Source organism: Elephas maximus, chromosome 3 (genome assembly GCF_024166365.1).
Source record: "Elephas maximus indicus isolate mEleMax1 chromosome 3, mEleMax1 primary haplotype, whole genome shotgun sequence".
Taxonomy (NCBI): domain Eukaryota; kingdom Metazoa; phylum Chordata; class Mammalia; order Proboscidea; family Elephantidae; genus Elephas; species Elephas maximus.
The window spans coordinates 199,709,877-199,781,965 of NC_064821.1; the positions used below are offsets into that span (position 1 = coordinate 199,709,877).

Consider the following 72,089-nt stretch of genomic DNA (forward strand, 5'->3'; position numbering starts at 1 on the left):
ATTAGCAGGTGTACTCATTCTGTTCCTGTTTACATTTTTCTTGTTCTCCTTATCCTGAAATCTCAAATGGAAATAATAATAGCTTTGAATTTTATATCATAGGCTCAGCCCCTCTGAAGGATATTAGGTTGTCAACTTTAGATTCACATAAAATAAACTAATGGTTACCCCTCAAGATAGAAACAAAATTGTCTTACATTTTATTGGTTGTCCTGCCCTGTGCACATGAACCTGGCCTGGTCCTAACAAGTTACTGAGGGGCAGACAGTGAGGTTGTTAGGAGTAAAGAGCCTAGAGTCAAATTTCCTCAGTCTACATGCTGGCTCTCCTACATATGCCCTGTGATCCTGGGCAAGCATCTGAACTTTTCAACACTTCAGTTTCCTAATATGTAAAATGGGGTTAATAATAGTTTAGACCTCAAGAGTACTCGTGTGGATTAAATTAGACAATACTTGTAACCTTCAAAGAATAGATATAGGCTGTAGTCAGTGATAAATAACTGTTACCTATCATTATTGAATTTATCACCTTTGCTACTAAGAGTTCAGAAGAGCATTAAAGACTCACTCTGGCCAAGAGGTGAATAATAAGATGCAGTTTTCTGAGCTTCACCAAACTCATAGACCACAAGTATCACTGGGCCATTGTCAGTCCAACACTTTCCATTTCATATTTCACTGGGTATTTCTGCAAGGAAAAAAAATCATTGAGCAAGGACAATAGCTTTGAGTCTCCCAGGGACGCTGCCATTCCTAGAGAAAAAAACAATACTTTCTCAGTAAGTGATTATTATGGGTTAAATTGCGCAGTCCAAAATGATATGTTGAATTCTTAACCCACCGTAACGGTGAATGTGACCTTATTTAGAAATAGAGTATTTGAAAATGTTCTATGAGTTGGAATCGATGACAACGGGTTTGGTTTGATTTTGTCAGTTAACATGAGGTCATATGGGAGTAGGGTAGGTCCTAATCCAATACGACCGGTGTCCTTATAAGAGGGAAGACGGCCATGTGGAGACAAAGGCAGAAATTTGAGTTATGCTGCCACAAACCAGGGAATGCCTGAGATTGCCAGAAGATAAAAAAAAAAAAAAAAGATAGAAGAGATTAAAAAAAAAAAAAAGGGCGAGGGAGTGATCTTTTCCTAGAGCCTTCAGAGAGAGAGTGGCCCTGCCAACACATTCATTTCAGATTTCTAGCCTCCAGAACTGTGATAAAATAAACTTCTGTTCTTTTAAGCCACTCTGTATGTGGCAATTTGTTATGGTAGAGCTAGGAAACAAATGCACTGATATTATTTCACAACCAGTCAAAATAAGAACTCTTTTACCACTGAGTCACTCAGGAGCTGCACCTCTCCAACAGCCCAAACATATCTTTCCCTTCTCTTTCTTTTCTTCTCTCTTCTTCCCTTCCTTCTCCTCCTATTTGGAGTGTTGACAATCCCCAATAGGAGAACCACACCACATATTCTTAGGGTTTTGGAGTTTTCTGTTAATTTTTCTCCATTTAAAACAACTGCTGGCATTCTACTAGGTGCTGGAGAGGTTAAATGCATGACCAAGGGGTGTCAAGTGACCATGGAACGCAAGCTTCACATCATGAACTGGGTATTATCTAATCCAACAAATTATAAAACTGATTGTGAAAAGCAGCATTCCAATGTAAAATATTTAAAACCAATCCACAGCAAGTGAAGGAAATGGAAGGAAACGGCATGAGCAGGTGTCTCAGACTTCCATATTACTGTTTTACTTTTAAATGAATAATTTCTCTTGTAAGGATCAGCACAGAGCTGCTTCCTATGAGACAGAGGTTTAAGATGGCCCATATGTCCAATTTTTCCAAACTGCTGTACCACTCCATCATCTCTAACATCAACTACACTCCTCCCCCTCAGTATGCTCCCTTCCATCTTTGGATTCCGTAATTCACTGCAACATCTCACAGAACTCACAAACCATACTAAGGAAATATCTCACACAGTTGTGGAGGCTGACAAGTCCCAAATCCATGGGTCAGGTGTAGGCTTCTCCCAACCTATGTGGCTGCAGGGGCTGATGAACCCAAACCGGCAAATCAGACCACAGGCTACCCGCTGAAAAGGCTGCAGAAGCTGGCAAATCAAGTCAGACAATAGGCCACCAGCCCACAGGGCTGAAGAAGATGATGAATCCCAAAATTGGAAGGTCAGAGGACAAGCATCTGGTTAAAATCCCAAGATATGGAAGTTAGACAATTACGAACCAGATGCAGGATCCAGATGCAGAGAGAGAGCCCACCAGGGTACCCACATATATAACTTGGATGCAGGCCACACCCCAAGGAAGGGCATAACTTGCGTAAGGGTGGGACTTGAGTCATGCCCTCCTGCAAGGCTGTGACTCAAGATACACCCCACACAAATCCTGCCTCGTTAACATACAGAGGTTAGGATTTACAACACATAAAATGGAGGACAAGCATACAACACTGGGAATCATGACCTAGCCATGTTGACACATAACCCCAACCATCACAGGTTTCATATACCTTATTTGCGTAGCCCCACTCAATTATTGTGTGTAAGTCACAAAAACCGTGGATAGAAGGGCAATATTAAGTAATTTATTGTGCAGTAGCTTCCTACTGTTTTGCTTCCTCTTCCTCAATCTGCATCTACAGCTTCATGTGAAATAACTTTTGACCACTTAATGGAGAAGAAAAGGAGGGAAAACTGTGGTTTACAGTGGATCTGCATGATATGCTGGCCCTAAATGTAAGTAGACAGCCACAGTATTACAGCCGCAAGCAGAGGTAGCTTGAGAGGTAATCAAAACCCATTGCTGTAGAGTCGGTTTCGACTTATAGCGATCCTATAGGACAGAGCAGAGCTGCCTCATAGGGTTTCAAAGGAGCAGCTGGTGGATTCAAACTGACAGTCTTTTGGTTAGTAGCTAAGCTCTTAACCACTGAGCCACCAGGGCTCCTGAAAGGTAGTAATAAAGGAAAATTCTCCTTGAGAGTAACTTCAAGTGATTTATCTGGTTGCTCACTTTGTGAGAAAGAAGAGATGGCCTAAAACACAAATCTACACTGATTCATGAGCAGTAGTTGCCAGGTTGTCCCTTTAGAGAAGACCTTTGTTGGACCAAGACTGAAGGGTTGGCGACAAAAAGCTTTTGGGGGAAAGTACATGGATGGACCCCTAAGAATGAGCACAAAAAATGAAAATATTTGTCTCCCATGTAAATGCGCACCAAAGAGCATCTACTATGGAGGAAGCTTTCAATTACCAGGTAGGTGAGATGATGCATCCCTTGAATGTCACTCAGCATCTTTCTCCAACCACCTCAGGGCTTACTTAGTGGGCTCGTGTACAAAGTAACTATGGCATCAGGAGTCAGGATGTGCATAAACTCAATAATATGGCTTCTTTTCACCAAGCCTGATCTGGCTGTTGCCACTCCTGAGTGTCTAACCTGACAACATAGGTGGTCAATGTCGAGCTCTCGATGTGGCACTATTCCCTGGTTGTGGACCACTCAGCCACCTAGTGGCAGGTTGGATTACAGTGGGCCCTTTCTATAATGGAGGGAGTAATAACTGATCTTCATAAGGATTGATTCATATTCTTGTTATAAATTTGCTCTCCCTGGCCATAATGCTTCTGGCAGCACCACGATTCATTGACTTACAAAATACCTTATCCATCATCATGGTGTTCCACACAAACTTACCTCCAACCAGGCTCACACTTTATGGAATTCATCATCTTACGACATACTCCATCTCCCAGAATAAATGGTTTGATAGAAGGATGGAATAGGCTGTTAAAGACTCAGTTTTATGCTTTTGAGGTAAAAGTGATCTCCTACCAGACACAAAATACTTATGGTGTGACCTCCTCCACCAATAGCCTGAATGCACAAATCTGGGAATCAAGGGGATAAAAGTGAAATGGCTCCTATGACCATTACATCAAATAATCCACTGAAGGAATTTTTGTTTTGTATCCCCACAACCTTGAGCCCAATGGGTTGAAGGTCCTGGTGTGTCAGTGAGTTTGAAGGAATGCTTCTACCAGGAATACAGTTACGGTTCTACTAATTTAGAAGCTGAGACTACACCTTGGCCATCTGGGCCTTCTTGCATTAGCGAATCAATAGGCAAAGAAAGGATCACTGTACAGCTGAAGTGATTTATCGTGGTTTCCCAGGAAATTGCATGGCTGATACACAGTGGAGACAAGGAGGATAACTTTGTCTTGAGCCCTTGGCTAATAGTCCTGGTCAATGAAAAAGTGCAACAACCCAGTAAAGATGGGGCCACAACAGCTCAGTTCCACCATAAATGAAGAATTAGGTCATACTGCCAGTAAAAGAACCCTATCCAGTTGAGATGCTGGCAGAAGGTAAAGGGAAAAAAAGAAAAGTAATCAACTCAATTCACATGACTAGCTACAGAAGCAACAACTGCAGCAGTTACGTTTTATGTTAATTATTGCTTCCTTGATTCTTTTTCCCCTGCTACCTTATATGAACCGGAGCCCTAGTGGTGCAGTGGTTAAGCACTAGGCTGCTAACCAAAAGGTCAGTGGTTCAAACCCACTAGCTGCTCCATGGGAGAAAGATGTGACAGTCTGCTTCTGTAAAGATTTACAGTCTTGGACTGGGTGGAGGGGGGCAATATGGCAGAGTAGTCACACACTTCCAGTTGTCCCTGTTATAACAAAGACCAGAAAAAATTAATGAATCAATTATATATGACAATCTGGGAGCCCTGAACACCAAAAGCAAAGTTGAGCAATCAGGCTGAGTGGCAGGGGGAGGTAGAGACTGTTCAGAAGTAGCAAGGAGTTGCCAGACCTGACTTGTCAGGAACCGGTAACCTGCAGGTCGAATCAGCTGATGAGCTCGGTGAGGCAAACGGTGATGTTCAGGATGCATTTTCCACATCAGGAAAGACAGTGGTGGAGAGTCTACTCAACCCCCAAAAACCAGCTAGAAGCAATCCTCCATTGGCAAAAGATTAGTACATGCATCTAACCTACCACTCAGATAAAAAAAAAAACCCCTTTGGGAAGAACCTCTCTCCCTGCTCCCTCCCCGCTTGGCACTGGGTCCCAGGCTGGCTTCAGCAATTGCCAATAGCCACTTCCCCTGGGCTGGAAGTTGGGCCAATCATGAGCCCTGGGCCATTCTCCCAGCCTGGGAGAGGAAACAAATTAACAAACAGAAAGAAATAATCTGCCAGCTCCCCTAAGCTGGGAACTCAGGACAGGCACAGCTACCACTTTTGCCTACATGCAAGCATACAGGGTCTGCGGACTTGAATGCCTTTCACTCCTGCATAGACCTGTGTGGGCCCATTTCAACAGTGTAGTTCCTTATTAGCTCAGTACAACAGGCTATATACCTGAAGCCTAACTTCATTGTATCAGCAATATGGTGGAGTGGTAGGTTCATGACATTTGACGTGGCTGTGCCCATTAATTAGGGTCTTCACCTACCCACATCAGGGGCCTGAGGACTGGTGACTCCACTCACACCATTTAGCCACCTGCAGCAGGGGTCCAAGAATAAATGGTGCCTCCCAGTCCTTACAGCCAACAACACTGGTTGCCCATAATCCAACTGCAAAACCCACCCACCTATGTACTTTAGGGAACAGGGACACACTTTCCTCCAAGACACTTGGGGGCAGGCATCAACCCCTGCCTTGCTCAGTGCATGCCCCCTACTGCAGCCAGATACCTGAGCCTTCTCCAATCACCCCTGCCCATCTAGGACTGTAGGTGAGAGCCTGCACCACACACTTGGTGACCAACTACCTGAACACCTGAGCTAAATCCACAAGAAAAGTAAACAGACTCCTGGGCTCACATACCTAGTAACAAATCTAACCACCTGGTATTAGAACTTCAAAGGTGCCAATAATCAAACTGGCTTACAAGAGCAGCCTTTTTTGGGCATATCAAAACAAAACAAAACAAGAAGCTAGGACATAGTAAGCCAACATAAAATAAATAAATATAATAACTTATTGATGGCTTGGAGACAACAGTCAATATCAAATCACATGAAGAGGCAGACCATGATGGCTTCAGCAAGCTCCCAAAACAAAGAATCAAGAAATCTTCCAGAGGAAGTTAACTTCCTGGAATTACGGGAGGTAGAATACAAAAGATGAATACACAGAGCTCTTCGAGAGATCAGGAATGAGATAGGCAAAACACAGAACAAGCCAAGGAACACACAGACAAAGCAATAGAGGAAATTAAGATTATAGAAGAGCACAATAACAAATTTAACAGGCTGCGAGAGTCCACAGAGAAAAAGGAAACAAAAAGTCAGAAGATTAACAATAAAATTTCAGAATTAGACAACTCAATAGAAAGTCGCAGGAGCAGAACTGAGGCATTGGAAGTCAGAATCAGTAAGATTGAAGATAAAGCACTTGACACCAATTTATTTGAGGAAAAATCAAACAAAATAATTTTTCAAAATGAAGAAACACTGGGAATTATGTGAGACTCTAACAAGAGGAATAACCTAAGAGTGACTGGAGTACCAGAATGGGGCGGAGGGTGGGGGGAGGACAAGAGAAAATACAGAGAGAATTGTTGAGGTTTGTTGGCAGATAATTTCCCTGATATTGTGAAAGATGAGAAGATAGCTATCCAAGATGCTCATCAAACCCCGCACAAGGCAGGTCCCAAAAGAAAGTCAGCAAGACTTATTGTAATCAAACATGCCAAAACCAAACATAAAGAGAGAATTTTAAGAGCATCTAGGGAAAAAGTCATTTAAAAAGGAGAGTCAATAAGGCTGAGCTCAGACTACTCAGCAGAAACTATTCAGGCAAGAAGGCAATGGGATGACATATATAAAGCCTTGAAGGAAAAAAATTGCCAAGCAAGAATTATATATCCAGCAAAACTATCTCTTAAATATAATGCAGAAATTAGGTCACTTCCAGATAAACAGAAGTTTACAGAATTTGCAAAAACCAAACCAAAACTACAAGAAATACTAAAGGGAGTCCTCCAGTTAGAAAATCAATAATATGAGATAACAACCCAAGACTAGAAAATAGGACAGAGCAACCAGATATAAATCCAGATAGGGAAGTCACAAAAAATAAATCAAAGCTAAAATGCTGAAAATAGGGAAACAGAGATGTCAATATATAAAAGATGACAACATTAAAACAAAAAAGAGGGACTAAAAAAAGGTAGTCATAGATCTTTCACATGGAGAAGAACTCAAAGTGATATAAAGAAATAAAACATTGGTTTAAACTTAAAAAAATAAGGCTAAATATTAAGGTAACTGCAAAGGAAACCAACAATCCTACACATCAAAATAAAAAAAAAAAGAAAAACACAAAGACTCAGCAAATACAAAATCAACAACAATGAAAAACACAAAAAGAAAATACAGAAAAATGACTCAGCACCGAAAATCAAGTAGAACAAAAAAACTATCAACAACACACACAAAAAAAAGGACATCAGAATGACAACACTAAACTCACACCTATCAATAGTTATGCTGAATGTAAATGGACTAAACACACCAACAAATACAGAGTGGCAAAATGGGTAAAAAAAAAAAAAACACACGATCCATCTATATGCTGCCTACAAGAGACACGCCTTAGACTTAAAGGCACAAACAAACAAAAAAGGATGGGAAAAAATACCAAGCAAACAACAATGAAAAAAGAGCAGGAGTTGCCTGCTAATCTCTCACAAAATAGACTGTAAAGTAAAATCCACCACAAAGAATAAGGAAGGTCACTATATAATGAATAAAAGATCAGTACACCAGGAGAACGTAACTATAACTATAATAAATATTTACACACCCAAACACAGGGCTCCAAAATATGTAAAACAAACTCTAACATCATTGAAAAGAGAGATAGACAGCTCCACAATAATAGCAGGAAACTTCAACCCACCACTTTTGGTGAAGGACAGAACAACCAGAAAGAAGCTCAATAAAGATATGGAAAATCTAAATGCCACAATCAACCAATGTGATCTCGTAGATACACACAAAACACTCCACCCAATGGCAGCCAAGTATACTTTCTTTTCCAAACACATAGAACATTCTGCAGAATAGACCACGTTTTAGGCCACAAAGCAAGCCTTAACAGAATCCAAAACACCAAAGTATTACAAACCATCTTCTCTGAACATAAAGCCATAAAAGTACAAACCAATAACAGAAAAAGCAAGGAAAAAAGATCAAATACATGGAAACTGAACAACACCTTGCTCAAAAACTACTCAGTTATTGAAGGAATTAACGATGGAATAAAAAAAAATTCACAGGCGGAGCCAAAATGGCGGACTAGGCAGACGCTACCTCGGATCCCTCTTACAACAAAGACACGGAAAAACAAGTGAATCGATCACATACATAACAATCTACGAACCCTGAACAACAAACACAGATTTAGAGACGGAGAACGAACTAATACGGGGAAGCAGCGATTGTTTCCAGAGCCTGGAGCCAGCGTACCAGTCAGGTACGCCACAAGCACAGAGACCTGCTCCACCCCCCTGAACTAACCCCGGGAGGGGGACTAGCCGGTTCCACGGGCGGCGTGGGACGCAGCCGTTAGGAGAAGTCCCCGGGAGGCAGTGACTGATCTTGGAGCAGAAAGAGCAGCATCCGAGCCGGGGAACCGTCCCACAGGGATTTGGACTGCACGCAGGTACGCCATAAACACAGAGAGTTGCTCCACCCCCTGAACTAACCCCGGGAAGGTGACCATCCGGGTCGCGCGGGCGGCGTGGGACGCAGCCGGTAGGAGAAGTCCCCGGGAGGCAGCGACTGGTATTGGAGCGGGGAGAACAGCGTTCCAGCCGGGACACTCGGTCACGGCACAAGCACGGGGAGCTACTCCACCCATCTGAACTAACCCCGGGAGGGGGCCCACCTGGTTCACGGGGGCGGCACGGCCACGCGGCTGGAGGGACGAGAAGTCCCCGGGAGGCAGCGACTGATTTTGGAGTCGAGAGTGCATCGTCCCAGTAGGGGAGCCTTGACGCTGGGCGTGGGGCTGGAAGCGGAGGATCTGACCGTGACTCCAGCGGGCCAGACCCCCCGGGGGCAATCTCCACACAGACAGCACACATAGGCGACGCGCCCGCGGGAATCTCAGATATAATAGTCATTCCAAGCAAGACAAGCAACTCTGGCTATATTCTGAGGTGCTACTCTCCTATCTCTCTGTTCCCTCCCCCACCCTCCCCAGGCGGCTTCATTAACATCTGAATAGCCTGAGCCAGAGGGAGAACTCTGATAGGGATCTGACTGCAGTTTTTTTTTAGCGGATTTTCTGGAAAAACTAGTTTCCCAGTGATGGCTCGGAGACAACAATCCATATCAAACCACTTAAAGAAGCAGACCGTGACAGCTTCTCCAACTCCCCAAACAAAAGAATCAAAATCTTTCCCAAATGAAGATACAATTTTGGAATTATCAGATACAGAATATAAAAAACTAATTTACAGAATGCTTAATGATATCACAAATGAAATTAGGATATCTGCAGAAAAAGCCAAGGAACACACTGATAAAACTGTTGAAGAACTCAAAAAGATTATTCAAGAACATACTGGAAAAATTAATAAGTTGCAAGAATCCATAGAGAGACAACATGTAGAAATGCAAAAGATTAACAATAAAATAACAGAATTAGACAACACACTAGGAAGTCAGAGGAGCAGACTCGAGCAATTAGAATGCAGACTGGGACATCTGGAGGACCAGGGAATCAACACCAACATAGCTGAAAAAAAATCAGATAAAAGAATTAAAAAAAATGAAGAAACCCTAAGAATTATGTGGGACTCTATCAAGAAGGATAACCTGCGGGTGATTGGAGTCCCAGAACAGGGAGGGGGGACAGAAAACACAGAGAAAATAGTTGAAGAACTTCTGACAGAAAACTTCCCTGACATCATGAAAGACGAAAGGATATCTATCCAAGATGCTCATCGAACCCCATTTAAGATTGATCCAAAAAGAAAAACACCAAGACATATTATCATCAAACTCACCAAAACCAAAGATAAACAGAAAATTTTAAAAGCAGCCAGGGAGAAAAGAAAGGTTTCCTTCAAGGGAGAATCAATAAGAATATGTTCTGACTACTCAGCAGAAACCATGCAGGCAAGAAGGGAATGGGACGACATATACAGAACACTGAAGGAGAAAAACTGCCAACCAAGGATCATATATCCAGCAAAACTCTCTCTGAAATATGAAGGCGAAATTAAGATATTTACAGACAAACACAAGTTTAGAGAATTTGCAAAAACCAAACCAAAGCTACAAGAAATACTAAAGGATATTGTTTGGTCAGAGAACCAATAATATCAGATATCAGCACAACACAAGGTCACAAAACAGAACGTCCTGATATCAACTCAAATAGGGAAATCACAAAAACAAACAAATTAAGATTAATTAAAAAAAAAAATACACATAACAGGGAATCATGGAAGTCAATAGGTAAAAGATCACAATAATCAAAAAGAGGGACTAAATACAGGAGGCATTGAACTGCCATATGGAGAGTGATACAAGGCGATATAGAACAATACAAGTTAGGTTTTTACTTAGAAAAATAGGGGTATATAATGAGGTAACCACAAAAAGGTATAACAACTCTATAACTCAAGACAAAAACCAAGAAAAACGTAACGACTCAACTAACATAAAGTCAAACACTATGAAAGTGAGGATCTCACAATTTACTAAGAAAAACGCCTCAGCACAAAAAAGTATGTGGAAAAATGAAATTGTCAACAACACACATAAAAAGGCATCAAAATGACAGCACTAAAAACTTATTTATCTATAATTACCCTGAATGTAAATGGACTAAATGCACCAATAAAGAGACAGAGAGTCACAGACTGGATAAAGAAACACGATCCATCTATATGCTGCCTACAAGAGACACACCTTAGACTTAGAGACACAAACAAACTAAAACTCAAAGGATGGAAAAAAGTATATCAAGCAAACAATAAGCAAAAAAGAAGAGGAGTAGCAATATTAATTTCTGACAAAATAGACTTTAGACTTAAATCCACCACAAAGGATAAAGAAGGACACTATATAATGATAAAAGGGACAATTGATCAGGAAGACATAACCATATTAAATATTTACGCACCCAATGACAGGGCTGCAAGATATATAAATCAAATTTTAACAGAACTGAAAAGCGAGATAGATACCTCCACAATTATAGTAGGAGACTTCAACACACCCCTTTCGGAGAAGGACAGGACATCCAGTAAGAAGCTCAACAGAGACACGGAAGATCTAATTACAACAATCAACCAACTTGACCTCATTGACTTATACAGAACTCTCCACCCAACTGCTGCAAAATATACTTTTTTTTCTAGCGCACATGGAACATTCTCTAGAATAGACCACATATTAGGTCATAAAACAAACCTTTGCAGAGTCCAAAACATCGAAATATTACAAAGCATCTTCTCAGACCACAAGGCAATAAAACTAGAGATCAATAACAGAAGAACGAGGGAAAAGAAATCAAATACTTGGAAAATGAACAGTACCCTCCTGAAAAAAGACTGGGTTATAGAAGACATCAAGGAGGGAATAAGGAAATTCATAGAAAGCAACGAGAATGAAAATACTTCCTATCAAAACCTCTGGGACACAGCAAAAGCAGTGCTCAGAGGTCAATTTATATCAATAAATGCACACATACAAAAAGAAGAAAGAGCCAAAATCAGAGAACTGTCCCTACAACTTGAACAAATAGAAAGTGAGCAACAAAAGAATCCATCAGGCACCAGAAGAAAACAAATAATAAAAATTAGAGCTGAACTAAATGAATTAGAGAACAGAAAAACAATTGAAAGAATTAACAAAGCCAAAAGCTGGTTCTTTGAAAAAATTAACAAAATTGATAAACCATTGGCTAGACTGACTAAAGAAATACAGGAAAGGAAACAAATAACCCGAATAAGAAATGAGAAGGACCACATCACAACAGAACCAAATGAAATTAAAAGAATCATTTCAGATTATTATGAAAAATTGTACTCTAACAAATTTGAAAACCTAGAAGAAATGGATGAATTCCTTGAAAAACACTACCTACCTAAACTAACACATTCAGAAGCAGAACAACTAAATAGACCCATAACAAAAAAAGAGATTGAAACGGTAATCAAAAAACTCCCAACAAAAAAAAGTCCTGGCCCGGACGGCTTCACTGCAGAGTTCTACCAAATTTTCAGAGAAGAGTTAACACCACTACTACTAAAGGTATTCCAAAGCATAGAAAATGACGGAATACTACCCAACTCATTCTATGAAGCCACCATCTCCCTGATACCAAAACCAGGTAAAGACATTACAAAAAAAGAAAATTATAGACCTATATCCCTCATGAACATTGATGCAAAAATCCTCAACAAAATTCTAGCCAATAGAATCCAACAACACATCAAAAAAATAATTCACCCTGATCAAGTGGGATTTATACCAGGTATGCAAGGCTGGTTTAATATCAGAAAAACCATTAATGTAATCCATCACATAAATAAAACAAAAGACAAAAACCACATGATCTTATCAATTGATGCAGAAAAGGCATTTGACAAAGTCCAACACCCATTTATGATAAAAACTCTTACCAAAATAGGAATTGAAGGAAAATTCCTCAACATAATAAAGGGCATCTATGCAAAGCCAACAGCCAATATCACTCTAAATGGAGAGAACCTGAAAGCATTTCCCTTGAGAACGGGAACCAGACAAGGATGCCCTTTATCACCGCTCTTATTCAACATCGTGTTGGAAGTCTTAGCCAGGGCAATCAGGCTAGACAAAGAAATAAAAGGTATCCGGATTGGCAAGGAAGAAGTAAAGTTATCACTATTTGCAGATGACATGATTATATACACAGAAAACCCTAAGGAATCCTCCAGAAAACTACTGAAACTAATAGAAGAGTTTGGCAGAGTCTCAGGTTATAAAATAAACATACAAAAATCACTTGGATTCCTCTACATCAACAAAAAGAACACCGAAGAGGAAATAACCAAATCAATACCATTCACAGTAGCCCCCAAGAAGATAAGATACTTAGGAATAAATCTTACCAAGGATGTAAAAGACCTATACAAAGAAAACTACAAAGCTCTACTACAAGAAATTCAAAAGGACATACTTAAGTGGAAAAACATACCTTGCTCATGGATAGGAAGACTTAACATAGTAAAAATGTCTATTCTACCAAAAGCCATCTATACATTTAACGCACTTCCGATCCAAATTCCAATGTCATATTTTAAGGGGATAGAGAAACAAATCACCAATTTCATATGGAAGGGAAAGAAGCCCCGGATAAGCAAAGCACTACTGAAAAAGAAGAAGAAAGTGGGAGGCCTCACCTTACCTGACTTCAGAACCTATTATACAGCCACAGTAGTCAAAACAGCCTGGTATTGGTACAACAACAGACACATAGACCAATGGAACAGAATTGAGAACCCAGACATAGATCCATCCACGTATGAGCAGCTGATATTTGACAAAGGACCAGTGTCAATTAACTGGGGAAAAGACAGCCTTTTTAACAAATGGTGCTGGCATAACTGGATATCCATTTGCAAAAAAATGAAACAGGACCCATACCTCACACCATGCACAAAAACTAACTCCAAGTGGATCAAAGACCTAAACATAAAGACTAAAACGATAAAGATCATGGAAGAAAAAATTGGGACAACCCTAGGAGCCCTAATACAAGGTATAAACAGAATACAAAACATTACCAAAAATGATGAAGAGAAACCCGATAACTGGGAGCTCCTAAAAATCAAACACCTATGCTCATCTAAAGACTTCACCAAAAGAGTAAAAAGACCACCTACAGATTGGGAAAGAATTTTCAGCTATGACATCTCCGACCAGCGCCTGATCTCTAAAATCTACATGATTCTGTCAAAACTCAACCACAAAAAGACAAACAACCCAATCAAGAAGTGGGCAAAGGATATGAACACACATTTCTCTAAAGAAGATATTCAGGCAGCCAACAGATACATGAGAAAATGCTCTCGATCATTAGCCATTAGAGAAATGCAAATTAAAACTACGATGAGATTCCATCTCACACCATCAAAGCTGGCATTAATCCAAAAAACACAAAATAATAAATGTTGGAGAGGCTGCGGAGAGATTGGAACTCTCATACACTGCTGGTGGGAATGTAAAATGGTACAACCACTTTGGAAATCTATCTGGCGTTATCTTAAACAGTTAGAAATAGAACTACCATACAACCCAGAAATCCCACTCCTCGGAATATACCCTAGAGATACAAGAGCCTTCATACAAACAGATATATGCACACCCATGTTTATTGCAGCTCTGTTTACAATAGCAAAAAGTTGGAAGCAACCAAGGTGTCCATCAACGGATGAATGGGTAAATAAATTGTGGTATATTCACACAATGGAATACTACGCATCGATAAAGAACAGTGACGAATCTCTGAAACATTTCATAACATGGAGGAACCTGGAAGGCATTATGCTGAGCGAAATGAGTCAGAGGCAAAAGGACAAATATTGTATAAGACCACTATTATAAGATCTTGAGAAATAGTAAACCTGAGATGAACACATACTTTTGTGGTTACGAGGGGGGGAGGGAGGGAGGGTGGGAGAGGGTTTTTTTTATTGATTAATCAGTAGATAAGAACTGCTTTAGGTGAAGGGAAAGACAACACTCAATACATGGAAGGTCAGCTCAATTGGACTGGACCAAAAGCAAAGAAGTTTCCGGGATAAAATGAATGCTTCAAAGCTCAGCGGAGCAAGCGCGGGGGTCTGGGGAACATGGTTTGCGGGGACTTCTAAGTCAATTGGCAAAATAATTCTATTATGAAATCATTCTGCATCCCACTTTGAAATGTGGCGTCTGGGGTCTTAAATGCTAACAAGCAGCCATCTAAGATGCAGCAATTGGTCTCAACCCACCTGGAGCAAAGGAAAATGAAGAACACCAACCCCACATGACAACTAAGAGCCCAAGAGACAGAAAGGGCCACATGAACCAGAGACCTACATCATCCTGAGACCAGAAGAACTAGTTGGTGCCCGGCCACAATCGATGACTGCCCTGACAGGGAGCTCAGCAGAGGACCCCTGAGGGAGCAGGAGAGCAGTGGGATGCAGACCCCAAATTCTCATAAGAAGACCAAACTTAATGGTCTGACTGAGACTGGAGGAATCCCGGCGGTCATGCTCTCCAGACCTTCTGTTGACACAGGACAGGAACCATCCCTGAAGACAACTCATCAGACATGAAAGGGACTGGTCAGCGGGTGGGAGAGAGACGCTGATGAAGAGTGAGCTAATTAAATCAGGTGTACACTTGAGATTGTGTTGGCAACTCTTGTCTGGAGGGGGGATGGGAGGATAGAGAGAGAGGGAAGCCGGCAAAATTGTCAAGAAAGGAGAGACTGAAAGGGCTGACTCAAGACGGGGAGAGTAAGTGGGAGTAGGGAGTGAGATGTATGTAAACTTATATGTGACAGACTGATTGGATTTGTAAACGTTCACTTGAAGCTTAATAAAAGTTATTATAAAAAAAAAAAAAAATTCACAGAATCAAATGAGAATGAAAACACATCCTATCAGAACCTTTGGGACACAGCAAAAGCAGTGCTCAGAGGTCAATTTATAGCAATAAATGCACACATCCAAAAAGAAGAAAGGGCCAAAATCAAAACATTAACCCTACAACTCAAACAAATAGAAAGAGAACAGCAAAAGAAGCCTTTGGTCACCAGAAGAAAGTAAAGTTTAAAAATTAGAGCAGAATTAAATGAAATAGAGAATAGAAAAACAATTGAAAGCATTAACAAGACCAAAAGCTGGATTTTTGAAAAGATCAGCAAAATCAATAAATCACTGGCCAAACTGACAAAAAAAAAAAAAAAAACAGGAGAAGACACAAGTAACCAAAATGAGAAATGAGATGGGCAATATCACAAAATACTCAACTGAAAATAAAAGAATCATAATGGAATACTATGAAAAATTGTACTCTAACAAATTTGAAAACCTAGAGGAAATGGGTTAATTTCTAGAAACACACTACCTACCTAAACTAACACAAACAGAGGTAGAACAACTAAACAAACCTATAACAAAAGAAGAGATTGAAAAGGTAATTTAAAACTCCCAAAGGAAAAAAAAAAAAAGCCCAGGCCCTAACAATTTCACTAGAGAATTCAACCAAACTTTCAGAGAAGAATTAATTCCACTACTACTAAATGTATTTCAGAGCATAGAAAAGAATTGAATATTCCTAAACTTGTCCCATAAAGCTATCATAGCCCTGATACCAAAACCAGGTGAAGACACCACAAAAAAAAAGAAAATTACAGACCTATCCCTCATGAACATAGACGCAAAAATCCTCAACAAAATTCTAGCCAATAGAGAGGGGGGCCAAGATGGCTGACTAGGTAGACGCTACCTCGGATCCCTCTTGCAACAAAGACTTGGAAAAACAAGTGAATCGATCACATACATGACAATCTACGAACCCTGAACAACAAACACAGATTTAAAGAGTTGACCTGAGTGACAGAGACGGAGAACGAACAACTATGGGGAAGCAGCGACTGTTTTTGGAGCCTGGAGCCAGCGTCCCAGTCAGGTAACCTTGGCGCCAGGCTTAGGACTGGGCCCAGGGGAGCTGAACACAACATCTTGTGATGGCGCAAACACGGGGCACAGCCCTACCTCCCTGAACTGACCCCAGGAGTGGGCCCAGCTGGTCCGCGCGGGCTGCGCGGCGATGCAGCTGGTGGGAGGAGAAGTCCCCGGGAGGCAGCGACTGATTTTGGAGCCAGGAGTGCAGTGTCCCAGCCGGGGAACCTTGACGCTGGGCTTTGGACTGGGCACAGGGGAGCTGAACACGGCATCCGGTCACGGCGAAACACGGGCACAGCCCTACCCCCCTGAACTAACCCTGGGAGGGGGCCCAGCCGGTCCGCAGGGGCGGTGTGGTGACGCGGCTGGCGGGACGAGAAGTCCCTGTGAGGCAGCGACTGATTTTGGAGCCGGGAGTGCAGCGTCCCAGCAAGGGAACCTTGACACTGGGCTTTGGATTGGCAGCGGAGGATCTGACCGGGGCTTCAGCAGGCCAGACCCTCGGGGGCAATCTCTACACAGCCAGCACACATAGGCGAGACGCCCCTTGGGAATCTCAGATAAAACAGTCATCCCAAGCAAGATAAGCAACTTTGGCTATATTCCGGGGGGGGAACTCTCTCCTGTTTTTCTGAACCCTCCCCTCCCCTTCCAAGGTGGCTTCATTAACATTGGAATTTCCTGAGCCAGAGGGAGAATGGCTCTGGCTCCGCAGCTTTGCTTTTCCCTTTTTTTTTTTTTTTTTGATCTTTTCCTAACCCATTCTTCCGGCCTGAGAGAAGCAACCACAAAAAACCCAGGGACCAAAAATCCTTCCCTAATTGGACTAAAAACACAGAACCAGCTCCAGCCAAGCATATATGATCCATATCTCGGGCTTTCATCCCTACAGGGAACAAAGTGGCTGTTATAATACAAAGGCATTTCTGATAGGGATCTGACTGCATTTTTTTTTAGTGGATTTACTGGAAAAACAAGTTTCCCAGGTCTGATATCTCTGCTTATTCAACAGACCCTACCTGGCCCACAACAGGGAACTGAGGGTTGAAGCTCCCCCCAGACCACCTAGCTTCTTGCCTTAGGGGTCTAAGGAGGGTGACACTTACCAATCTGTAGAGGTACTTGCATTGGGGGCCTAAGGTACAGCTGCAGTGCCCTCCCACCAAGGTGCTCTAGGAATAGAGACACACCTACCTCACTGACACTGGGGGGAAGCCTGTCAGCATCCTGCCCCCCCTGGAGTGTGAACCCCAGCTGCTAAGAGAATCTGGTGCACACAACTATCACCACTACTTCTCGAGGTGGATAGGTGTTAGGGTGCAGCACACACTTGATGACCCCAAATCAGATTCTACTCAAGAATAGTGAATAGACTCAGGCATATATATCTGGCAACAGCCCAAACCAGCTGGTAATAGGTCATAAGTAAGTCAAGGGCTACAACAAACAAGACAGCACAATCTAGTAGCCCATCCACGTATATTGAAAAAAAAAAAAACAAGATAAGACTCAGTGAGCAAATATAGAATAAATCACTACAATATCTTAGTGATGGCTCAGAGACAGCAGTCGATATCAAACCACATAAAGAAGCAGACCATGACAGCTTCTACAACCCCCCAAACAAAAGAATCAAAATCTTTCCCAAATGAAGATACAATCCTGGAATTATCAGATACAGAATATAAAAAACTAATTTACAGAATGCTTCAAGACATCAGGGATGACCTCAGAAATGAAATAAGGCAAACTGCAGAAAAAGCCAAGGAACACACTGATAAAACAGTAGAAGAACTCAAAAAGATTATTCAAGAACATAGTGGAAAAATTAATAAGTTGCAAGAATCCACAGAGAGACAGCATGCAGAAATCCAAAAGATTAACAATAAAATTACAGAATTAGACAACGCAATAGGAAGTCAGAGGAGCAGACTCGAGCAATTAGAATGCAGACTGGGAAATCTGGAGGACCAGGGAATTAACACCAACATAGCTGAAAAAAAAATCAGATAAAAGAATTTAAAAAAATGAAGAAACCCTAAGAATCATGTGAGACTCTATCAAGAAGGATAACTTGCATGTGATTGGAGTCCCAGAACAGGGAGGGAGGACAGAAAACACAGAGAAAATAGTTGAAGATCTGCTGACAGAAAACTTCCCTGACATCATGAAAGACGAAAGGATATCTATCCAAGATGCTCATCGAACCCCATTTAAGATTGATCCAAAAAGAAAAACACCAAGACATATTATCATCAAACTTGCCAAAACCAAAGATAAAGAGAAAATTTTAAAAGCAGCCAGGGATAAAAGAAAGGTCTCCTTCAAGGGAGAATCAATAAGAATAAGTTCAGATTACTCAGCAGAAACCATGCAGGCAAGAAGGCAATGGGATGACATATAAAGAGCACTGAAGGAGAAAAACTGCCAGCCAAGGATCATATATCCAGCAAAACTCTCTCTCAAATATGAAGGCGAAATTAAGATATTTACAGATAAATAAAAGCTTAGAGAATTTGCAAAAACCAAACCAAAGCTACAAGAAATACTAAAGGAAATTGGTCAGAAAACCAATAATATCAGATACCAGCACAACACAAGGTCACAGAACAGAACATCCTGATATCAACTCAAATAGGGAAATCACAAAAACAAATTAAGATTAATTAAAAAAAAAAATGCTCAAAACAGGGAATTATTGAAGTCAATATGTAAAAGATCACAATAATCAAAAAGAGGGACTAAATACAGGTGGCATAGAACTGCCATATGGAGAGTGATACAAGGCGATATAGGACAATACAAGTTAGGTTTTTACTTAGAAAAATAGGGGTAAATATTAAGGTAACCACAAAGAGGTATAACAACTCCATAACTCAAAATAAAAACCAAGAAAAATGTAACGACTCAACAAACATAAAGTCAAATACTATGAAAATGAGGATCTCACAATTTACAAAGAAAAACGTCTCGGCACAAAAAAGTATGTGGAAAAATGAAATTGTCAACAACACACATAAAAAGGCATCAAAATGACAACACTAAACACTTACTTATCTATAATTACGCTCAATGTAAATGGACTAAATGCACCAATAAACAGAGAGTCTCGGACTGGATAAAGAAACACGGATCCGTCTATATGCTGCCTACAAGAGACACACCTTAGGCTTAGAGACACAAACAAACTAAAACTCAAAGGATGGAAAAAAATATATCAAGCAAACAATAAGCAAAAAAGCAGAGGAGTAGCAATATTAATTTCTGACAAAATAGACTTTAAAGTTAAATCCACCACAGAGGATAAAGAAGGATACTACATAATGATAAAAGGGACAATTGACCAGGAAGATATAACCATATTAAGTATTTATGCACCCAATGACAGGGCTGCAAGATACATAAATCAAATTTTAACAGAACTGAAAAGTGAGATAAACACCTCCACAATTAGGAGACTTCCAACACACCACTTTCGGAGAAGGACAGGACATCCAGTAAGCAGCTCAATAGAGACACAGAAGACCTAATTACAACAATCAACCAACTTGACCTCATTGACTTATACAGAACTCTCCACCCAACTGCTGCAAAGTGTACTTTTTTTTCCAGTGCACATGGAACATTCTCTAGAATAGACCACATATTAGGTCATAAAACAAACCTTTGCAGAGTCCAAAACATAGAAATATTACAAAGCATCTTCTCAGACCACAAGGCCATAAAAGTGGAAATCAATAACAGAAAAATTAGGGAAATGAAATCAAATACTTGGAAAATGAACAATACCCTCCTGGAAAAAGACTGGGTTATAGAAGACATCAAGGAGGGAATAAAGAAATTCATAGAATGCAACGAGAATGAAAATACTTCCTATCAAAACCTCTGGGACACAGCAAAAGCAGTGCTCAGAGGCCAATTTATATCGATAGATGCACACATACAAAAAGAAGAAAGAGCCAAAATCAGAGAACTGTCCCTACAACTTGAACAAATAGAAAGTGAGCAACAAAAGAATCCATCAGGCACCAGAAGAAAACAAATAATAAAAATTAGAGCTGAACTAAATGAATTAAAAAAAAAAAAAATGAATTAGAGAACAGAAAAACAATTGAAAGAATTAACAAAGCCAAAAGCTGGTTCTTCGAAAAAATTAACAAAATTGGTAAACCATTGGCTAGACTGACTACAGAAATACAGGAAAGGAAACAAATAACCCGAATAAGAAACGAGAAGGGCCACATCACAACAGACCCAACTGAAATTAAAAGAATCATACCAGATTATTACGAAAAATTGTTAGAAGAAATGGATGAATTCCTGGAAAAACACTACCTACCTAAACTAACACAATCAGAAGTAGAACAACTAAATAGACCCATAACAAAAAAAGAGATTGAAACGGTAATCAAAAAACTCCCAACAAAAAAAAAGCCCTGGCCCGGATGGCTATACTGCAGAGTTCTACCAAACTTTCAGAGAAGAGTTAACACCACTACTACTAAAGGTATTTCAAAGCATAGAAAATGACGGAATACTACCCAACTCATTCTATGAAGCCACCATCTCCCTGATACCAAAACCAGGTAAAGACATCACAAAAAAAGTAAATTACAGACCTATATCCCTCATGAACATAGATGCAAAAATCCTCAACAAAATTCTAGCCAATAGAGTCCAACAACACATCAAAAAAATAATCCACCACGACCACGTGGGATTTATACCAGGTATGCAAGGCTGGTTTAATATTAGAAAAACCATTAATGTAATCCACCATATAAATAAAACAAAAGACAAAAACCACATGATCTTATCAATTGATGCAGAAAAGGCATTTGACAAAGTCCATCACCCATTTATGATAAAAACTCTCACCAAAATAGGAATTGAAGGAAAATTCCTCAACATAATAAAGGGCATCTATGCAAAGCCAACAGCCAACATCACTCTAAATGAAGAGAGCCTGAAAGCATTTCCCTTGAGAACGGGAACCAGACACGGATGCCCTTTATCACCGCTCTTATTCAACATTGTGCTAGAGGTCCTAGCCAGAGCAATTAGGCTAGAAAAAGAAATAAAGGGCATCTGGATTGGCAAAGAGGAAGTAAAATTATCTCTATTTGCAGATAACATGATCTTATACACAGAAAACCCTAAGGAATCCTCCAGAAAACTACTGAAACTAATAGAAGAGTTTGGCAGAGTCTCAGGTTATAAGATAAACATACAAAAATCACTTGGATTCCTCTACATCAACAAAAAGAACATCGAAGAGGAAATAACCAAATAAATACCATTCACAGTAGCCCCCAAGAAGATAAAATACTTAGGAATAAATCTTACCAGGATGTAAAAGACCTGTACAAAGAAAACTACAAAGCTCTACTACAAGAAATTAAAAAGGACCTATTTAAGTGGAAAAACATACCTTGCTCATGGATAGGAAGACTTAACATAGTAAAAATGTCTATTCTACCAAAAGCCATCTGTACATACAATGCACTTCCGACCCAAATTCCAATGTCATTTTTTAAGGTGATAGAGAAACAAATCACCAATTTCATATGGAAGGGAAAGAAGCCTCGGCTAAGCAAAGCATTACTGAAAAAGAAGAAGTAAGTGGGAGGCCTCACTCTACCTGATTTCAGAACCTATTATACAGCCACAGTAGTCAAAACAGCCTGGTACTGGTACAACAACAGACACATAGACAAGTGGAACAGAATTGAGAACCCAGATATAAATCCATCCACATATGAGCAGCTGATATTTGACAAAGGCCCACTGTCAGTTAATTGGGGAAAAGATAGTCTTTTTAACAAATGGTGCTGGCATAACTGGATATCCATTTGCAAAAAAATGAAACAGGACCCATACCTCACACCAAGCACAAAAACTAACTCCCAGTGGATCAAAGACCTAAACATAAAGACTAAAACGATAAAGATCATGGAAGAAAAAATAGGGACAACCCTAGGAGCCCTAATACAAGGCATAAACAGAATCCAAAACATTACCAAAAATGACGAAGAGAAACCAGATAACTGGGAGCTCCTAAAAATCAAACACCTATGCTCATCTAAAGACTTCACCAAAAGAGTAAAAAGACCACCTACAGACTGGGAAAGAATTTTCAGCTATGACATCTCCGACCAGTGCCTGATCTCTAAAATCTACATGATTCTGTCAAAACTCAACCACAAAAAGACAAACAACCCAATCAAGAAGTGGGCAAAGGATATGAACACACACTTCACTAAAGAAGATATTCAGGCAGCCAACAGATACATGAGAAAATGCTCTCAATCATTAGCCATTAGAGAAATGCAAATTAAAACTACGATGAGATTCCATCTCACTCCAACAAGGCTGCCATTAATCCAAAAAACACAAAATAGTAAATGTTGGAGAGGCTGCGGAGAGATTGGAACTCTTATACACTGCTGGTGGGAATGTAAAATGGTACAACCACTTTGGAAGTCTATCTGGCGTTATCGTAAACAGTTAGAAATAGAACTACCATACAACCCAGAAATCCCACTCCTCGAAATATACCCTAGAGAAACAAGAGCCTTCACACAAACAGATATATGCACACCCATGTTTATTGCAGCTCTGTTTACAATAGCAAAAAGCTGGAAGCAACCAAGGTGTCCATCAACGGATGAATGGTTAAATAAATTGTGGTATATTCACACAATGGAATACTACGCATCGATAAAGAACAGTGACGAATCTGTGAAACATTTCATAACATGGAGGAACCTGGAAGGCATTATGCTGAGCAAAATTAGTCAGAGGCAAAAGGACAAATATTGTATAAGACCACTATTATAAGATCTTGAGAAATAGTATAAACTGAGAAGAACACATACTTTTGCGGTTACGAGGGGGGGAGGGAGGGAGGGTGGGAGAGGGTTTTTTACTGATTAATTAGTAGGTAAGAACTGCTTTAGGTGAAGGGAAGGACAACACTCAATACAGGGAAGGTCAGCTCAACTGGACTGGACCAAAAGCAAAGAAGTTTCCGGGATAAACTGAATGCTTCAAATATCAGCAGAGCAAGGGCGGGGGTTTGGGGACCATGGTTTAAGGGGACTTCTAAGTCAATTGGCAAAATAATTCTATTATGAATACATTCTGCATCCCACTTTGAAATGTGGCGTCTGGGGTCTTAAATGCTAACAAGCGGCCATCTAAGATGCATCAATTGGTCTCAACCCCCCTGGAGCAAAGGAGAATGAAGAACACCAAGGTCACACAACAACTAAGAGCCCAAGAGACAGAAAGGGCCACATGAACCAGAGACCTACATCATCCTGAGACCAGAAAAACTAGTTGGTGCCCGGCCACAATCGATGACTGCCCTGACAGGGAGCACAACAGAGAACCCCTGAGGGAGCAGGAGATCAGTGAGATGCAGACCCCAAATTCTCACAAAAAGACCATACTTAATGGTCTGACTGAGACTAGAGGAATCCCGGCGGTCATGGTCCCCAAACCTTCTGTTGGCCCAGGACGGGAACCATTCCCGAAGACAACTCATCAGACATGAAAAAGACTGGACAGTGGGTAGGAGAGAGATGCTGATGAAGAGTGAGCTAATTATATCAGGTGGCATCTCTTGTCTGGAGGGGGGATGGGAGGATAGAGAGAGTTGGAAGCTGGCAAAATTGTCACAAAAGGAGAGACTGGAAGGGCTGACTCATTAGGGGGAGAGCAAGTGGGAGTACGGAGTAAGGTGTATATAAACTTATATGTGACAGTCTGACTTGATTTGTAAACATTCACTTGAAGCTCAATAAAAGTTAATAAAAAAAAAAAATTCTAGCCAATAGAGTTCAACAACATATTAAAAAAAGAATTCACCATGACCAAGTGGGATTCATACCAGGTATGCAGGGATGATTCAACAGTAGAAAAACAATTAATGGAATCCATCATATAAATAAAATAAAAAACAAGAACCTCATGATCTTATCAATTGATGCTGAAAAGGCATTTGACAAACTTCAACACCCATTCATGATAAAAACCCTCAGCAAAAGAGGAAGAGAAGGGAAAATCCCCAAAATAATAAAGGGCATTTATACAAAGCCAACAGCCAACATGATCCTAAATGGAGAGAGTCTGAAAGCACTCCCCTTGAGAACAGGAACCAGACAAGGCTGCCCTTTATCACCACTCTTCTTCAACATTGTGCTGGAGGTCCTAGCCAGAACAATAAGGCTAGAAAGAAATAAAGGGCATCAAAATTGGTAAGGAAGTAGTAAAATTATCACCATTTGCAGATGATTTGATCTTATACACGGAAAACCCTGAAGAATCCACAAGAAAACTACTGAAACTAATAGAAGAGTTCAGCAGACTGTCAGGATATGAGATAAACATACAAAGAGGATACAAGATAAACATACAAAAATCAGTTGGATTCCTCTGCACCAACAAAGAGAACTTCAAAGAGGGGATCACCAAATCAATACCATTTACAATAGCCCCCAAGAAGATAAAATACTTAGGAATAAATCTAACCGGAGACGTAAAAGACCTATACAAAGAAAACTAAAAGGCACTACTGCAAGAAACCAAGAGACCTACGTAAGTGGAAAAACATAGCTTGCTCATGGATAGGAAGGTTCAACATTGTGAAATTGTCTATTCTACCCAAAGCAATACATGGATACAATGCAAACCTGATCGAAATTCCAATGGCATTTTTTTTATTGTGCTTTAAGTGAAAGTTGATAAATCAAGTCAGTCTCATACAAAAATTTATATACACCTTGCTACGTACTCCTGGGAGTTCTGGTGGTGTAGCGGTTAAGTGCAACGGCTGCAAGCCAAAGGGTCGGCAGTTCAAATCCACCAGGCACTCCTTGGAAACTCTATGGGGCAGTTCTACTCAGTCCTATAGGGTCGCTATGAGTCAGAATCGCCTCGACGGCAACGGGTTTGGTTTTGGTTTATGTACTCCTAGTTGCTCTCCCCATAATGACACAGCACGCTCCTCTCCAACCTGTATTCCCAGTGTTCATTCAGCCAGGTTCTGTCCCCCTCCGCCTTCTCATCTCGCCTCCAGGCAGGAGCTGCCCACATAGTCTCATGTGTCTACCTGAGCCAAGAAGCTCACTCCTTAGCAGTATCATTTTCTATCCTATATTCCAGTCCAAACCCTGTCTGAAGAGTTGGCTTTCAGAATGGTTCCAGTCTTGGACAAACAGAAGGTCTGGGAACCATGACCTTCAGAGTCCTTCTAGTCTCCGTCAGACCATTAAGAGTGGTCTTTTTACAAGAATTTGAGGTCTGCATCCCACTGCTCTCTTGCTCCATCAGGGAATCTCTGTTGTGTTCCCTGTCAGGGCAGTCATCGGTTATAACCAGGCACCGTCTGGTTCTTCTGGCCTCAGGCTGGTGTAGTCTCTGATTTATCTGACCCTTTCTGTCTCTTGGGCTCATAATTACCTTGTGTTTTGGTATTGTTCATTCTCCTTTGCTCCAGGTGGGTTGAGACCACTTGGTGCATTTTGGATGGCCGCTTGCTAGCGTTTAAGACCCCAGACACCACTCACCAAAGTGGCACGCAGAATGTTTTCATAATAGATCTTAATATGCCAATTGACCTAGATGAGCCCTGAAACCATGGTCCCCAGACCCCCGCACCTGCTACTCTGGCGTTCAAAGCATTTGGTTTATTCAGGAAACTTCTTTGCTTTCGGTTTAGTCCAGCTGTGCTGACCTCTCCAGTATTGTGTATTGTCTTTCCCTTCACCTAAAATAGTTCTCGTCTACTATTTAATTAGTGAATATTGCTCTCCTTCCTTCCCTCCCCACCCTCAGAACCATCAAAGAATATTTTCTTCTGTGTTTAAACAACTTCTTGAGTTCTTATAATAGTGGTCTCATACAACATTTGTCCTTTTGCAACTGACTAATTTCACTCAGCATAACGCCTTCCAGATTTCTCCATGTTATAGAATGTTTCCCGGATTCATCACTGTTCTTTATCTATGTATAGTATTCCATTGTGTGAATATACCATAATTTATTTATCCATTCTTCCCTTAACGGGCACTTCAGTTCTTCCATCTTTTTGCTATTGTAAACAGTGCTGCAATGAACACGGGTATGCATATATCTGTTCGTGTAAACACTCTTAATTCTCTACGATATATTCCAAAGAGTGGGACTGATAGATCATATGGTAGTACTATTTTTTCTAGCTTTTTAAAGAAGCACCAAATCGATTTCCAAAGTGATTGTGCCATTTTACATTCCCACTAGCAAGGTATAAGTGTTCCAGTCTCTCCACAACCTCTCCAACATTTATTATTTTGTGTTTTTTGTATTAATGCCAGCCTTGTTGGAGTGAGATGGTATCTCATTGCAGTTTTGATTTGCATTTCTGTAATGGCTAATGATCATGAGCATTTCCTTATGTGTCTCTTAGCTGCCTGAATGCCTTGTTTGGTGAAGTGTCTGTTCATATCCTTTGCCCATTTTTTAGTTGGGTTATTTGTCTTTTTGTTGTTGTGTTTTTGTAGTATCATGTAGATTTTAGAGACCAGATGCTGATCGGAAATGTCATAGCTAAAAACTTTTTCCCAATCCATAGGTAATCTTTTTACTTTTTTGGTGAAGTCATTGGATGAGCATAGGTGTCTCATTTTTAGCAGCTCCCAGTTATCTAGTTTCTCTTCTGGCGTTTGTGCATTGTTAGTAATGTTTCATATACTGTTTATGCAATGCATCAGGGCTCCTAGCATTGTCCCTATTTTTTTTTTCCATGATCTTTATAGTTTTAGATTTTATATTTAGGTCTTTGATCCATTTGGAATTAGTTTTTTTGCATGCTGTGAGGTATGGGTCTTCTTTCATTTTTTTGCAGATTGATATCCACTTATGCCAGCACCACTTGTTAAAGAGTCTGTCTTTTCCCCATTTAACAGACTTTAGGCCTTTGTTAATATCAGCTACTCTTATATGGTTGCATTTATGCCTGGATTCTCAATTCTGTTCCATTGGTCTATATATCTGTTGTTGTCCCAGTACCAGGCTGTTTTGCCTACTATGGCGGTATAATAAGTTCTAAAATCAGGTAGTGTGAGGCCTCCCACTTTGTTCTTCTTTTTCAGTAATGGTTTACTTATCTGGGTCCTCTTTCCCTTCCATATGAAGTTGGTGATTTGTTTCTCCATCTCATTAAAAAATGTCCTTGGACTTTGGATCAGAATTGCTTTGTATCTATGGATCACGTTGGATAGAACAGACATTTTTACAATGTTGAGTCTTCTTATCCATGAGCAAGGTATGTTTTTCCACTGATGTAGTCTCTTTGCTTCTTGCAGTACTGTCTTGTAGTTTTCTTTGTACAGGCCTTTTACATCTCTGGTTAGAGTTATTCTTAAGTATTTTATCTTTTGGGGGGCTACTGTAAATGGTATTGATTTGGTAATTTCCTCTATGATGTTCTTTTTCTTGGTGTAGAGGAATCCAACTGATTTTTGTATGTTTATCTTGTATCTTGATAGTCTGCTGAGCTCTTTCATTAGTTTCAGAGGTTTTCTTGAGGATTCTGTGGGGTTTTCTGTGTATAAGATCATGTCATCTGCAAATAGAGATACTTTTACATCTTCCCTACCAATCTGGATGCCCTTTATTTCTTTCTAGGCTTATTGCTCTGGCTAAGACCTCCAGCACAATGTTGAATAAGAGTGGTGATAAAGGGCATCCTTGTCTGATTCCTGTTCTCAAGGGGAATGCTTTCAGGCTTTTTCCATTTACGATCATGTTGGCTGTTAGTTTTGTATAAATGTCCTTTATTATGTTCAGGAATTTCCCTTCTCTTCCTCTTTTGCTGAGAGTTTTTATCATGAATGGGTGTTGAAGTTTCTCAAATGCCTTTTCAGCATCGATTGATAAGACCATGAGGTTCTTGTTTTTTATTTTATTTATATGATGGATTCCATTAATTGTTTTTCTACTGTTGAATCATCCCTGCATACCTGGTATGAATCCCACTTGGTCATGGCGAATTCTTTTTTTGATATGTTGTTGAATTCTTTTGGCTAGAATTTTGTTCAGGATTTTTGCATCTAAGTTCATGAGGGATATAGGTCTGTAATTTTCTTTTTTTGTGGTGTCTTTACCTGGTTTTGGTATTGGGGATATGCTGCCTTCATAGAATGAGTTTGGGAATATTCCACCCTTTTCCATGCTCTGAAATGCCTTTAGCAGTAGTGATGTTAACTCTTCTCTGAAAGTTTGATAGAACTGTCCAGTGAATCCTTCAGGGCCAAGGTTTTTTTGTTGGGAGTTTTTTAATTCTTTTCAATTGCTTCTTTTGTTATGGGTTTATTTAATTGTTCTACCTCTGTTTGTGTTAATTCAGGTAGGCAGTGTGTTTCTAAAAATTTACCCATTTCCTCTAGGTTTTCAAATTTGTTAGAGTACAATTTTTCATAGTAATCTTATATGATTCTTTTAATTTCACTTGGATCTGTTGCAATATCACTCATCTCATTTCTTATTCCCCCACCTGTCTGTTAGTTTGTCGTACTGTGGGGGCTTGTGTGTTTCTGTGATGCTGGAAGCTATGCCACCAGTATTCAGATACCAGCAGGGTCACCCGTGGAGGACAGGTTTCAGCTGAGCTTCCAGACTAAGACAGACTAGGAAGAAGGACAAGGCAGTCTACTTCTGAAAAGCATTAGCCAGTGAAAACCTTATGAATAACAGCAGAACATTGTCTGATATAGTGCTGGAAGATGAGCCCCCCCAGGTTGGAAAGCACTCAAAAGATGACTGGGGAAGAGCTGCCTCCTCAAAGTAGAGTCGACCTTAATGACATGGATGGAGTAAAGCTTCCGGGACCTTCATTTGCTGATGTGGCATGACTCAAAATGAGAAGAAACAACTGCAAACATCCATTAATAATCAGAACCTGGAATGTACGAAGTATGAATCTAGGAAAATTGGAAATCATCAAAAATGATATGGAACACATAAACATCGATATCCTAGGCATTAGTGAGCTGAAATGGACTGGTATTGGCCATTTTGAATTGGACAATCATATAATCTACTATGCTGGGAATGACAACTTGAAGAGGAATGGTGTTGCATTCATCATCAAAAACAATGTTTCAAAATCTATCCTGAAGTACAACACTGTCAGTGATAGGATAATATCCATATGCCTACAAGGAAGACCAGTTAATGTGACTATTATTCAAATTTGTGCACCAACCACTAGGGCCAAAGATGAAGAAATAGAAGATTTCTATCAGCTGCTACAGTCTGAAATTGATCAAACATGCAATCAAGATGCATTGATAATTACTGGCGATTGGAATGCAAAAGTTGGAAACAAAGAAGGATCAGTACTTGGAAAATATGGCCTCGGTGATAGCAACAATGCTGGAGATCGAATGATCAATTTTGCAAGACCAACGACTTCTTCATTGCAAATACCTTCTTTCACCAACATAAATGGCGACTATACACATGGTCCTCACCAGATGGAATACGCAGGAATCAAATTGACTACATCTGTGGAAAGAGATGACGGAAAAGCTCAATACCATCAGTCAGAACAAGGCCAGGGGCTGACTGTGGAACAAACCATCAATTGGCCATATGCAAGTTCAAGCTGAAACTGAAGAAAATCAGAGCAAGTCCACGAGAGCCAAAATATGACCTTGAGTATATCCCATGTGAATTTAGAGACCATCTCAAGAATAGATTTGATGCATTGAACACTAGTGACCACAGACCAGACAAGTTGTGGAATGACATCAAGGACATCATCCATGAAGAAAGCAAGAGGTCTCTGAAAAGACAGGAAAGAAAGAAAAGACCAAGATGGATGTCAGAGGAGACTCTGAAACTTGCTTTTGAGCATCGAGCAGCTAAACCAAAAGGAAGAATTGTTGAAGTAAAAGAACTGAACAGAAGATTTCAAAGGGCCTCTCAAGAAGACAAAGTAAAGTATTATAATGACATGTGCAAAGAGCTGGAGATGGAAAACCAGAAGGGAAGAACACGCTCAGCGTTTCTCAAGCTGAAAGAACTGAAGAAAAAATTCAAGCCTCGAGTTGCAATAGTGAAGGATTCCATGGGGAAATATTAAATGATGCAGGAAGCATGAAAAGAAGATGAAAGGAATACACAGAGTCATTATACCAAAAAGAATTAGTCGATATTCAACCATTTCAAGAGATGGCATATGATCAGGAACCGATGGTACTGAAGAAAGAAGTCCAAGCTGCTCTGAAGGCATTAGCCAAAAACAAGGCTCCAGGAATGGATGGAATATCAACTGAGATGTTTCAAGAAACAGATGCAGCGCTGGAGGCGCTCACTCGTCTATGCCAAGAAATATGGAAGACAGCTTCCTGGCCAACCGACTGAAAGACATCCGTATTTATGCCTATTCCCAAGAAAGGTGATCCAACTGAAGGTGAAAATTATAGAACAATATCATTAATATCACACGCAAGCAAAATTTTGCTGAAGATCGTTCAAAAATGGCTGCAGCAGTATATCGACAGGGAACCGCCAGAAATTCAGGCTGGTTTCAGAAGAGGACGTGGAACCAGGGATATCATTGCTGATGTCAGAAGGATCCTGGCTGAAAGCAGAGAATACCACAAGGATGTTTACCTGTGTTTTATTGACTATGCAAAGGCATTCGACTGTGTGCTCATAACAAACTATGTATAACACTGTGAAGAATGGGAATTCCAGAACACTTAATTGTGCTCATGAGGAACCTTTACACGGAACAAAAGGCATTTGTTCAGACAGAACAAGGGGATACTGATTGGTTTAAAGTCAGGAAAGGTGTGCGTCAGGGTTGTATTCTTTCACCATATCTATTTAATCTGTATGCTGAACAAATAATACGAGAACCTGGACTATATGAAGAAGAATAGGGCATCAGGATTAGAGGAAGACTCATTAACAACCTGCATTATGCAGACAACACAACCTTGCTTGCTGAAAGTGAAAAGGACTTGAAGCACTTACTAATGAAGATCAAAGCCCACAGCCTTCAGTATGGATTACACCTCAACATAAAGAAAACAAAAACCCTCACAACTGGACCAATGAGCAACATCATGATAAATGGAGGAAAGCTTGAAGTTGTCAAGGATTTCATTTCACTTGGATCCACAATCAACAGCCATGGAAGCAGCAGTCAAGAAATCAAAAGATGCGTTGCATTGGGCAAATCTGCTGCAAAGGACCTCTTCAAAGTGCTGAAGAACAAAGATATCACCCTGAGGACATGACCCAAGCCATGGTATTTTCATTTGCATCATATGCATGTGAAAGCTGTACAATGAATAAGGAAGACCGAAGAAGAGTTGACGCCTTTGAATTGTGGTGTTGGCGAAGAATATTGAATATACCATGGACTGCCAAAAGAAAGAATAAATCTGTCTTGGAAGAAGTGCGGCCAGAATGCTCCTTAGAGGCAAGGATGGCGAGACTGCGTCTTACATACTTTGGACATATTGTCAGGAGGGATCAGTCCCTGGAGAAGGACATTATGCTTGGCAGAGTACAGGGTCAGTGGAAAAGAGGAAAACCCTCAATAAGGTGGATTAACACGGTGACTGCAACAATGAGCTCAAGCATAACAATGATTGTGAGGATGGCACAGGACCGGGCAGTGTTTCGTTCTGTTGTGCATAGGGTCGCTATGAGTCGGAACCGACTCAACGGCACCTAACACCATATCTTATTCCGGTTATTTGCTTCTTCTCTTGTTTTTCTTTTGTCAATTTGGCCAGTGGTTTATCAAATTTGTAAATCTTTCCAGGGAACCAGCTTTTGGCCTTGTTAACTCAATTGTTTTTCTGATCTCTATTTCATTTAATTCTGCTCTCATTTTTATTCTTCTGGTACCTGAGGGTTTCTTTTTGTTGCTCTCTTTCTATTTGTTCAAGTTGTAGGGATAATTCTTTGATTTTGGCCCTTTCTTCTTTTTGGATGTGTGCATTTATTACTATAAATTGACCTCAACACTGCTTTAGCTGTGTCCCAAAGGCTCTGGTAGGAAATGTTTTCATTCTCATTGGGTTCTATAAATTTTTTTATTCCATTCTTAATTTCTGCAATAACTCAGTCATTTTTGAGAAGGGTGTTGTTCAGTTTCCAAGTGTTTGATTTCTTTTCTCTGCTTTTTCTGTTATTGATTTCTACTTTTATGGAATTATGGTCAGAGAAGATGCTTTGTAATATTTTGAGGTTTTGGATTCTGTTAAGGCTTGCTTTATGACCTAGTATGTGGTCTATTATAGAGAATGTTCCATGTGTGTTGGTAAAGAAAGTGTACTTGGCTGCTTTGGGGTGGAGTGTTCTGTATGTGTCTATGACGTCAAGTTTGTTGATTGTGGCATTTAGATCTTCCATTTCTTTATTGAGCTTCTTTCTGGATGTTCTATCCTTCACCAAAACTGGTGTGTTGAATTCCACTGTTGTTGTGGAGCTGCGTATCTCACTTTTCAATGCTGTTAGAGGTTGTTTATGTATCTCGAAGCCCTAACACCTGGTGCATAAATAATTAATACGGTTATATCCTCCTGGCATATTGTCTCTTTAATCATTGTATGGTATCCTTCCTTATCCTTTATGGTGAATTTAAAGTCCATTTGGTCAGAAATTAATATTGCCACTCCTGCTTTTTTTAATTGTTGTTTGCTTGATATATTTCTTTCCATCCTTTGAGTTTTAGTTTGTTTGTGTCTTTAGGTCTAAGGTGTGTCTCTTGTAGGTAGCATATAGACAGACCATGTTCTTTTATCCATTCTGCCACTCTCTGTCTCTTTATTGGTGCTTTTAGTCCCTTTGCATTCAGCATAATTATTGATAGGTATGAGTTTTTTTTTTTTTAGTTTATTAGTGCTGTCATTTTGATGTCTTGTTTTGTGTGTTGTTGACAGTTTTTTTACCACTTAATTTTTTGTGCTGAGTAGTCTATCTTTATATATTGTTTTTTCCTCTTATTAGTTGTTGTTGATTTTGTTTTTGCTGAGTCTTTTTTTTTTCCTTGTATTTTATTTTGATATGTAGGATTGTTAGTCTCCTTTGTGGTTACATTAATATTTGCCCCTATTTTTCAAAGTTTAAACCTAACTTCTATTTCTTTATACTGGCTTGACTTACTCTCCATATGAAAGATCTATGACCACATTTTTTAGTCCATCTTTATTGTTTTAATATTGTAATCTTTTACATAATGGCATCGCTGTTTCCCTGTTTTGAGCATTTTTTATCATGATTTATTTTTGAGATTTCCCTATTTGGGCTGATATCTGGTTGCTCTGTCCTGTTTTCTAGTGTTAGGTTGATATCTGTTGTTATTGATTTTCTAACCAGAAAACTCCCGTTTGTATTTCTTGTAGTTTTGGTTTGGTTTTTACAAATTCCCTAAATTTCTGTTTATCTGGAAATGTCCTAATTTCACCTTCATTTTTGAGAGACAGTTTTGCTGGATATATGATTCCTGGCTGGCAATTTTTCTCCTTCAATGCTTTATATAAGTCATCCCATTGCCTTCTTGCCTGCATGGTTTCTGCCAAGCACTCCAAGCTTATTCTTATTGACTCTCCTTTGTAGGTGACTTTTCATTTATCCCTGGCCACACTTAAAATTCTCTCTTTATCTTTGGTTTTGGCAAGTTTGACTATAATATGTCTTGGTGGCTTTCTTTTGAGATCTACCTTATGTGGCTTTCAAAGAGCATCTTGAATAGATATCGTCTCATCTTTTACGATATCAGGGAAGTTTTCTGCCAACGAATCTTCAACAATTCTCTCTGTATTTTCTGTTATCACTCCCTGTTCTGGTACTACAATCCCTCGTAGGTTATTTTTCTTCATAGAGTCCCACATGATTCTTAAGTTTTCTTCATCTTTTCTAATTCTTTTATCTGATTTTTCTTAGAATATTTTGGTGCCAATTGTTGTATCTTCAGTTTCACTAATTCTGAATTCCATTGCCTCAATTCTACTCCTTTGACTTTCTATTGAGTTGTCTAATTCTATAATTTTATTGTTAATCTTCTGAATTTCTGATTGCTGTCTCTCTGTGGATTCTTACACCCTATTAAATTTTTCATTATGTTCTTGAATAATCTTTTTAATTTCTTCAACTGCTTTATCTGTGTGTTCCTTGGCTTGTTCTGTGTTTTGCCTGATCTCCCTCCTGATCTGAAGAGTTCTGTATATTAATCTTTTGTATTCTACATCTGGTAATTCCAGGAATACATCTTCACCCGGAAGATTCCTTGATTCTTTGAGTTGAGAGCTTGTTGTCTGCTTCTTTATGTGATTTGACATTGACTGTTGTTTCATAGCTATCTATAAGTTATTGTATTAATTTATCTTGTTTGCTTACTGTAGTCTAGCTCCTTGCTTTGTTTTGTTTTGATATGCCCCAATAGGCTGCTTGAGTGATCTAGCTTGATTATTTGTGTCTTTGAAGCTCTAGTGTCCTTTCACTAGTTGGCTAGAGCTGTTACCAGGTATAAGAACTGAGGAGTCCATCCACTTTTATTGTAAGGATTCAGCTCAGATGTCTAGGTAGTTGGTCATCAAGTGTGTGGTACAGGCTCTGTCTTACAGTCTTAGAGGGGCAGGGGTGATTGGTGTAGGCACAGGTATCTGGTTGCAGCAGGGGATCATGCTCTGAACAAAGCAGGTGGCTGACAACCATCCCCCAGGTGTCTGTGAGGAAAGCGCATCCCTGTTCCCTAGAGTGCATAGGTGGTTAGGTTCTGCAGGCAGACCATGGGCACCCAATGCCTTTGGTTGTAAGGACTGCGAGGCACCACTTATCCTTGGCCCCCTGTCATGGGTGGCTAGCTGACATGAGTGGGGCCACCAGTCCTCAGGCCCCTGATGTGGGTAGGTGAGGACCCTGTTTAATAGGCAAAGCATATCAAACATCAAAAACCCACTTTTTCACAACACAGCTGAAACAGTTGAACTCAGATCTCAAGCACATACACCGTTGCAGTAACAAGGGCCTCATCTCCTGAAATAGGCCCACACAGATCCATGAAGAGGTGAAAGATATTCAAAGTCCATGAACCATTTGTGCCTGGACAGGAGCTGCTTCTGTCCTAAGCTCCCCAGCTTAGTGGACCTGGCAGATTATCTTTTCCCCCAATTGTTAATTTATTCCTTCTCCAAGGCCAGAAGAATGGCTCAGGACAGACACAGGACCTATCTTAGTCCCAGGGAAATTGATGGCCTCTGATGCTGGCTTGGGGGCTAGGGGCGTGATAAAATAAATGCAAGTACTGAGCTTTTGCCAAGAGCGCTGTTCTTCTCTGGTTCCAGAGGTGTGAGTAGACTGTGCAGCTCGCTGTCTCTCCCTGATAAAACTGCATCCCAAAGACTACCACTAGGCCTGCCACAGTCACTCCAGGGGATCATGCTTAAAGGGCGATGGTTCTCACTGAGTCAGGTCCAGCAACTCCTTGCTGCTTCTGAACCATCTTTCCCACCCCCTGCCACTCAGTCCAATTTCCTAACTTTGCCCTTGATGATCAGGGCTTCTAGCTTGTCATGTATATAATCATTTCGCTTGTTTTTTTTTGGTCTTTATTGTAAGAGGGATAAGCTGAAGCATCTGACTGCTCCACTGTCTTGGCCCTGCCTCTCCAATGGCATCTTTTAATGAGATGGAGAAATAACTCACCAACTTCATTTGGAAAGGAAGAGGCCCTGGAAAAGTAAAGCAATACTGATGAAGAACAAAGTGGGAGGCCCCAGGCTACCTGATTTTAGAACCTATTATACTGCCACAGTAGTCAAAACACGTTGGTACTGGTACAACAGATACATAGACCGATGGAGCAAAATTGAGAATCCAGATGTAAATTTATCCATCTATGAGCAGCTGATATTTGACAAAGGCCCAAAGTCCATTAATTAGTGAAAATACAGTTTCTTTAACAAACGGTGCTGGCATAGCTGGTTATCCTTCAGCAAAAAAAAATGAAACAAGGCCCATACCTCACACCATGCACAAAAACTAACAAAAAACAGATCAAAGACCTAAATATAAAATCTAAAACGATAAAGACCATGGAAGAAAAAATAGGGACAACCCTAAGAGGCCTAATACATGGCATAAACAGAATGCAAAACATTATTAACAATGCACAGATAGCAGAGGAGAAACTAGACAACTGGAAGCTCCTAAAAATCAAACACTTACGCTCATCAAAAGACTTCATCAAAAGAATAAAAAGACTACCTACAGACTGGGGGAAAAAATTGTCTATGACAAATCCGAGCAGCATCTAATCTCTAAAATCTGTAAGATACTGCAAAACCTCAACAACAAAAAGAAAAATAACCTGATTAAAAAATGGGCAAAGGATATGAACAGGCACTTCACCAAAGAAGACATTCAGACAGCTAATAGATATAAGAGAAAATGCTCACGATCATTAGCCATTGGAGATATGCAAATCAAAACTACAGTGAGATATCATCTCACCCCAACAAGGCTAGCATTGATCCAAAAAACACAAAATAATCAATGTTGGGTAGATTGTGGAGCGACTGGAACTCTTATATACCGCTGGTGGGAAACTTTGGAGATTGAGTTAGCACCTCCTTAAAAAACTAGGAATAGAAGTGCCATACGATCCAGCAATCCCACTCCTTGGAATATATCCTAGAGAAATAAGAGCACTCACAAGAATAGATATATGCACACCCATGTTCATTGCACCACTGTTCACAATAGCAAAAATGGAAACAACCTAGGTGCCCATCTACAGATGAATGGATAAACAGATTATGGTATATTCACACAATGGAATACTATGCAACAATGAAGAACAATGATGAATCTGCCAAACAACTCATAACATGGATGAATCTGGAAGGCATTATGCTGAGTGAAATTAGTCAATTGCAAAAGGACAAATATTGTATAGACCACTATTATAAGAACTCAAGAAATGTTTAAGCACAGAAGAAAACATTCTTTGATGGTTACGAGAGTGGGGAGGGAGGGGAAGGAGGAAAGGGCATGTTCACTAACTAGACAGTAGACAAGAATTATCTTAGGTGAATGGAAGGACAACACACAATATGGGGGAAGTCAGCACAACTGGACTAAACCAAAAGCTAAGACATTTCCTGAATACAACCAAACACTTTGTGGGACAGAGTAGCAGGGGAGGGGTCTAGGGACCATAGTTTCAGGGGACTTCTAGGTCAACTGGCCTAACAAAGTTTATTAAGAAAATGTGCTGCATCCCACTTTGGTGAGTGGTGTCTGGGGTCTTAAAAGCCAGCAAGTGGCTACCTGAGAGGCATCAATTTGTCCGAACCCACCTGGAGCAAAGTAGAATGAAGAACACCAAAGACACAAGGAAAATATGAGCCCAAGAGACAGAAAGGGCCTCATAAACCAGAGGCTTCATCAGCCTGAGACCAGAAGAACTAGACGTTCCCAGCTACCACCAAGACCACCTGACAGGGAACACAAGAGAATCCCTGATGGAGCAGGAGAAATGTGGGGTGCAGAACTCAAATTCTAGTAAAAAGACCTGACTTAATGGTCTGACTGAGACTGGAGGGACCCCAGAAGACATGGCCCCTGGACTCTCTGTTGGCTCAGAACCAAAACCATTCCTGAAGCCAACTCTTCAGACAAAGATTAGACTGGACCACAAGACATAAAGTGATACTAGTGAAGAGAGTGCTTCTTAGCTCAAGTAGATAACGTGAGACTAAATGGACAACTCTTGTCTGGAGGCAAGATGAGAAGGTCAAAAGGGACAGGAGCTGGTTGAATGGACACAAGAAATGCGGAGTGGAAAGGAGGAGTATGCTGTCATATTAAAGGGAGAGCAACTAGGGTCACATAACAATGTGTGTATAAATTTTTGTATGAGCAACTAACTTGAACTGTAAACTTTCACTTAAAGCACAAAAAAAAAAAAGAGAGAGAGAGAGATTTACAGTCTTGGAAACCCTATAGCGTCCTATGTGTTGGAATAGACTTGATGGCAATGGGTTTGGTTTGGGTTTTTGGACCTTATATGAAGACCATTGGTGGAAGCTAATGTATTAGGTTTTACATGAGGGTTTGACTGAAATGACATCACTTGTCTTGGTCATCTAGTGCTGCCATAACAGAAATACCACAAGTGGATGGCTTTAACAAACAGATGTTTATTCTCTCACAGTCCAGTATGCTACAAGTCCAAATTCAGGGTGCCAACTCCAGGGGAAGGCTTTATCTCTCTGTTGACTGTGGAGGAAGGTCCTTGTCATCAGTCTTCCCGTGGTCTAGGAGCTTCTCAGCTCTGCTCCCAGTGTTGCCTTCTTGCTGGTATGAGGTCCCCATATCTCTCTGCTTGCTTTTCTCTTTTATATCTCAAAAGAGATTGGCTTAAGACACTATCTAATCTTGTAGATCTTATCAGTATAACTGCCACTAACCTGTTAACATCAACATCATAGTGATAGGATTTACATCACATAGGGAAATTACATTAGATGACAAAATGGTAGACAATCATGCAATACTAGGAATCATGACCAAGCCAAGTTGACAGATATTTTGGGGGGACACAGTTCCGTCCATGACATCATCCCACAATTATATGAGAATTAATGGGACAATTGTGTGTCCTCTAGGTTGCAGGTGTGAATTTTTCATTTGGACAAAGGAAGAAAATTGATGCTGATGAACAAAAGGAATGGACAGTGCTGAATATTTTTCATTTGTCCTTCAAGATCCATTCTCCACTATTGTCCTCACTGCTCAATTGCTCAGGAGGCATCTTAGTTATCTAGTGCTGCAATAACAGAAATACCACAAATGGATGGCATTAACAAACAGAAATTTATTCTCTCACAGTTTAGGAGGGTAGAAGTCCAAATTCAGGGCACCAGCTCTAGGCAAAGTCTTTCTGTGTGGACTCTGGGGGAAGGTCTTTGTCTCTTTTCAATGTCTGTGGGCCAGCTTTCCATGGAAATCTCCATGTGTCTTGTCATCAATCGTCCCCTGGGTCTAGGAGTTTCTCAGCACAGGGACCTGGGTCCAAAGGACATGCTCCACAATTCTGGCTCTTCTTTCTTGGTGGTCCCTCTCTCTCTGCTCTCTTCTCCTTTTATCTCTTGGAAGATAAAAGGAGATCCAGGCCACACTCAAGGAAACTTCTCTTACATCAGATCAGGGCTCTGACCTGGGTAAAAGTGTTGCATCCCACCCTAATCCTCTTTATCATAACCTAATCTTGCCTCATTAACTACAGGCAGAGATTAGGATTTACAACACATAAGACAATTACATCAGGTCACAAAATGGAGGACAACTATACAATACTGGGAATCATGGCCTAGCCAAGTTGACACATATTTTGGGGGGACACAATTCAATCTATGACAGGAAGCTTACCTTTATGAAATACATTCACGGGCTCACTTGCCCTCTGGCTTTCAATTGGGCTTGGCCAGTAAGACCTACTGACAAGATTCAGCGGCAGAAGGATAAATGAGGGTAATAATTCCTCAGCTCCCTTACTGCTGGCTTGCCATGGCTTGGCTACACCACTGTACCAAAGACCAAGTTCCTGCCTGGCAGATTTCTTCTACATTATTTTCTCCCAGGGTCCCTGTAACTGTTTCAAAATGTTGTTAGCTCTTAAGCACTACATATCTCTTTGTTTGTCTTAACCACCCACACCTTTGTAAATAGGCTCTTTACTAAACTCTTCAGTTATCCTGTTTGAGTGCCCTGTGTACTTCTTCCAGAACCCTAAATTAAGAATGAAAGAGAGAAAAAACACAGCAGATAACAAAAGTGAACAGAGAAGAAGGAATAAAAGAGTAGGAAGAAAAGGCAGGAGTGAGCTAATAAAGAATAAACTATTATTAAGAAGGAATAAAAATATAGAAGATACTGAAAAAAAGCAAAGACACTGACAGTGGCAGACCCAACCCAAACAAAACCCATTGTCTTTGAGTCAATTCCAATTCATAGCAATCCTATAGGACAGGGTAGAACTGCCCCATTGCGTTTCCAAGGAGCAGTTGGTGGATTTGAACTGCTAACCTTTTGGTTAGCAGCTGTAGCACTGCACCACGAGGGCTCCATGGATGACCCAGTACCTTATAAATCATATTTAACCAAGAACAACTCTTGGGCATTTTTTTTTAAAAAACATCTTTAAAAGATTTTTCTCCATTGCTTTCAGATGCCAAAGGCCAGGGCCTCGTGACTTCTACAAAATTTAAACAAAACTTTCAGCCCTGTCTTTTTCAACAGATTAATCTTTGCTATAGGGACGGGATGTCCTGTGCAATGGAGGATGTTGAGCAGCATTGCTGCTTCTGTTCACTACAGCCAGTACTACTCCACCCCACTCCTCACCAGTCAATAACCAAAAATATATCCAGATACAGCCAAACGTTCCCTGGGGGCAGGGTTGCCAGATAACACATTGCATGGGACATACTTACACTAAAAACACTCTTCTTTGCTTATCTGAAATTCAAATTTAATTAGGCCTCCTGTATTTTTATTTGCTAAATGTGGCAAGCCCACCTGCGGGACAAAAATCATACCTTCCTCTCCCACCTCTCAGCCCGTTTGAGAACGTCTGCTCTAGTCCTTGAGGAGCAATGGAGAAAAGGTGTGATGATGGGGGCAGGGAATTTTATGATCAGATTTGCATTTTGAGCAAAATAGTATATAAGGTCTGAGCCCCACTCACAAGCCAGGACTGGTGCAGTTATCATCCTTTTTGCACAGATGATACATTGAGACTCAATTTGAACCCTTGTCTGACTTTTCAATAAGCAACTGAAGTTGGGAGCCCAGAGCTTGCCAGCCACCCTGTTAGACTATCCTAAGCACCAGAACTGGGATAATAAAGGAAATGGGTAGTTGTGCCTTCTATTTCCTTTGTTTTTTTTTTTCCTATTGAATCTAAATAATAGTCATCTTTTCTTCAAGGTGTTTATATTGATGGCTTTATTTGATTAGACAGTAAGACTGAGTTAGGAAGAATTATATGAAATATTTTCCCCTGCCCTTCAATCTAATCCAAGGTATCCTAGAAAGAGGGGCATACTTACCTTCTGGGATACCTGAGGCTTGAAATTCCAAACCCAGAATGTCTGAGGTGAAATTCACCGGGACAATAGATACTCTTTTAAGATATCCCTCAGGGCCTCAGCCAACTTATAAAAATAATTCAAAGAAACCCAGAGTCATTCACTGATGTAATTTATTATTCTCTCCTCTGTGTTAGCATTCGAGGTTTTCTGTCTTCCAGTAACCAGGATTGGGAGCCAGTTGTGGACCCACGCCACAGAGCTCTCAACGGTAGAACAGGAGCACAGCTGCCTCGGTTATTTCCCGGCTGCTGCTGTAGCCGCTGTGAGTTCCATATCCACCCCAGTCAAAGGCAGAGAAATCCCCGCACTGCCTGGGTGTGCCCTCTGGAAAGAATCCTCCTCCACCAATGCAGTGCTGGGAAAAAAGGAAAGGAGGAGCCCAATGAGGTGACACCAGCAAGCTCTTAATGGTCAAATCCCCTGGAAGGGGATGGTCAAATTCCCTGGCATCTTTGGGCCTCATCCTACTTGGTTTTGCCACATGCTTCCATGGTACTGCCCCCTCAATCCCTTAAAACCCTCCCCTCCAGTGAATTCTGAAGTAAGTAATGCTCTCTTTCCTGGCTTCCTTTCTACCTGACTTAGCATTCATTCTCAGGCCCCTCTACTGGCCTCTCTTCTTCTGTCTATCCCCTGAATGCTATTCCTCAAGGTTCAGTCCACACCTCATTCTCCCAGGACTTTAACTGTTATCAGGATACTGAGGACACCCAAATCTCTGATCCTTGTTCAGATTTTCTTACACTTGAGACCTCCATTTCCAGCAGCCACCTGGACATCTCTACCTACATGTCTCTGGTATCTCAAACTCCACTTGAGCAAAACAAAATTGTCTCTTTTTGACCCCAAGTCTGTTCCTCATCTTGTCACCCTATCTTGATTAATTGGTAGCACTCAGTCTACCAAAACAAAAACCGAAAGTCATTTTAGTCTTCTTCACTTCCTACCTCCCATAATCATCTCGTCATCAAGAACTGTTGATTCCATATCACCTATGTATGTACGGATGGCCATGCTCATCCATCTCTCTCAAGAATGCCCTAGTTCAGGTCCTCAGTATTTCACATCCCAACCTTTGCACCTACCTCGTAACTGAACTTCTTGTCCCTAATTTCTCTGCTCTTGAATCCAGGTCCTCCACACTGCTACCAGAGTAGTCTTTACCAAACCAAAGTTGATCAGGCCACTGTTCTGTTCAAAATCCTCTAACAATTCCCATCACCCTCAGTATAAACTCCAAATCTTTGACATAATATCAAAGTCTCTCCTTGCCCTGGCTCCTGTAGATACTTCCACAATCAGCTCCTTCCTCTACCCAACATATACCCTATGCTCCAAAATTACAAAACAGCTTACGGCTCTCTCAAACAATGGTTTTGAACATGTTCATCATTTGTGCTAAAATGCACTGTTCTATTCCTTGCCAAGGAGCCATGGTGGTGCAATGGTTAAACGCTCAGTTGCTAACCGAAAGGTTCACAGTTCAAACCCACCCAGCAGCTCCGTGGGAGAACGACCTGGCTATCTGCTCCTATAAAGATTACAGCCTAGAAAACCCTATGGGGCAGTTCTACTTTGTAACACATGGGGTCACTATGAATTGAAATCGACTTTACGGCAACTAACAACAACAACATCCCTTGCTATGTGATAAACTCTATACATCTTTTGAGATTCAGCACAAAGGCACCTTCCCTGGAGAATCAGCTATGTGTCACTGGCAGAGTTAAGAGATCCTCTGTTGTGTTCCCAGAGAGCTTTGTTTACATTTCTATTATAGTTCATACCACATGAAAGTGCAATTATGCATTTACATCTCTGCTCCACAAAATCTGAGCTCCTTAAGGAAAAAGACTGTGTCTAACACCCAGCACATAGTAGGTGCACATATTTTTTAAGGAAAAATCAATGCGTGCAGGCGTAGATGCAAACATGCATTAATGAACAGTGTAAGGGGCCATGGAAGCCAGTGTGGGAAACAGTTATCAATGCAGAGAGCATAGACACACTCGCCCCATTGCCTATATTCCCATGATTCTCTGAATCACAGCCTACGAGGTTCTTACATGAAAGCACCCTGCCTCATCCTGGCAAAAATGGACAAACTGGTGGCTGAGGAGGAAGTGAAGATGGGCCTATGACTTTACGGTCACTTTCCAGGAACTAAGGCCCATTCTTAGCCTATTAGCTGGGGAAGGAAAGAGGCTCCTGAGTGAATGCCCTCGTTCTTGGTGACTCTGACTCCCTGATGCCCCCAGCTGCAAGATGTCCCTCAAAGAGAGTCTCTTCCCTACCAAAAAAAAAGAATACCAAACCCAATGCCATCGAGTCAATTCTCACTCATAGCGACCCTATAGGACAGAGTAGAACTGCCCCATAGAGTTTCCAAGGAGTGCCTGGTGGATTCTTCCCCACAAGACTGGAAAAAAAAATAAACATAGACCTTCTAGAAGTTGATACTAATATTGGAGAATATCTTCATGACCTCAACATAGGGAAATATTTTTTAAACAAAACACAAATGTACTAACCATAAATGAAATAGCAATAAATTGGACTCCATTAAAATAAAGTATATCCAGGAGACACCATCAAGAGAGTAAAAAGGCAAACCACAAAGACACAGATCAGCACACCCCACCTAGGTACACACACACCCTTGGTTTCCCTGAAGACTCACAAGCTCGGTGTTGCAGCCAGTGACTCTGATCCCGGCACACAGGGCGTTGGCTGCTCTCTCATTATTAAACACCCTGAACTGGACAAATCCTGCGACAAATTCTCCTGGAAAAGAAAAGGCAGAGAAAAGACTGACGTATACAAAGGAGGAACTAGAAAGACCTTCCTTCCCTTTGACCAGCCCAGGAATTCCCTACATCTAAAATTTTTAAAGCTCCAGCTGCGGCCCGGCACTCCAGTCTGTGGGCTAGAGCCAGTGGCTGGTGGACATGGCCAGGAAGGAGGCTCTCCCCACCACCAAAGGCTGCAGAGGACAAAGGCTGGGCCTCACAAGAGGACCCTCGTCTGCCTAAGGCTTACAGGGGAAATTAACCTCTACGGAAAGATCATCGAGAAGACCTCAAAAGGTACAGTGGGAATAAACAATTACCAGATGTGGCCATGTGTTTCTGTTCATACATTTCTCATCCAATTACATCTGTTTGTTTTCTCTACAATCACTTGCTTTCATTGAAATATCAAACGCAAAGAGTAATGGCTTTGATTTTCCCACCAAAGACTTAACTTCTATGGATTTATTACAGTAAAAAATGTAGTCTTTTTTAAAATAATTAATAGCTATCCTTCATAATAAAAATAATTTTTCTCACCACTTTGCTAGGTGTCCTTTCCCGTAAACAAACAAACAAACAAACAAACAAACAAAGCCTGTACCTTTTCTTAACTACTATAAGAAGCCACACAGGGTGGTTAAGAGTACAGGCTCTGGGATCAATGCCTGAGTTCTTATCCTGGCTCTGCTATTTACACACCATGCGGCTCTCAGCATGTCCCCTAATCTCTCAGTGTTCAGTCTCCCAATCTGTAAAATGGGGACAATAGTCATTCTAACATCATAGGTTTCTCATGATGATTAAATGACACAAAACCATGTCAAGATCCTAGGAAAGAGGCTGGCACATTTTAAGTGCTCAGTAGATGTTAGCAGTTATTGCTTTGGCTATTTACCATCCTTTCCCAAAGAGTACAGAGAATAATTGATGACTGGGCTTAGGGAGCAAACACTCACTCTGACCAAGTGGTGAGTAATAAGATGCTGTTTTCTGAGCATCACCAAAGTCATAGACCACAGGTATCACCGGGCCGTTGTCAGTCCAACACTTTCCTGATCCGTATTTTACTGGGTATTTCTGCAGAGACCCAAATTGGGGGTTGTGTGAGGAGAGTAGAGATGCTGCGCAAATCAGACATGGAGGTAAGGGTGGCTTGAGTCAAGCTAGCTGTCATTATTCAGAAACCAGTCTTAATAAGAGTGACTCCTTTCCCCATGGCTACATTTTCCTGGCAGTAGCAAGGCCCCTGTCTTCTCCCTTTATCCTCATCCTCCTCTCCCATAGAGCTGGCTCAAAGTTCCTCAGAGAGAGGTAGCAGTGAACTAGAGGCAGGAGAAACAGCCAAGTACAGGCAGCTGGTAGTGACAGGGGACCACAGAAAACAGATTCACTCTCCACCCCAAACACTTTACTCCCTGGTCACCAAACACACTGCCCCCCAGGCTGTGTACCTGGTAGAGGCCAAACAGATTATGCCCCACACTCCGGAAGAAGCCGTTGTCTGTGCGATACCTCAGCAGGGAGCAATTCCTCCAAAGCTTCAGTGGGGACTTGTTGGGCACATGCCAGATGCCCAGGTCCTGTGCCTGGATGTCATAGTATCCGGGGTTCTGGAGAGTGACAGACAAGCCTCACCAGCCAGGAGGTTACATGAAACAAAGGACCAAGCACACATGGAGCCCTCAGTTGTGCTGAGAGTGCTGGGATCCAGGTGATCAGACAGCCAGCAGTTCTCAGACACCCCCTTCCAGCAGATGATGATGACCTACCACCACCCACACCCTGAAAAGTCTGTTTGGAGGAAGTTGGGATTCAAGGCATAGAAGAACTTTTTTCTTTCTCCAGCCCAAGCTCCATATTCCCATCTTACAGCACTCCCTTCTGCATACCGTGTTCCAGCCACACTCAACTCCTCACCATTTCCCAGGTGGGTGATGAGTGGCACCAACCTTGTAGTCATCACTCGTGGCCGCCTCTGCAGACCCAAAAGTGTTGTAATTGGCCCAGTTGCCATCTCCCTCTGGGTACTCTGCTTTGTTGCCCTGCTGACTGGACCAGCGATCACCCACTGTGCATTTCCCATACATGTTGTTCTCGTGCACGCTGGCCACCAGGGTCCAGCCACCACCCCCAGAGGTCATGTCACAGAAGGTCTGGTAGATGACACCATTCTCAGTGCTGAGAAAATACAGGCCATCTGTGGAGATAACCAAACAAAGCTTCCCTGTCTGAGAGCCCATGGTCCATCTCAGGCCCCATAACCAGAAAGGCTCTGGGAAATTGAGAGTATACCCTGGAGGCTCCCACACATACCCACTGTTGGTAGATAATCTTCCTCGGGTCTCCATCATTTCTGCTCATCTTATGAGCAGAGGCACTGACTGCCTTTGTTCAACACTATCTTATCATAGTTGTTGGTGTAGCAAACAGCCTTAGAAGATAGAGATAGTGTCTCCTTCTGGTTAGTAGATCCCTCTGGGTAGGAGAGGCCAGAAATCAGCACCCACCCACATCTCCAGTCCAATCTAGAGCTGGAGACCTCTGCGTATCTCAAAGCAAAGGGCAAGCATGGTTCCTGCCCATCATAACAGAGTCAGATTCCCTGAGCTCAGAGTTCCTCTCCTGCAACACAACCCTGTAGGAGAAGGGCCCACCATGGCACGTTGCTTGTCTCTGTGTAGGCCACATAGGGCAAGGATTAGCCACAGTCGACCTAAACCTTCACAAAATGCATGCGATCCTCCCAAACTTGAGAGCATGGGAGGCTTGTGGGGAGCTGCTCCAAGGCCATTTCTCATGCACAGCCCTATCTTCCAGGGCAGCTCTCATGAGACAACTCCTCATCACCTCCCAGGTTCTGATGAGGCATGAGGCCTTGCCCCTGCCCTTGACTTTGCTGTCTATGTGAGTAATAAACTGTCAGAATCTAAAAAGGGCTTGTTGTTTCTTTACTCATCAAATTTGTCAGCCTGCTTGGCAAGCCCACTACGTGTACAGATGCACCTGGACCTCTGCATCATCACCGTGTAGGAATTCAGGCTCAGAGGACCAGCACAAGAAAATGCTGATACTTGGCTACTGCTAGTGCTGTGAGCCATAAAGTTCTCTGTCCCTGACTCAGGAGTCTCATGTTTTCTGCCAGCATCCATAAAAGTATGGCTTACACGTAGAGTAAAATCTGGGACCTTCCCTGTTCTTGCCACCACCCTTCGGGTCACCAGGAGCACTGCATTCTCCCTGTGTCCGGAAGATCATGTCTGATGTGACTTGGATGGGACACGAAAGCCTCAAATTCCCACTGGAAACCTCTTTGGGTGGGAGACGGAGTCAGACAGGCAGTAGGGGTGAGGACCTATCTCCAGATTTCCATGACCAGGTTCTGTTTAGCTAAAAAGTGGCTTCAAGGGCTGAATGCTGGGATTGCTTCATTACTCACCATCTGCTCTAGGGCATCTTTCTTTGATTTCGTTGCAGCTTCTAGGCAGGAAATGAAGGGAAGAAGAACAGAATTTGTTCTGGAACATCTCAGGAAGATGGGTTGCTGCTAGAGATGTGATAATACTTCTCATTAATAGTCTGAGGCTGCTGACACTATCTTTCTTATCCACCAGTTCCCAGCCCCTGCATACTGTAGCAGTTCCTCACTGCGTACGGTGTGAGACCCCAAGAGGTCAGGGATTCTCTCTGCTAAGGCTGTCTGATCCAAAATCTAGTACAGACTTCACACCTGAATTCTTCCTCACAACTAACTTTAATTAAATCCTTGCTATGTGCACCACGCAAACCCTGGGCATTCAAACACAATTTGACACAATTTCTTTAAGGGATTGCATTCTAGTGGGAGGAAGGACGTGAAAAAGACACCCAACCGAGAATGGGTACAGGGAAGCCCATTGTCGGGTAGAGAAAGGGAACTTTCTGGGGAAGGGGGCAGAGGTAATTCAGAGAAGGTTGATTCTGACAGGATGAATAGGAGTCAGCTATAAGACAAAGGGAAAGGGGAGAGAATGCTCCAGAAGGGAGGGAGCATGTAAAATGGCTTGAAGGGCTAACAGAGCATGGTACAGCCTGCTGAAAAGCTACAGGTCAGTCACACACTGTGGCCAGAGCATATGTTGTACTGCAGGAAGTGATGAAAACCAGAACTTAGAAATGAACTGAAGCCAGAGGAAGAGGAGCCTTGTATACTAGGCTAAAAGCCTAGGAATTATGCTGGAAGCCTGGCCAAGTGGGGGAAAAAAGGTAAGCTTTGAGTTAAAGGACTCAAGTTAAAATTCCAGGCAACCCAAGATGGCTCCCTAACATCTCTGATCCCCCCCCTTCTTCATCTTTAAAATGTCACTAATAAACTGTTCTTACCCCTGGAGATTACTAAAATAAATAATACCAATTACAACAAAAACCGTCAATACTGTGCCTAGTATGAGGAATGGAATTGTGAGGCTAGGGACTGACTAGTGGAGAATGTTCCCTGGACACATCACTGACCACACGGCTCCCTCTGAAGAGCCTGAGCCCAAGGCCACAGGAGCAGGAGGGCTGGGAGGGGACACAATCCTGACCATCCATCCCTGAGCCCCCTCACAGCCACACAGAGGCACAGAGCAGTGGCCTTGGGACGGGCCTCAGCCAACACCCTGACTGCAATGAAACCGGACCCCAAGAGAGGCCAGAAATCAGCACCCAGTCAGCATCTTATGTTTGCTGCCAAGTGTGGCCTCTGCGCATCTCAGTAAGTTCTCCTCTGATCCAGAGTACAGAACAACCCAACCCAGCTCTACTCCCACCACTCCAGTGATTTACCTGCACTGCACCCTCTGGTGGCAATGGAGAGGAACAGCAAGAAGCAGAGCCTGGCCATTGTCCTTGGAGGGGAAACAAGATGCACAAGATCACTGGCTGGACCATTCTTTCTCTTCCTGTCACCTTACTTCCTGAGTTTACTGAATCAGGAAACCTCAAGTGGAGGGTTATGGGGTTCTGGACATTCTAGAACCTCCCAGAATAGCCTCCACCCCTATCCAGCTCTACAAATACCCAATGGACCATGGGCTTCTTTCCCTGAAACTCCCAATCCCTGAGACTAAGACCAGACCTGAACTGGTGTTAGGGCTCCCTCCTCACACAGACCTTGTTTCAGACTCAGGAACCCCTTCTTCACCAGCACAGAAAGCTCCCTCGTTCCCTTTCACAGATGCAGGAGCTGCCAGATGAGGACTCAGAGCTTCTTCAGAGGGTCCCTGATGTAGGGTGAAATGCTGAGAGCTTTATAGGGACAAAAAAAATTTATTTTTTTTTTATAGGGACAGCCAAACCATGCAAGCCCAGCCCAGCCCAGGCTGCCAGCCCCTCCTTCTGATGACCTTCCCTTTGAGGGGACCTGAGAATGAGAACGGATGTTTGGACAGCTGGAGGAGCAGGAGGCTGTGGTCTTGGTCACACAGGTGACACACACCACCTGAGGGAACGGAAATCCTGCTCTGTCAGGGTGTGTTTTATGCATAAGCAGAATAGGCAGTTACCTACACGGTGTTATGTCACATAACCCAACTTTCAGAATAGGTCAGACCTTACAGTGCTTCCCTGCATTCTACCCCTTCCCACCCACCATCAGATGCTCTAGGACCCAGGCACAACTGTCAAGGCATCATCCTTAAGGGGTTTCTCCTTAACCTTCTTTATGAACTCTTCCCAGATGGATGGCCCATCTCCAGGCAAAGCTGATGGCTTCCTCCTTTGTCTAAATTATTGCATGTATCTCACTAAAATTTCACTATTTTATTAACTTTTTGCTTAGAAATAACTAAAAACTTACAAAACATTGCAAAAATATAAAAACATTACAAAAAATAGTGTATACTCTTTACCTGGATTCACCTTTACTCATATTCTATCCTGTGTGCTTCATCATTTCCCTCTCTCTCTCTCTCTTCATCTCTAATACTTTGGACATATTGTCAGGAGGGACCAGTCCCTGGAGAAGGACATCCTGCTTGGTAAAAAAGAGGAAGGTCCTCAACAAGATGGATCGACACAGTGGCCGCAACAATAGGCTCAAGTGTAGTAATGATTGTGAGGATGGTGCAGGACGGGGCAGTGTTTCGTTCTGTGGTATGTAGGGTAGCTATGAGTCGGAACTGACTGGACGGCACCTGACAACAATGTGTGTATATACACACACATTGCCATTGAGTCGATTCCGACTCATAGCGACCCTATAGGACAGACTAGAATTGCTCCACAGAGTTTCCAAGAAGTGCCTGGCGGATTCAAACTGCTGAGCTCTTGGTTAGCAGCCGTAGCACCTAACCACTATGCAACCAGGGTTGCCTTCCATATAAACATATATATATATATACAAACACAAGTTTTTTCTGAACCATATGAGGGTAAATTGCATACATTATGGTCCTTCACCCCTAAATACTTAAGTGTATATTTTTTAATAATAGGGATAGTCTCATATATAACCACAGTACAGTTATCAGCTTCACGTCATTAGCTTTTTCTTAAAGTAACTGATAACCCTCAAGGATATACCAGCCGAGGAGTTATACTGAGTTGGCATTGATGGTACTGAAATTTCTCCAGTTTTTATATCCTCCATTGTTGGGAGACTTCCAGCCCCTTTGAAGCCCATAATCCCCAGGAGACGTCTCCTGTGTAGCTAACAAATAAGAGTTCTCCTCTTCACACACACCTCACCTGCCGTGGCTCCTTTCAGCACTGTCTGCTGCTGGGGCCCAGGCTGATCACTCAACCCTTAGATTTTCTCCCAGCCACCTCTGATGCTAGGCCTGCTCTCTGGGACAAGGAGCTGATGGTCAGGGCACAGCTTCCACTTACTCTCAGGCCTCCTTGTTCAATGCCACATCTCACTGCTGTTCAAGGTGCAGGAGCCATCCACCTTGTTCAAGAAGGCCCAGGGAAACACCTCTCTGCTTCTGACTCCTGCCAAAGCAGGCCTTGTCTCCAGTGTCAGTGATCTCAGTGAAACTACTATTTCTGTTTTTTTTTTTCAGCTCCCTCTCCTTTAGACTCAGACAGGAACCTAAGGAGGCAAAAATGGAGGATAAATCTGATTGACCTTTTTCTCAAAACCCTGAGGCACTATTGTTGGAAAGATTATGTGAGTTACTTCTCAGGAAGCTCCTGAATCCTTTTATTTAGGTATTTATATAGGTATTTGCTTACTACTTGTCTCCTTCTCCATGAGGGCAGGAGAGATGGTTCTCCACCATATCTCCAGGGCTACACACAGCGGCAGGCATATAGCTGGTCTTCAATATGTGTTCATTGAATGAAAGAATTAAGTCAGATTGGAATCACAAGGCTTATCTGTATGCTATTTCTGATCTGATAAAATTTTTAGGAATAATAATGTCTGATTTTAAATTGTTCTCTCCTGTTTGTTGTAATTACCTTATGCCATATTTGCACCATCAAATTATTTAGTCAGTATATGTTCTAACACACACAACGTCCTGGTGTTTACCAGTTTTGCAGGGAACAAAGGAAGAGATGTGGTGTCTGGAGAAAGACAATAGCAGCCACAGTCAGACAAATGATAAAAAAAAGCAGATGAGGGCCAAGGAACCGGCTGAACTGCAGATTCACACAGGAAAAACCTAAATCCCCTTGGGACTCTTCAGGCATTTTATGCTGGTCCATTTCCTGCAGTACCAGAAGTCATGCCATTCTACTGGGAGACGCGAGGGAAAGAGGACTCCAGAGGACTAGAAGAAGGGGACGTGCTTAGGCTACATCTTTACATGTTTGTTGACCACTTAGTATATTTCTTTGAAATTTCTGCAATTTTTTTAATTTGATTGTTCAATATCTCTGGAGTTAATTTTCAGGCATATGTGAGGCAAAAATCTAAATTGATTTTTGTCAGTTTGAAAATTCTTGTTTGTTGACATTTTTCGTGGAATGTTTTCTACCACAATAATACCTTCATCGAGCATGAAATGCATTCTTATTTAGGGTCAAGTTTTGCCCTAGTACTATGCTGGTTTACAAATGAAGTCCTAATACATGAATGAATGAGGATTTAAGGATGAATCTTTAAAACATTATGCTGCGTGAAATACATCCATCACAAAAAGATAATACTGTGTGATCCCACTTATATGAAATAGGCAAATATATACAGACCAAAGTTTATTAGTGGGAGAGAAGGGGAAAGGAGGAGTCTTAGCTTAGGGTAAACTGAGTTTCTCTTAATGGTGGTGGAATTATTTGGAAACAGTAGTGACAATTGCCCAACATGATGAGTGTAATCCATGTGACTGAACTGTACATGTAAAAAATGTTGAATTGGCAAATTGTTTTTGTTATGTGCATTTTTGCCGTAATAAAATAATTTTTTTTAATGTAAAACCGTTCTTAGCTTGCTGACCACACAAAAGCAGACTGTGAGCCATAGTTTGCCAACGTCTGAGCTTAAAGACGTAAGAATTCGTGTTATTTCCCTCTGTTTTCTCACCCATTTGCCTTCTCCAATCATACATAATCTAGCCTGCAGAAGGATCTCGGCATAAGTTTGCTAATGACTGAATCTCATCTCTGCTTGAACATCTCCAGTGTAAGTTAGTTCTCTATCTCCGAGGCTAATTATTCCACTTGGGACTTCTTTGATTGTAAAAATAAGCCTTACATTCTTTTGCCCTAAATATCTCCTTCACTGGTAGTATTTCAGTTCTCTGACACAAGGAGGAAACCCTGGTGGCTTAGTGGTTAAGAGCTATGGCTGCCAACCAAAAAGGTCAGCAGTTCAAATTCACCAGTCACTCATTGGAAACCTGACGGGGCAGTTGTATCCTGTCCTATAGGGTTGTTATGAGTTAGAATCGACATGATGGCAACAGGTTTTAATATGAGGAAGGAGCCCTGGTGGCGCAGTGCCTAAGCTCTCACCTGCTAACTGAAAGATCCGAGGTTCCAATCCACAAGCCACCCCCCAGAAGAAAAATGCAACAGTCTGCTCATGTGAGGATTACAGCCTTGGACACTCTCTGGGGCAATTCTACTCTGTCCTACAGGGTCGATAGGAGTCACAATTGACTTGACGACACATAACAACTGTATGAGGAATGCAAAATTTCTAGGAGGCACCCACACTTGCAGATATAGGGTGTTCTAACCTTGTGCCTCGTTGTTTTATTCAGATAACGTTCCTCCTGGGAGTTGGGTGGCTGGAGAGGGCTGGGAAGACAGACGTTACTTTCACCAGAAACTGTCCCTACCCTAGGCCAGGACCTGTTTACAATTCACCACCCCAGCTCTAAGGAGGAGAATGTCCCTTTAAGATACCTCGGTTTTCTCATGGGTAAAATAGGGATGGTGATTCAAGTCCACAAGTCCTTATTCAAAATTAAAATTTTAAAATAAAAGGATTTTGAAGAGAAATAGAGTGAGCATACCACATCCCCATCAGAATCTAAGGCAGCCCTTATAATCACACAAAGTACTGTTTCTGTAGTTAAACAGATGATAAAAATACTGTAAAGAGATCCATGTCAGTTCAGGGCAGGTATTGCTCCCAAATGAGTTTAGGTCAAGTGAGGTTTTTTAACTTTTTGTTGAACTACAATATACATAACCCCCCCCCCCCCCAAAAAAACAAATCCGATGCTATCAAGTCAATTCCGATTCTTAAGGACCCTATTGGACAGAGTAGAACTGCCCCACAGGGTTTCCAAGGAGCATCTGGGAAATTTGAACTGCTGACTTTTTGCTTAGCAGCCGTGCTCTTAACCACTGCCCCACCAGAGCTCCACAAAATGCATAATAGTATACAATTATATACTATTATGTATCTTGTATATCATATATATTATATATGTAATGCATAATACATAATAGTATACGATTTGCCCACAGACTGTAAGGGCACTTTTCTATATGTCTGTTACAGAAAATCAATGTATTTTCACACCCTCATAGCCAGGCACCAGCCAACCAGATCAAGAAACAGAACATAACCAGCCACCCAGCAATCCCCCTCATGACCCCTTCTAATAACAATCCCTTGGCCCCCTAAAGAGTAACCAGAGTTCTCTTCAGGTTTTGACGCCAAACAAGTTATTTTGTTTTAATTCCCAGATTTCTGAGATTTTTTGGATTTTGGAATTGCAGGTAAAGAATTGTGGGCTTGTACCAACTTCATAGGATTGCCAGCTCATAGGGATAATGAAAGGCCATGCACTCTCTACAGTATCAAACACTGAAAAAACATTGGATAATATTAACTTCTTTATATAAAAAAGAAAGAAATTAATATTCTGTAATGTTACTATCACACCCAAGTAAAATTTTGCTGAGAATAATTCAAAAATGATTCCAGCAGTACTCTGACAGGGAACTGCCAAAAATTCAAGCCAGATTTGGAAGAGGATGTGAAACAAAGGATATCATTGCTGATGTCAGATGGATCTTAGCTGAAAGCAGAGACTACCAGAAAAATGTTTACGTGTGTTTTACTGACTATGCAAAGGCGTTCTACTGTGTGGATCATAACAAATCATGGATAGCATTGCAAAGAATGGGTATTCCAGAACATTTAACTGTACTCACGCAGAACCTGTACAAACAACAGAACAAAGGGACACTGCATGGTTTAAAAGCAGGAAAGGCGTGTATAAGGGTTGTATCCTTTCACCATACTTATTCAAGTTATGTTGAGCAAATAATCTGAGAAACCGGACTATATGAAGAAGAACAGCGCATCAAGATTGGAGAAAGACTTACTAACAAGCTGGAATATGCAGATGACACAACCTTGCTTGCTGATAGCAAAGAGGACTTGAACTACTCACTGATGAAGATCAAAGACTAGGGAGCCTTCAGTATGGATTACACCTCAACATAAAGAAAAAAAAGTGCTCACAACTGGACCAATAAGCAACATCATGATAAACAGAGAAAAGAATGAAGTTGTCAAGGATTTCATTTTACTTGGATCCACAATCAACACCCATGGAGGCAGCAGTCAAGAAATCAAACAAGGTATTGTATTGAGCAAAGCTGCTGCAAAAAAACCTCTTTAAAGTGTTAAAAAGTCATTTTGAGGACTAAGGTGTACCTGACCCAAGCCATGGTATTTTAAATCACCTCATGTGCATATGAAAGCTGGACAACAAATAAGGAAGATCAAAGAAGAATTGATGCCTTTGAATTATGGTGTTAACAAATAATATTGAATATACCACGGACTACCAGAAGAATTAACAAATCTGTCTTAGAAGAAATATAGCCAGAATGTTCTTCAGAAGCAAGGATGGTGAGATTTTACCTCACTTACTTTGGACATGTTATCAAGAGGGACTAGTTCTTGGAGAAGGACATCATGCATAGTAAAGTTGAAGGTTATCGAAAAAGAGGACGACGCCCAATGAGATGGATTGACACAGTGGCTGCAATGATGGGTTCAAGCATAGCAACCATCGTGAGGATGGCAAACAACTGGGCAGTGTTTCATTCTGTTGTTCATAGGGCCTCTATGAATTGTAATCAACTTAACAGCACCTAACAACAACCATTTATTTGTAATTGCTGGGCTTACCATCTGCTCCCTAGTGCCTGCTTCTCAAATAGCGCGGCATCAAAGCGGAGCCAACCCAAGCCCTCCTTTTGTGTCAAATGGCCTGTGGACTTCAGAGGAAGAGGAAGAGCACAGATGACAATAGGATTGGGAAAGCCCCTGTTGGCCCAAGGCCCCCGTGCCTGTCAAAAAATGCCGTTTCCAGGAATCACCAATAAATCCCTTCAATTTGTAAAGTCAATGCCTCCCCAGCACTGTGAATTTTTGTGGTGATGCTTGTTCAAAATTCTAGATATTTCTCTGGAAACAAGCCAAAATTTTTAACAGGACTCAAAATTCCATGGAGTTGTTCTGCAATATAAAATATTTCTAAAAACTAAAGTGCTAACAACTGAATAAAATATAAGTAAAAAATATTAGTTAAAGTATGCAAAGGTTAATTAAAAATATTTATTATTAAATACATTTTTAATACCATCCCAGTTTTATTGATTTATTTCTTTATCTGTGATGAAAACTGGGAAATTCTAATTGTACAAAATTACAAAGTGTGCCCTTGTAAAAATAGCTTGGCAAAGGCATCTGATCTCTAACTTCGCAAGGAGAAAGAGAATCAACAGTTCAAGGCTGATTCCTATAAGGCAGAGGTTAGACATTCCTCCATCCTCCAAACTTTTTTAGATTTCTGACACCAGCTGTCCCTCCCACAGCACTGTCTACTTCTCTGCTGTGTTCGATAATTAGTTACAATGGCCACACAGAACTCATAGACCATACTTACAGTTATGGAGTTCATTAAGGAAGTTAACAGGTTACAATTCAGGATCAGGAAATACTCAGGATACAGGTCTTTGATCAGGACAGCCTCTTCTCACCCGTGCTCACAGGCAAGCCTCTCTCTGGCCCTTGGCCCTTGGCCCAGCCTCTGCCTTGCTTGGGCAAGTGTCACAAAGCTCTTTAGCTCCTCCAATAAGTGCCTGGGGACACCTCACTCTGCCACTAAGCCTTGGCCCGAAGGCACTCAGCTGTTTCACTCTGTGGGTAGGGAAGCCCACCACACAGTCTCCTGCCCATCTCCTGGTTCTGCTGCCTCTGCTGTCATTGTTTCTTTCTCTCGCTACTGCTGTGCCAGCATCTCTCACTATCTTCGGTGTTACAACTCCTCTCTCTCTCTCTCTCCCTTTAAGTCTACCGGGATGCAAAACTGACCAATCCCCTCGTTAAGATTCCATACATCTTATTTGCATGGTCTCACCCCCACAAGGGCATCATGCACCTTATTTACATTATTAGCAAGCTATCCAATCCTCTTAGTGGGCCACAAGCACCTCATCTGCATCGTCCCACGCAGTCATTTGGCGGGAGTTACAAGACCGTGACGGGAAAGGCCACATAAAAGCAATTCTTCACACCACAGCCCTGAAAATTCAAGAAACAGAACCCATTCCATTTTTCCCAGAAAAAGAATTTCCATAACAGTTCATTCTACGTCTAATTTTTGCCATTGTGCCTAGTGATTCCTTGGACTGGGAAGAGGAGCCTTGAGAAAAATATTCATACTTGCCTGTACCTCATGGTCAGAACTTAGGCCAGTCACTTAACTTTCTAGGCGTTACTGTTCTCACCTGTTAAATGATGTTATTTGCCATTGAGTCAGCTCAAACTCCAGGCAACCTTATGTGTAACAAAATTGTTACCTGGTCCTTTCCTTTCATCTTGAACGTTGGTGTATTTGAGTTCATTGTTGCAGGTGTTCTGTCAGTCTGTCTCATGGAGGGGTTCCCTCATTTTCGATGGCTTTCTACTTTACCAGCCATGATGTTCTTTTCCAGCAACTGGTCTTCCCTGATGGATGACATGTACAAAGTAATCAAATCAAAGTCTTGCCATCGTCACGTCTAAGGATGGTTTTATTTCTTCTAAGGCTGGTTTGTTCATTCTTCTGCAAGTCCACAGTATATTCAATATCCCTTACTAGCACCACTGTTTGAACATAACAGTTCTTCTGTCTTCGTTATCCAATTTTGGCATGCATCTGAGGCAATTGAAATGATGAGATGAGGCATATGAGAGTATTGTATTAGGCAAATCTCCTGCAAAAGACCTCTTTAAAGTTTTAAAAAGTAAAGATATCATTAAGATGAAACTGACCCAAGCCGTGGTCTTTAAAATTGTCAACCTCTTAAATAGAGATAATAGGAACTATTTCATAGGGGTTTGATGAGAGCCAAAGTGAATTGGAAGTGTAACCCACACACAATTGAGAATTCAGGGATTCCTGAGTACACGTTCTCCTTGTTACCCGAATAATGCCGTTACTGTTACCCAAGACAAATGATGGTATATTTGAAAGATACATTTGCGACTTTTATCCCAAGCTGGAAGAGATGTTTCTTAGCCAAAGATCTTTAAAACACACCCTCTCACACAGTGCAGAAGAGCCCGAGCCACCTAGCAAAGGGCCTTGATCCAGCATCAGAAGCTAGAACGACAGAGCTGAAGCACCCATTTTTGGACTAGCAAGCAAAGGAAGACCCACATTCAGGGGGGTCCTCTTAGCAGGCACACAAACAAAGACAAAGACCCAGTAAAAAAATATCTAGAAGCAAGAAATGGGCCAAGACAGTATACCAAGGTGGTCAGGTAAGCAAATTCTTTCCACCCCCTTGAGGAAGCTCCATTAGAACTGGGTGATGCAAGCTGTTAGGGCACTCGCTTACAGCCAAAAGGTTGGTGGTTCTAGTCCACTCAGAGGCACCTCATAAGAGAGACCTGGTGAATAAAACTGAACAGCAACTGGTTTTTTGTTGTCCTTGTTTTAAGTGAAGATATTAATGCATCTCTGTAGTATAGTGTATTATTTTAAAAGGATACTTCTAGCCATGGCCTTTGTGATTCCCACAACATGATTGTGTGGGACTATGCAAAAAAGGTGCTTGTGGCCCACCAAGGGGATTGGGGAGCTTGAAGGTAATGCAAATAAGATGCATGGAACTCTTGCAGGGGAGGGGCCATGCAAATAAGGTATATGGAACCCTAATGAGAGGACTGGTTGGTTTTCCCATCCTGCTAGTCTGAAAGGGAGGCAATCCCAGAAGCAGAGAGGTGACCTCACTACCATCAAGAAGAAAAAGAGCCAGGAGAAAAGTGTGTCCATTGGCCCCAGGGTCCCTGTGCTAAAAACCTCCTAATCCAGGAGACAGAGAGAGAACTGTAACACTGAAAACAGTAAGAAGCAGCAGCAGAGAAATGGAGGAAGTAAACCAGGAGACAGGTGCAAGACAGCACAGCAGGCTTCCTGGCCCATGCAAGGAGGCAGCTACAGTGGGTGTGGCAACACATGGAGTGAGACGGCTAAACGCCTTTGGACAGGCTTACTGAAGGAGTGGAGTGTCTCCAGGCACTTGTTGGTGGAGCTAAAAAGTTATAACACTTGCCCAAGGAGAGCAGAAGCCAGGACAGGGGGCCGAGGGGCTGAGGGGTGAGAGGTGAAAGAAAGGCCTGCCTGCAGGGACAGGTGAGAAGCTGTCCCGATTTATAAAAAAAAAAAAAAAAACTGTGTTCTCAGTCATTCCTGATTCTGAATTGTAACCTATTACTTCCCTAATAAATCCCATAACTGTGAGTATGATCTGTGAGTTGTGTGTGGACATTACAAGGAATTATCAAACCCAGCAGAGAAGTGGAGAATGCTGTGAGAGGGGTGGCTGTTGTCAGAATAGGTAAAGAAGGTCGGAAGGCGGAGGTATGTCTGACCTCCACCTCAAAGGAATAAGCCTTGGGCTAATGCTTATGATGGTGATTCTCTCTCCTCCCCACTTGTGAAGTTAAACAAGGAGACCTGACAACACCCATCCATTTTTACAATCTCACAAGGCTATTATGAGGATCAAATGGGATGATTTATGTGTAGTGCTTTGTAAACTATAAAACGTGGCACAAACACTAAAAAAAAAACTAGATAACGCTAATTTCTTTAGAATCGTAAAACATACCATCTGCTTCCTAGTGCCTGCTCCCCAGATAGTGGGGCATCAAAGGGAAGCCTCAGCCAACCCAGACTGGCCTAAATGAGTTTTGGTGTGTCAAATGATCTGAGGGTTCAGGAAGAAGAAGAGAGAAGGAGAGGGCACAGATGAGAAGTTTGGCCCGAAAAGACCTCTTTTATAGATCCCTGTTTCCAGAAATCACTTGTTGATCTCTTATGTTTGTTAACTAATGTCAGAATCTCACGAAGACTGCGGATAGAGTAGAATATTTCAATATCTCTTTGGTAACAGATATTTTAAAGCTAGACTCCAAAACTTGTTTCAAAGCTTTGTTCCATTTAAAAATTAAAAACAAACCACTTCTCAAAATTAAAATGCTTTAGAGACAGGCCAAGATGGCAGAGTAGTCTTACACTTCCTGTGGTCCCTCTTACAACAAAGACCTGAAAAAAAAACAAGTGAATCTATTATATATGACAATCTAGGATCCCTGAACATCAAAGGCAAAGTTGAGGAATCAGACTGAGCGGCAGGGGGAGGGACAGATAGTTCTGCAGCACAGACGAGTAGCCAAACTTGAATCAGTGGGAACTGGCACCCTGCACACGGAATCAGCTGGCATGCACAGTGAGGTAAGCAGTTGCACTTTGAATGCACTTTCCGCAGCAGGAGAGACCAAGCAGCAGAGAATCTGCTCACCCCTCCAGAACCAGTGAGAAGCTGCGCTCAGTGGGCAAAAGATAAGTACATGTGTCTAACCTACTGTGGGAAGCAAAAAAACAACCCCTTACGGAAGAACTTCTCTCCCATTTGCCTGCACCTTCCCTGCTCTGCACCTGGCTGGGCTGGCTTCAGTGACTGCCACATTCCCTGGGCTGGAAGTAGGATCCATCGTGTGCCCTGAGCCATTCTCTCAGCTTTGGAGAGTGAACAAATTAACAAACAGGAAAAAATAATTTGCCAGCTCCTCTAAGCCAGGAACTCAGGGAAGGCACAGCCCCTTTGCCTAGGCACAGGCATAAATGATCCAAGGACTCTGAATGTCTTACACCCCTGCATAGAACTGTGCGGGCCCATTTCAATAGCATAGGCCCTCATTAGCACAGTACAACAGGCTATATACCTGAAGCTTATTTTCAAATGTATCAGCTAAAAGGGGGAGTGGCATATTCGTGATATTTGACACCACTCTGCCCATTATGCAGGGTCCTCACCTACCTAGATCAGGGGCCTGAGGACTGGTGGCTCCACCCACACCACCTAGCCACCTGCAACAGGGGTCTAAGAATAAGTGGTGCCTCACATCCTTGGAGAGATGACGTAGTGGCATAGTAGTTAAGTGCTACAGCTGCTAACCAAATGGTCGGCAGTTCAAATCCGCCAGGCACTCCTTAGAAACTCTATGGGGGCAGTTCTACTCTGTCCTGTAGGGTCACTTCGAGTCAGAATTGACTAGACGGCACTGGGTTTGGTTTTTGGTCCCATCCTTACAGCCAACATCATTGGCTGCCCATAGCCTGGCTACAAAACCCACCCACCTATAAGTTCTAGGGAACAGGGATGCGATTTCCTCCCAGACACTCAGGGGCAGCCATCAGCCCCCTGCATTGCTCCACACATGACCCCCTACTGTAGCCAGGTACCTGTACCTACTCCAATCACCTCTGCCCATCTGACTGTACTTGAGAACCTGCACCACACACTTGGTAACTGATTATCTGGACGTCCGAGCTGAATCCATACAAGAGAAGTAAGCAGACTCCTGGGCTCACATACGTAGTAACAGCTCTAACCACCTGGTGACAGAATTTGAGAGCTTCAAAGACACCAATAATCAAACTAGCTCACATGAGCAGCCTATTTGGGCATATCAAAATAAAACAAGATAAGACACAGTATGCAAACAAAAATTAAAAGATATAATAACTTGCTGATGGCTCAGAGACAACAGTCAATATCAAATAACATAAAAAGGCAGAACATGATGGCCTCAGCAAGTTCCCAAAACAAAGAGTGAAGAAACCTTCTGGAGGAAGATAACTTTTTGGAAATACCAGGGATAGAATTCAAAAGATAAATGTACAGAGGCCTTCAAGAGATAAGGAAGCAGATCAGGCAAAATGTACAACAAGCCAAGGAACACACAGATAAAGCAATAGAGGAAGTTAAGAAGGTTATACAAGACCATAATGACAAATTTAGCAGGCTGCGAGAATCCGTAGAGAGACAGCCAACAGAAATCCAAGAGATTAATGACAAAGTTTCAGAGTTAGACAACTCAACAGAGTCATAGGAGTAGAAATGAGGCAATAGAAGTCAGAATTAGTGAGATTGAAGATAATGCACTTAACACTAACCTATATGAGGAAAAATCAGATAAAAGAATTTACAAAAAAAAAAAAGAAACCGTAAGAATTATGTGGCACTCCATCAAGAGGAATAACTTACGAGTGATTGGAGTACCAGAACAGGGAGGGATAACAGAAAATACAGACACAAGGTAGATCCCAAAAGAAAGTCACCAAGATATGTTACAATCAAACTTGTGAAAGCCAAAAACAAAGAGAGAATTTTAAGAGCAGCTAGGGATAACCGAAAAGTCATCTACAAAGGAGAGTCAATAAAACTAAACTTGGACTACTCAGCAGAAGCAAGAAGGCAATGGGATGACATGTATAAAGCCTTGAAGGAAAAAAATTGCCAACCAAGAATTATATATCCAACAAAACTCCCTCTCAAATATGATGGTGAAATTAGGGCTTTTCCAGATAAGCAGAAGTTTAGGGAATTTGTAAAAACCAAACCAATATTCCAAGAAATACTAAAGGGAGTCTTCTGGTTAGAAAATCAATAACATCAGATAGCAGCCCAAGACTAGAACACAGGACAGAACAACCAGATATCAACCCAGAAAACGAAGTCAGGAAGATAAATCAAAGCTAAAACACTGAAAATACAGAAACAGAGACATCAATATGCAAAAGATGACAACATTAAAACATAAAAAAAAAAAGAGGGACTAAATAATGTAGTTATAGATCTTTCATATGGAGAAGAAGTCAAGGCAAAATAAAAAAATAAAATATTGGTTTAAACTTAGAAAAATAGGGGTAAATATTAAGGTAACCACAAAGAAAACTGACAATCTTACACAGCAAAAAATAAAAAACAAGAAAAACATAAAGACTCAGCAAGCACAAAATCATCAACAATGAAAAAGATGAAAAGTAAATACATAAAGAAAAATGACTCAGCACAGAAAATTAAGTGGAACAAAGAAACTGTCAACAACACACACACACAAAAAAAATACATCAAAATGACAACACTAAAATCATAGCTACAAATAATTACACTGAAAGTAAATGGACTAAATGCACCAATAAAGAGACAGAGAATGGCAGAATGGATTAAAAAAAGAAAACAATCCATCTATATGCTGCCTACCAGAGACACACCTTAGACTTAAAGACACAAAAAAAACTAGAACTCAAAGGATGGAAAAAATATATCAAGCAAACAACAATCAAAAAAGAGCAGGAGTGGCAATATTAATTTCTGACAAAAGAGATAAAGAAGGACACTATGTACTGATTAAAGGGCCAATATACCAGGAGGACATAACCATAATAAATATTTACCCACCCAATGACAGGGCTCCAAAATACCTAAAACAAACTCTAACAGCATTGAAAAGAAAAATAGACAGCTCCACAGTAATAGTAAGAGACTTCAACACACCGCTTTTGGTGAAGGACAGCACATCCAGAAAGAAGTTCAATAAAGACAGAAAATCTAATGCCATAATCGACCAACTTGATCTCATAGACATACACAGAACACTCGACCCAACAGCAGCCATGTATGCTTTGTTTTCCAATGTACATGGAACATTTTCCAGAATAGATCACATTTTAGGCCACAAAGCAAGCCTTAACAGAATCCAAAACATCAAAATATTAAAAACATCTTTTTTGACCATAAAGCCATAAAAGTAGAAATCAATAACAGAAAAAGCAAAGAAAAGAAAATCAAATACATGGAAATTGAACAACACCTTGCTCAAAAACTACTGGGTTATAGAAGAAATTAAGGATGGAATAAAGAAACAGAATCAAATGAGAATGAAAACACCTTCTACCAGAACCTCTGGGACACAGCAAAAGCAGTTCTCAGAGGTCAATTTATAGCAATAAATGCACACATCAAAAAAGAAGAAAGGCCAGAGTCAAAACATTAACCTACAACTTGGACAAATAGAAAGAGAGCAGCAAAAGAAGCTCTCAGGCACCAGAAGAAAGCAAATAGAAAAATTAGATCAGAGTTAAATGAAACAGAGTATAGAAAAACAATTGAAAGAGTTAGCAAGACCAAAAGCTGGTTCTCTGAAAAGAGTAACAAATCAATAAGACATTGGAAAGCAGGAGAGGAAGCAAATAACCCAAATAAGAAATGAGAGGAGTGATATCACAACTGACAGAACTAACATTAAAAGAATCATAACAGAATACTATGAAAAATTGCACTCCAACAAATTTGAAAACCCAAAGGAAATGGACAAATTTCTAGAAATACACTACCTAACTAAAGTAATAGAAACAGAGGCAGAACAACTAAATAAACCTATAACAAAAGAAAAGATTGAAAAGGTAATTTAAAAACTTCCAACAACAAAAAAAAAAAACCTGGGCCCTGATGGCTTCACTGGAGAATTTGACGAAACTTTCAGAGAAGAGTTAACACCACTGCTACTAAAGGTATTTCAGAGCATAGAAAAGGAAGGAATACTCCCAAATTCATTCTATGAAGCCAGCATGACCCTGATACCAAAACCAAGTGAAGACACCACAAAAAAGAGAAAACTACGAACCAATATCCCTCATGAACATAGACACAAAAATCCTCAACAAAACTCTAGCCAATAGAATTCAACAACATATCAAAAATTAATTCGCCACGACCAAGTGGGATTCAGACCAGGTATGCAGAAATGGTTCTGTTGCAGGGCAAGGCTTCCCAGCTCTGGACTAAGCTGGGGCACTACTGCAAGAAACCAAAAGAGACCTACTTAAGTGGAACAACATACCTTGCTCGTGGATAGGAAGACTCAACATTGTAAAAATGTCTATTCTACCAAAAGCAATCTACAGACACAATGCAATCCTGATCCAAATTCCATTGACATTTTTTAATGAGATGGAAAAACAAATCACCAACTTCATTTGGAAACAGAAGAGGCCCAGGATAAGAAAAGCATTACTGAAGAAGAACAAAGTAGGAGGCCTCACACTACCTAATTTTAGAGCCTATTATACAGCCAAGGTAGTCAAAACAGCCTGCTACTGCTACAACAGATACATAGACCAACGGAACAGAATTGAGAATCCTGACATAAATTCATCCACCTATGCGCAACTGATATTTGACAAAGGCCCAAAGTCAGTTAAATGGGGGAAAAGACAGTCTCTTTAACAAACGGTGCTGGCATAACTGGATATCCATATGCAAAACAATGAAACAAGACCCATACCTCACAACATGCACAAAAACTAACTCAAAATGGATCAAAGACCTAAATATAAAATCTAAAATGATAAACATCATGGAAGAAAAAATAGGGACAACACTAGGAGCCCTAATACGTGGTATAAACAGAATACAAAACATGGCTACCAATGCACAAACACCAGAACAGAAACTAGATAACTGGGCGCTCCTAAAAATCAAACACTTATGCTCATACAAAGGCCTTACCAAAAGAGCAAAAGGACAGCCTACAGACTGTGTCATGGACTGAGTTATGTCCCCCCAAAATGTGTGTATTAATTTGGTTAGGCTATGATTCCCAATATTCTGTGTTTGTCCTCCATTTTGTGATTGTAATTTTATGTTAAAGAGGGTTAGGGTGAGACTGTAACACCCTTACCAGGTCGCATCCCTGATCCTGTGTAAAGGGAGTTTCCCTGGGTTGTGGCCTGCACCACCTTTTGTCTCTCAAGAGATAAAAGGAAAGGGAAGCTAGCAGACAGTTGGGGACCTCATACCACCAAGAAAGTGCATCCTTTGGACCTGAGATTCCTGTGCTGAGATGCTCCCAGACCAAAGGAAGACAGATGACAAGGACCTTCCTCCAGAGCCAACAGAGAGAGAGAAAGCCTTCCCCTGGACCTGGCTCCGTGAATTCGGACTTTAGCCTATTGGAAACCCTGGTAGCACAGTGGTTAAGAGATACGGCTGCTAACCAAAAGGTCAGTGGTTTGAATCCACCAGGCACTCCTCGGAAACCACATGGGGCAGTTCTACTCTGTCCTATAGGGTCACTATGAGTTGGAATCGGCTCAACGGCAACTGGTTTTTTTTTTTTTTAGCCTATTGAACTGTGAGAGAATAAACTTCTCTTTGTTAAAATCATCCACTTGTGATATTTCTCTTAGAGCAGCACTAGATAACTAAGAGAGACTGGAAAAAAGAAATTTGGCTATGACAAATGCAATCAGGGTCTAACCTCTAAAATCTACAAAATACTGCAAAACCACAACAACAAAAAGACAAATAACCCAAATTAAAAATGGGCAAAGGATATGAACGGGTACTTCACCAAAGAAGTCATTCAGACAGCTAACAGATACATGAGGAAATGTGCATGATCATTAGCCATTAAGAAATGCAAATCAAAACTACAACGAGATACCATCTCACCCCAACAAGGCTAGCGTTAATCAAAAAAACACAAAACAATAAATGTTGGGAAGGTTGTGGAGAGTCTGGAACACTTATACATTGTTGGTGGGAATGAAAAATGGTACAGTCACTTTGGAAATCAATTTGGCGCTTCTTAAAAAGCCAGAAATAGGCAGGGCCAAGATGGCTGACTAGGTAGAAGCTACCTAGGATCCCTCTTGCAACAAAGACTCAGAAAAACAAGTGAATCGATCACATACACGGCAATCTACAAACCCTGACCATCAAACACAGATCTAAAGAGTTGACCTGAGTGACAGAGACTCAGCCAGCTCAAGCAGGCTGCACACTGACGCGGCTAACGAGAGAACAAGCAACCACAGGGAAGCAGCGACTGTTTTTGGAGCCTGGAGCCAGCGTCCCAGTCAGAAAACCTTGGCACCGGGCTTTGGACTGGGCGCAGGGGAGCTGAGCATGGCATCCAGAGACAGCACAAACACGGGACACAGCCCTAGCCCCCTGAAGTGACCTCAGGGGAAACCCAGCCAGTGCACGCAGGCAGTGCAGTGCAGCGACGCGGCTGACAGGAGGAGAAGTCACCGGGAGGCAGCGAATGGTTTTGGAGCCTGGAGTGCAGCTTCCCAGCCGGGGAGCCTTGGCACTGGGCTTTGGACTGGGAGTGGAGGAACTGACCACGGCTTCTGAGACAGCACAAGCACAGGACGCAGGCGTGACCCTCGAGGGCAATCTTGACCCAGCCAATGCACACAGGCTACACACCCCTCAGCAATCTCAGATAAAACAGTCATCACCAAGCAAGATAAGTAATTTTGTCTGTATTCCTGGGTGCTACTCTCTCCTATCTATCTGATCCCTCCCCTCCCCTTCCCAGGCAGCTTCATTAGCATTAGAATTTCCTGGGCCAGACAGTGAAGTGCTCTGCAGGTGTTTTTTTTTGTTTGGTTTGGTTTGGTTTTTGGGGTTTTTTTTTTTTGTCTTTTTCTAACCCATTCTCCTGGCCTGAGAGAAGCAGCTACAAAAAACCCAGGGACCAAAAATCCTACCCTGACTTCCCGAAATTGGACTAAAAATACAGAACTAGCTCCAGCCAAGCATATGAGATCCACAGTCTTGGGCTTTCATCCCCACAAGGAACAAGGTGGCTATTATAATGCAAAAGCAATTCTGATAGGGATCTGACTGTAATTGTTTTAGTGGATTACTGGAAAGACAAGTTTCCCAGGTCTGATACTCTGTGTATTAAACAGAGCCCTCACTGACCTACAACGGGGAACTGAGGGCTGAAGCTCCCCCCAGACCACCTAGCCTCCTGCCATAGGGGTCTGAGGATGGTGACACCTACCAATCTGTAGAGGTACATGCATTGGGTGCCTAAGGTACAGCTGCAGAGCCCACCCACCAAAGTACTTTAGGAATAGAGACACATCTACCTCACTGGCACTTGGGGGAAGTCTGTCAGCATCCTGCACCCCCTGGAGTGTGACCCCCTGCTGCTACTAGAATCTGGTGTACACAACTATCACCACTACTCCTCTAAGTGAATAGGTGACAGTTTACGCCACATACTTGGTGACCCAACATCAGATTCTACTCAAGAATAGTGAATGGACTCTTAGGCTTATATATCTGGTAACAGCCCAAACCACCTGGTAATAGGACATAAGTAATTCAAAGGCTACAACAATCAAGACAGTGCAATCTAGTAGTCCATCTACGTATATTGAAAGAAAACAAAACAAGACTCAGTGAGCAAATATAAGATTAATCATTACAATATCTTATAGATGGCTTGGAGACAGCAGTCGATATCAAACCACATAAAGAAGCAGACCATGATTGCTTCTACAACTCCCCAAATTAAAGAATCAAAATCTTTCCCAAATGAAGACACAATCCTGGAATTGCCAGATGCAGAATATAAAAAATTTACAGAATGCTTCAAGACATCAGGGATGACCTCATAAATGAAATAAGGCAATCTACAGAAAAAGCCAAGGAACACACAGATAAAGCAGTTGAAGAAGTCAAAAAGATTATTCAAGAACATAGTGGAAAAATTAATAAGCTGCAAGAATCCATAGAGAGACAGCATTCAGAAATCCAAAAGATTAACAGTAAAATTACAGAATTAGACAACTCAGTAGGAAGTCAGAGGAGCAGAACCGAGGAACTGGAATGCAGAGTGGGGGAGGGGGAGGATAAGGCAATTGACACCAATATAGTTGAAGAAAAATCAGATAAAAGAATTTTTAAAAAATGAAGAAACCCTAAGAATCATGTGGGACTCTATCAAGAAGAATAACTTGCATGTGATTGGAGTTCCAGAACAGGGAGGGATAACAGAAAATACAGAGAGAATAGTTGAAGATCTGTTGGCAGAAAACTTCCCTGACATCATGAAAGATGAAAGGGTATCTATCCAAGATGCTCATCGAACCCCGTATAAGATTGATTCAAAAAGAAATTCACCAGGACATATTATCATCAAACTTGCCAAAACCAAAGATAAAGAGAAAATTTTAAAAGCAGCCAGGGATAAAAGAAAGGTCTCCTACAAAGGAGAATCAATAAGAATAAGTTCAGACTACTCAGCAGAAACCATGCAGGCGAGAAGGCAATGGGATGACATATATAGAGCACTGAAGGAGAAAAACTGCCAGCCAAGGATCGTTTATCCAGCAAAAGTCTCTCTCAAATATGAAGGTGAAATTAAAACATTTACAGATAAACACAAGCTTAGAGAATTTGCAAAAACCAAACTAAAGCTATAAGAAATACTAAAGGAAATTGTTTGGTCAGAAAATCAATAATATCGATACCAACACAACACAAGGTCACAGAACAGAACATCCTGATAACAACTCAAACAGGGAAATTACAAAAACAAATTAAGATTAATTTTAAAAAGAAAAAAAATGCTCAAAACAAGGAATCATTGAAGTCATTATGTAAAAGATCACAATAATCAAAAAGAGGGACTGAATACAGGAGGCATAGAATTGCCATATGGAGAGGAAAACAAGGCGATATAGAACGATACAAGTTAGGTTTTTATTTAGAAAAATAGGGGTGAATATTAAGGTAACCACAAAGAGGTCTAACAATTCCATAACTCAAAATAAAAACCAAGAAAAACATAACGACTCAGCAAACATAAATTCGACTACTATGAAAATGAAGATCTCACAATTTACAAAGAAAAACGTCTCAGCACAAAAAGTAAGTGGAAAAATGAAATTGTCAACAACACACACAAAAAGGCATTAAAATGACAGCACTAAACACATACTTTACTCTGTCTTATAGGGTTGTGTGCATCAGAATTGACTCCATAGCAGTGGGTTTTTTAATATGTATTACAAAGTCACTATTTGTTGGAATTAACTTAATGGCAACAGATTTGATTTTTGGGGTTCATATGTGTTATAGGAGCCCTGGTGGTATAGTGGTTAAGAGCTCAGCTGCTAACAAAAGGTCTGCAGTTCAAATCCACCAGCCACTCCTTGGAAACCCTATGTGGCTATTTTACTCTGTCCTATTTTATAGGGTCACTATGAGTCAGAATCGACTCAAGGGCAATGGGTTTGGTTTTCATTATATATGTTATATACACACCGGATTTTGAAGACTTAGCCAGAAAAAAACAACTTTTAATATCAATTATGTGTCAAAATGATAATATTTTGGCTCTATTGCCTGTGTGTATATTGTGTGTGTGTGTTTATAAGTCAATTTCACCTGTTTCTTTTATTCTTTTTAATTAGGTTAATAGGAAATTTTAAATTACATATATGACTCACATTATGTTTCTATTGGACAGTGCTGGTGTAATCAATATAAAAATATAAAGAAAATAACCCCAAAGTTTAACTGCCCAGTGTTGTCTCGAACTTAGTTGACTTATTCCAGCATGCCCTTCCTGACTATATAAATGTGTTCCTCAAAGGCTCTTTGAATCAGCTTTACTATGTACTTAGTTCCCTCATTCATGAGCTATATGAACTTTTCACCCATGCTCACTTTATAGTTGTATACATCACGTTTTTAACGTTTTAAAAATTGTTTTTGACAAAGCCCACCAACATATAAGACTACATAATCAAATACCTCCTTTATTATCCTAATTAGAATACAATATAGACTTCAAATAAAATTTCTTTAAAAAATTCACAAAACCACTATTCTAAGAAAATTATTTGTTCTTATCCTCTACCAATTTTGCCTATGACTTTTTTTTCACATAGATGTCATCCTAAAATGGATGCGATTTTGCACTCTGCTTTTTGTTATTTCATACGGTACACACCAAAAATCATAAACATTTTTTGTGTTTCTTCCTGTTCTTCATAATTATTATTTTTAATAGCTGCATAATATTCCATTGGCTGATGTGCTATAATTTATTTAACAATTTCCTTATAGTTTAGAATTTGGTTACTTTCCAATTTTTTGCTCTTTCATATCGTGCTACAGTGAACATCTTTCACCTATATATTTGTATATGACCTTTTGCTTCTGCTAATTTTTTCCTTGGGACATATTCCCATGAGAGGGATTACGGAGCTTCAGGTTGTGGACAATTTTATGAGCAGTGAAATATACTGCTGTAATGATCTCCAAAAAAAGGCTGTAACCGTTTAGACCATCACCAGCAGTTCATTAATGTACCAGTGCTCCAAAAGGTCCCTGCATCAGCCATAGGGTTGGGAGTTTTTCAGTTTGTGTGTGTTTGTTTTTGCTATAAATTAATGGAAACCCTGGCGTAGTGGTGAAGACTGAGGGCTGCTAACCAAAAGGTTTGCAGTTCAAATCCACCAGGCACTCCTTGGACACTCAATGGGGCAGTTCTACTCTGTCCTATATGGTCACTATGAATAGGAATCGACTTGACGGCCATGAGTTTGGTTTTCTGGTTTTATAAATTAATAGATGTAAAATGGGTCATCGGTTTAAATATTAGTTGTAATTTCCTGTATTCCTCCTTTTTTGCCAAAAGGAAAGTAGATACTCTGGGCCACCTGACACAAGAATGATTCCTAAAGCAGAAATACATCACCCTGCTCAACTGTGGGAGACCAAAAAAAAAAAAAAAACCCACTGACATAAAGTTGATTTCAACTCATAATGACCCCATGTGTTACAGAGTAGAACTGCTCTA

The 72,089-nt window shown here is 41.2% G+C and overlaps 1 protein-coding gene across 1 annotated transcript; it reads right to left on the minus strand.

The window, feature by feature from the left end:
- Window positions 1-42,105: 42,105 nt before the first annotated feature.
- On the minus strand, window positions 42,106-57,982 carry LOC126071530 (intelectin-2-like). The gene is made up of 9 exons (XM_049875718.1): window positions 57,938-57,982; window positions 56,262-56,422; window positions 49,499-49,614; window positions 48,132-48,239; window positions 46,645-46,892; window positions 46,147-46,305; window positions 45,652-45,772; window positions 44,584-44,687; window positions 42,106-42,258 (listed from the first exon to the last, which is right to left on the minus strand). The coding sequence occupies exons 1-9, from the start codon at window positions 57,980-57,982 to the stop codon at window positions 42,106-42,108; spliced, it is 1,215 nt and encodes a 404-aa protein (XP_049731675.1).
- Window positions 57,983-72,089: the final 14,107 nt, after the last annotated feature.

Coding starts and splice junctions, on each gene's coding strand:
- LOC126071530 (XM_049875718.1), bottom strand. CDS start 57,982: ATGAACTCAAATACACCAACGTTCAAGATGAAAGGAAAGGACCAG. Junction 49,615..56,261: donor CAGGCACTAGGGAGCAGATG/GTAAGCCCAGCA, acceptor GTAAGGTGACAG/GAAGAGAAAGAATGGTCCAG. Junction 46,306..46,644: donor CCACGAGTGATGACTACAAG/GTTGGTGCCACT, acceptor GTCACTCTCCAG/AACCCCGGATACTATGACAT.